Source organism: Thermobia domestica, chromosome 8 (genome assembly GCF_964235325.1).
Source record: "Thermobia domestica chromosome 8, izTheDome1.hap1.1, whole genome shotgun sequence".
Lineage (NCBI taxonomy): Eukaryota > Metazoa > Arthropoda > Insecta > Zygentoma > Lepismatidae > Thermobia > Thermobia domestica.
Genome location: NC_137461.1, coordinates 156,824,158 through 156,896,246, shown reverse-complemented (window position 1 = coordinate 156,896,246; position 72,089 = coordinate 156,824,158). Strand labels below are relative to the sequence as shown.

At 34.8% G+C, this 72,089-nt stretch overlaps 1 protein-coding gene and 1 long non-coding RNA gene across 2 annotated transcripts in view; both read left to right on the top strand.

Moving 5' to 3' along the window:
• Window positions 1-34,440: 34,440 nt before the first annotated feature.
• LOC145691500 (uncharacterized) lies at window positions 34,441-49,256 on the top strand. Its single transcript, XM_081766908.1, has 4 exons — window positions 34,441-34,489; window positions 42,094-42,247; window positions 43,275-43,431; window positions 49,016-49,256. Exons 2-4 carry the CDS (start codon window positions 42,103-42,105, stop codon window positions 49,254-49,256), a joined length of 543 nt encoding a protein of 180 aa, XP_081623034.1. The 5' UTR covers window positions 34,441-34,489; window positions 42,094-42,102.
• Window positions 49,257-52,993: 3,737 nt separating this feature from the next.
• LOC145691878 (uncharacterized) overlaps window positions 52,994-72,089 on the top strand; it is a 19,121-nt gene continuing 25 nt past the window's right edge. Inside the window, exons 1-3 of the long non-coding RNA XR_014132574.1 lie at window positions 52,994-53,128; window positions 64,211-64,321; window positions 71,998-72,089. The exon at window positions 71,998-72,089 is cut by the window's right edge and continues 25 nt beyond it. This is a non-coding gene — a long non-coding RNA (uncharacterized LOC145691878). The remainder of the gene's footprint in view (window positions 53,129-64,210; window positions 64,322-71,997) is intronic.

Below are 72,089 nucleotides of genomic sequence, written 5' to 3'. Positions count from 1 at the left end.
ATTATAGCATGTGCTACCTCATTTTAATAGCATTTTTTTCCAAAAAGAAAATGATATGCTTATTTTTGTTCTATAGTTAACTAGTATGAATTTAGGACTGCTTCTAATGCGCACCAAAAGTCCATTATTCGGTCTCTCAAATTGACAACACTCCTAATTTTCACTGCATGTTTTAAGATTCCAACTGGCACTTTGCAATTGTTGCCATGGCTCATGTTTTCTAAATTTATTACATTTTTTTAAGAGTTGCGATTTGTCAGTTCATGAATGGTGTTGGGATAAGCATCCAGCAACCTTTCTGAATTTTGAAGAGTTGCCATGTAATTATTTATTTCCTATTCCTGCCTTTCAAAAATTCGTTTACTGACATATATCATCGCAAACGAAGCAACTCCAACTTTGCATTCAGGTAATACCGAAGACTTAGCTTGCAATGGATAGTAGACGAGACGAAAAATCAAATGAAAATTCACTTCAAAAAGAAAAACGAAATACGGCTGTTGTGTAAATCAAAGATCTTTTGTTTTCTTTTATATTTATTTTCTTTATTGCATGTTTATTTATTTATTTTCTATGGCAATTATTTGGCTAGTCAGACAAAAAAGCATTCGTATTCTAGCAATTATTGTCGATGATTCATGTTTGTAAGATTTATAATCAGTATTGATCGGGAACTCGATTAAGTAACAGCTCTTTATAAGCAAGTTACCTGATTTCATATTAAGTTCATGGTTGAAACAGCGTGTTGGGAACAGTCATATTATGCTTCTTTGATATTTTCTATCATTGCTGCTGTTCCTTTAAAGTTGTATGTATTACAAATATTTTATTGTTTATCGTTTGCGCAACATGTAGGCTACATTTCCTGATAATTTTATGTTCGTATAACACCAGTTTGTTATCATTTCATTTGTATTTCTTTACGTCACATAGGTCCATAGGTTCCTCATGTCTTCTGGTTTAAAATAAATAATTACATTGCAAGTTTTCAAAAATTAGAAAGATTGCTGCATGCTTATCTCAACACTATTCATGAACTGACAAATCGCAACTCTTAAAAAAATGTAATAAATTTAGAAAACATGAACCATGGCAACAATTGCAAAGTGCCAGTTGGAATCTTAAAACACGCAGTGAAAATTAGGAGTGTTGTCAATTTGAGAGACCGAATAATGGACTTTTGGTGCGCATTAGAAGCAGTCCTAAATTCATACTAGTTAACTATAGAACAAAAATAAGTATACCATTGGCTTTGTGGAAATTTGCTATTAAAATGAGGTGGCACATGCTATGATTTTCATTTTCAAAACTTCACTTTAATTCAAAATAGCGGATTTCAAGATGGCTGCCGTCAAGAATACCCTTACCGTATCACTTCTCTCTAGGCATAATATGTATTACCGAAGCTTTTATCCACTTATTATTATTAATACGCGAGCTAGAAGCTGAGATAAGGAACTTACGCACATAGTAAGTATAAACAATTAATATGCCTGCAGCTTTTCACCAAATAGGTGTAGCTTAAAACTAACGTCACCACTGTCTTCCTTATTAAATCCTAGCCCGAAATTATGTATCATATTACCCTATTCCCGTTTAAAAAACTTGACCTTAATTAAAAATGGCGGATTTCAAGATGGCTGCCGTCAAGGTCATACCTACCGTACGGCTTTCCCCTAGGGCCCTAATATGTATCTACATGGTTCATCTTTCATTAACACTTCGTTTACAAAGTGTATTAAGGGACTTCTGCAGTAATCTCTAATAACTACATCATAACTCTTAAAAATTATAGAAAACATGCTCTATGGCAAAAATTTCTCTCATCACAAATAATACATACATGTCCTCTATCAAAAAAAAATAATAATAATAATAATAATAATAATAATAATAATAATAATAATAATAATAATAATAAAATAAATCGGAGCCGGACAAGTGGGTGTTGTCACTTGTTGGAAAGGAGTTGTACAGTGTGAGTCAACTGTCATGTGGTGTCGTAGCAGGTGGGTAGCCTGACCAAAAATGTATGGGGGCCGGTTGAAGTTAGGGGGGCGATCCAACCTTATTACAGTTCATCAACATATTATAGTTCATTTGCAAGCCTACCGTGAAAATATTAAGGGTCAGCAAAAATTTAGGGGGGCGGCCCCCCTAGACCCCCCAGGATAAGTGCCTGAGTCCTAGCACAGGAAATGGTGTTGGTTTGGGTGTCTACGTTAGTTATAGATGATGATGTTTAGGATGTGGTAACCTCACAAACACAATTGACCACTATGACCTACATGTTGGAGATAGCCATATTGAATACCACTTTAAACTTGAAATATGAATGTCGGCATGCGACACATGTTTTACGTCACGTTCTTCACAGGAATGAAATACTGCTGACAGATCACTAATATTTCAGTAGTTATGTACTCTTTGTGTTCATAGGTGTCACTGACTGAACAATGGCGGTAATCAAATTGTCCAATCACTAACCTTTTATATGATTTTTTTTTAGTTTTAAAGTCATCATGACAATTTCGCTGAGGATTGAAGAAAATGTGTAGATAATTTTGATAAGTAAAAATTGCAACTCGCGTATGGCCGTTATAGAGCTTTATGCGCTTCATCCTGATGAGCGCATTTTCACAATCCTTTTAGCAAAGTCATAAGCAGATTTCAAGTGAGTAAATCTCTGTCCATTTATCCTTATAGTGGTAGTCCAAAATCATCATCGAGGTTGCCACTGTCGTCGGAATGTTAACAGAAGTTTCCAATGTAGCACACTGAGTTTATATAAGAATATGGAGTGGGTCTTACGTCGATCCAATCTTCCAGCTAGATGAATACTCTTCCCATTGAGAACATAGTGTGCGGAACTCCCTGCATCAGCATTTTACTAGGAGGTGTTTATTTCATATGTAGCTATGCAATGGGAATCAACAAGAGGTACAAAATAACCGATTAGTGACAAAACATAACTTGTCAGCGACATTATACTCCTAAGAATATATTACATATAAACATGTTTCTCATACCAAGATTGATGTCTGAATATTGAAAGTGATATTTATAATGGTGGGCTCCAACTTGTTGGCTGTAGCCTTTACATGTCTCTCTGAGGCTTCGTATCCCCTAAACATTAACTATGGCCAATGTAAACTCTGTCCCAACAGCCTTTTCTGTATTAAAGCTGTCATCCGACTTTTAACTCGAACTACACAACTCATTCTTTTTATATGGATGTTGAGGTGCTAAAGTTTGGAGACGATCTAATTGGAACTTATTTGAAGAAACTTAACTCAACTTGGTGATCGATTAAGGTGAGCTTGTTAATTTATATTTTATCTTCATAATTATACATTTCGGTCACATTTTTCAGAACGTTAACATCTATTTTCTCGACTTGCTTTTTGGGTTTCGAGAGTAGCAACTTGGGTTTGATAGTTAGTGTAATGGGAGTTGTCTAACGTTCTAATTGGTTGTGCCCAGTGGCGTATTTAGGGGGGCTTCCGGGCTTAAGCCTCCCCGAAATCTTACTTACTATAGTAAAATATATGAAATATCTTGCAGAATTTTTACATTCTCACGCAAAGCCTCCCCCCCGAAAGTTATCAAAGCCCCCCCGAAACAAAATCGTAAATACGTAAAAAATTGATATATAGGTTTAAGTTCACAATAGCTGCAGATACTGTAGTCCCCAAAGTAAAATATGTAACGTGTACAAGAAATGGGTAACCACAATTAATCAATTACGGTACTGTGTGATTTATTCGCCAACACGTGTTGATTGACACGTATCTTACGTGGGTCCTTGTAATACACCCCACCAGAATCTATATTATTCTTATCGAAATGTTACTAATACATTTGCAAAACATAATTTAATAAGTTTAAATTCATAGTTGTAGTCCAAGGACAAAGATAGTCGGGGTATTTTTTCTATGATACTATAATAGAATTTCAGTAATTAACAAGAAGCGGCAGCTGTGTTTAGTGTACACATTTTCCTAACATATGAAATTCTCAGAAAGATTTTTTCTCTAGGGAACCCATTTCAGTAAATCCTGCTTTTAACAGTTTGTGTACAGAAGAAACCTTGAGTTTGTTTTGCGTTACTGAAGAGAATAACATATGAAATTCTCATTGTTATATAACATTAAAGCTTCCCACAAATTATACTATACTATTATTTATATCAGATAAGCAAATGCCTCCTCGTATTACTGGAGGCAATATTTTGCGATACTCCTTTTACGTCTTCGTGGAGAATATGTATAAACTCTGAGTCTCACACGAAGTTCGAAAATTTCAAATAGGAATGTTAGTAAATCACATCCAGTTTTTTGTTCCTATCCATATCAAATACTACAATGGTGAAACTAACTAACTAACTAACTCTATGGCCTATGAAACCCGGAGGTTCAATGCCGCGTTCATAGAATCTCTCCACTGACTTCTATCCTTAGCTAACTGCATCCAGTTTCTACTTTGTATTCCAATCTCAGCGAGATCCATCTTAATATTGTCCTCCCATCTGCGCCTAGGTCTTCCTAATGGTCGTGTTCCGATTGGTCTTCCAGTCGAGACTTAGAAAGCGTTTCTACTTTCTTCCATTCTAGCTACATGACCCGCCAGCCTAAGCCTCCTAGACTTCACGACCCTAAGAATGTTAGGTAAACCATATAAATTATGTAGTTCGTCGTTATGAAGTTTCCGCCATTCTCCATTCCCGTTCCTCTTGGGTCCGAATATTCGTCTCAGGATCTTGTACTCAAATATGTTCAGTCTATGTTCTTTCCTCAGAGTAAGTGACCATGTTTCGCAGCCATACAAAACAACAGGCATGATTACCGTTTTGTATATTTTAAGGTTCAAATTCCTCGAGAGAATTCGCGACGACAAGAGATTTTGAACCGAATAGTAACACGAATTCCTGCTTTTAGTCGACATTTAATTTCTCCGTGAATATAATTTTCCTCTGTTAATATTGATCCTAGATATTTGAAACTATCCACTTTATTAAAAGTATTATTTAATACTTTAACGCATCCATAATTTGCTGTATTCCGGTCCCGACGCACTTCCATGTATTTAGTTTTCTCTGCATTTACTTCTAAACCCATGTTCCTGCAAGCGTTTAATAAGATCTCTGCATTTTTTCTATTGTTCTCCTATCATCACCTATTAAATTTACATCATCAGCATATGCCATAACCTGGTGAATACCGTTCAACTCTAGGCCCTGGTTGCTATCTTTGATTTTCCTTATAGCGTATTCCAGAACGAAGTTAAATAATAATGGCGACAACGCATCATTTGTTTCAGGCCATTTTCGACGTGAAAGCTCGTGGACAAAAATTTTCCTACCCGGACTTTACTTTGGTGTTCATTTAAACATATCTTAATTAATCTAATTAGCTTTCTCGGTATTCCAAGTTCTGTAAGAACGTTGTATAACCCCTTGGGGATCCTATGGTAAAATTTGTACCATACGCATTTTTCATGGTACATTGCGTTATTTCTCTTCTATTTGAGATTTTTCGTTTGGTTTTTTTTTGTTGTTATTTTCTAAGTCCAGAGGCCTTGTAGAAGACATTACGTATGGTTTCAGACCTTTCTGCGTCCAGACATAGTAGGTGATGACGTCATAAGTCAAAAATATATTTTCTCATTTACTAAGCCTATGTTCAATATTTTTGGCGGGCTTATTTTTCCACGTAGAAGATTGCAATTTTGCACAAACATTCAGTCCACCGTGTAGTATTTACCAGATTTTTTGTTCTGATGTCAGTGCTAAAACAGGGGGGGAACCAGAGGGGCAAAGGGGTGAAAAAGGGATATTTCTACCCCCAAAATCCCGTTTCTCGTCATTTTCCCGCCTCACGTACATGATGGGGATACGAGGGTAATACCGTCTGAAAGGCAGTTCCATTCTGAAGAGAATGACGGTCAAATCATTGTCCTAGGTTAATTAGGGTCGTCTCAGGAATTTTTTGAAAAATATACTTCTATATAGGGAAAAATGGGACATGGTAGGTATATTTTTTTTTGGCGCGCTTACTTTTGCACCTAGAAGATTGAAATTATTGCACAAACATTCAGCTTACCTAGTAGCATTTATCAGATTTTTTTCAGATCTCTGCGTTAAAACAGGGGGGGGTCCAGAGGGGGAAAAACTGAAAAAAGAGATTTTTAGATCCAAAAAATTCCGTTTTTCAGGATTTTTTCGCCTCACATACATGATGGAGACACGTGAGTCATACCATCTGAAAGACAGTTCCATTCTGAAGAGAATGACGGTCGAATTATTATTCTAGGATAATTAGGGACGTCTCAGTGATTTTTTTTCAAAATATACTTCTGTATAGGGTAACATGGGGAAATTTCTGATTTTTTTTCTGGCGGGCTTATTTTTGAACCTAGAAGATTGAAATTGTGCACAAACATTCAGTCCACCGAGTAGTATTTAACAGATTTTTTCTGATTTCTGCGTTAAAACAGGGGGGTACAGAGGGGCTAAAAGTTGAAAAAAGGGAAATTTAGACCAAAAAATCCATTTTTTCTGGAATTTCACGCCTTAGATACATGATGGAGACATGTGAATGGTACCTGAAAGGCAGTTCTATTCAAAAGAGAATATGGGCGACACATGACCCTAGGGTAATTAGGGATGTCTCAGGAATTTTTTTCCCTGAGATCATAGTGTTTTATGCTAATTTGGGGCATGGTGGGAAATTTTGATAAAATTTCTCTCTCCCTTACTATTCAAGATAGAAACTTGAAATTTAGCACACACATTCAGTATACCAAGTACTATTTCTCAGATTTTTTTAGATGGCTACGTTCACACAGGGGGGGTTCAGGGGGGGCCAAAGTTCGAGAAAAAAATTCCCTCCGAAACTTTCACTTTGACATTTTTTCCCGCTTCTGGTATATGGTATGAGCATGCAAATGGTATCATTTGAAAGCCAGCTCTATTCTGAAGAGAATGAGGTATGAACCATGATTCTAGGATAAATAGTGACGACGATACAGTAGCTGCTTGACTGAAAGTCTAAAAAATAGCCCAAAAAGCCAGGATCTGGAAAGGGATAATGTTTCTCTCCTAACCGAGTCGTACGCCTTTCTAAAATCAATAAATAGTTGGTGTACCGGGGTATTGTATTCCCACCTTTTTTCCCCAGGTTTTTGGATGTTGCAAAATTCACGAGTCTAACACCGTTATCATTACTTTCCTTATGCAGACTTTCGTTCCTTATAATCGGTTTGAAAATATCCTCTCGTCCTACCTTCGCATTGAAATCCCCTAATAGAATTTTCCCCGTAATTTTTTTTTTTTTTTTTTTTTTTTTTTTTTTTTTTGTGCTTCACTTAAAGCACTGAAGAAGAAAAGCGGTGGAATTCGCCCGATAGCTGTTGGCAATGTTTGGAGACGCTTATCAGCCGAATTTATCTGCTTCCGGATACGAGATTCATTAACTAATATACTATCTACACAAAAACTAGGGGTCTGTATACCATTCGGAGCAGAATCAGCTGTACATGCTGTACTCATCTTTCCATAGTGAAGTGAAAGCATTTTAAAAAATTTACTCCCGCGACGCCTTTAATGAACTCAACCGTGACTCAATGTTACAATATTACAATCTGTTAAAACTAACTTTCCACTTACTATCCATACATCTACCAATGTTACTCCGAACCAAGCAATCTTTTTATAAGTGATAACATAATTCACTCACAACGTGGAGTAGAACAAGGCGACCCACTTGGATCAGCACTGTTCGCCCTAACCATCCATCACATTGTTACGGATATTAACACAGATTTAAATATCTGGTACTTAGATGACGGTACCATAGCTGGAAATATCGACGTAGTCCTACACACTTTTAATAAAATTCGTCTAGAAGTTTCATCTATTGGATTGTTTCTTAATTCTTCCAAATGTGAAGTGAGTTTACTGAACGCCAGAGTTGATGAAGTCCATGACCTTTATGAAAGGTTTAACGAAGCAGCACCTGGTATCAAACTCTTATCACCTACCAATGCGGAACTTTTAGGCGCTGCCATCCCTACCGAATCAAGGAGCAAAATGTTATTGGACATGATATCAAAATTATAATTTTTCTTTTCTCAGTTATCAAAACTTTCTGCACATTCCGCTTATTATTTACTACGAGCTTCACTCTCACTTCCAAGATTACTATATTTCCTCCGTTGCTCCCCTTCTTGGCAGCAGGCGCTTAGCCAAGGGGAGAGTCCGGGGGCTCCGGACCCGACCCTTCGAGACCAAAAGTAAAAAAAAAAGGAAGGATGAAACAAAATGAAATTAGAAAAGGGAGGATCAGCGTTAAAAATAAACTACAGGAAGCTTTCGGTTACTCTTTCTTATGAGAAATTTATATTACTTGCAATACATGGTTGCAAGGTGAGCGATATATCCTGGAAGAGTCAGAGAATTTGAAATTTCTAGAGAAGTTGCGGAATTATCAGAATTTCTGCTACTAGTCAGGGAGACTTCAAACTTCCGAAAGCATAGTGCCGTTGTGTAACAGCGTGGACATTTTTTATCATAATTTTTCGTCATCGCATCCTTGCAATTTCAAACATGTTATTTCGAAAATAATTTTCTACTTCTTCTTTAACCTGTCATTTGAAACAGACACTAGTTGACGGAATAATAAGAACAAAAATATATCTGGAAAGAAAGTTCTGTTAACATTTGATTCAACAGAAAAAGGAACGCAGATATTGCAAAATATTTATCCATACATCTACCAATGTTACTCCTATTGAGTATGTACTTTTTATAATAGTTGAGGTAATAATGAAAGGAAAATTGTTATATTTGAATAAACAGAGGAAAGATGGAAATATTATATAATCTTTTTCAATACTTTTTATTATTATTTTACTCGGGATTTCTTCATAGTTTATTAAAATATTACCAACATATCCTCACAAACCAATATATGTTTATAGCAGTGGCGTATATAGGGGGGTGGCTTCCGGGCTTAAGCCCCCCACGAAATCTTACTTAGTATAGTAAAGTAAATGAAATATCTTGCAGAATTTTCACATTTCCAGGCAAAGCCCCCCCCCCGAAAGTTAGCAAAGCCCCTCCCGAAACAAAATCGTAAATACGCCACTGGTTTATAGTAAAGTAGTTTAGATTGATCGAGCTCCTGAGCCTTCAGAATTTCATGTCACGCCCCCCTTCCTTTACGAAATCCTGGCTAAACGAACCAATATATGTTCCAGTAAAATTGTTTGAGAATGATCGAGCCCTGGTGTGATGACTACAGTATTTCATGTCACGTACCCCCCCCCCCCCTTCACGCAATCCTGGATACTTGCCTGTTGGCAGGATGATAAATTACTTGACAAATTCGACCACACTCTTAGAATAGGACTGGAATCCATTCTAAACTGTTCTTTGAAAGACAGTTCATGGTTACAAGCTTCCTTACCAATTGAGAATGGAGGCCTTGGGATTCGTTGAGCCATGGATATCGCCATACCTTCTTTCCTCGCATCATTCTGTGGTTCACGAGAACTAATTGGATCTCTTCTTCAACAGGAGGATGACTTAGACTCGATTCGAGATGTACAAGAATGCATCGATAAATGGAGTAGTCTCGTTGGAATGGATCCCCCACCTAACGACAAAAGACATGTTCAGTCTGTTTGGGATGAACCTATAGTCAAGCTTCGTTTATCTTCACTCCTATCATCAACTAATAACCCAGATGACAAAGCCAAGCTGTTAGCTGTCTCCTCCTCCAAAAACGGAGCATGTCTTCAAGCCCTACCTTTTCACACACTTGGCATACATCTTTCTAATGAGAGCTTTCGTATTGCTACAGCTCTACGCTTAGGTGCTAATATTTGTGAGCCTCACTACTGCCCTGCTTGCAACGCATGTGTTGATAATAAATGATTAAAAAAATAATAAAAAAAGGGAAGACAATCTAGACATCATATTGTGAACGACATCATTTGTAGAGCCCTCGTATCAGCGGGAGTTCCTTCAATAAAAGAACCAAATGGTTGTTGCCGCTCTGATGGTAAAAGTCCTGATTGCATGACATTGATATCGTGGAAAAATGGAAAGGGATTTGACATGTTCCGATACCTTTTCTCCTTCCAACTTACCTCATTCTTTAATTCAGGCAGGTATCGTAGCCGCTCACAGAGAATCAGACAAAAGACTAAAATACTCAAACCTATTGAACAAATATTGGTTTGTAACACTAGCAATAGAAACACCCCCGTGAAGTTAGTGACCAAAAGATTAAAAAATCGATATTTTTTTAGAGTTCTGAGTAGCACTCAAAGAGTTCTAAAGTTCCTGCTAGGTCAGACCAATATTTCTGGGTAAGTAAAGATTTTATAGCTATTTTAAAGTTTTAAAGATTCATGCAAAACCAAAAATCTTAAAATGTTTATATTTTTTAGAGTTCTGAGTAGCACTCAAGGAGTTCTAGAGTTCTAGCTAGGTTACACCAATAGTTTTGGGTAAATAAAGATTTTATAGCGATTTAAAATTTCGGTGCTAACCTCACGCAAAACCAAAAATCTCAAAATGTGTATATTTTTTAGAATTCTGAGTAGCACTCAAAGAGTTCTAAAGTTCCTCATGAAAATTCAGAAAAGTTCTCGCAAAATAAGGGAGTAAACTTGAAATAAATGTTTCCTCATAATCTACTGACCACACATGCAATCGGTGCAAATCATTAACAAATATATAACACGTGCCTAATAAAAATCAACCAATGTGACACAAAACATTATAGAAATCGACAAGTGCTACTCAAAACTCTCATCAGAACTCTATTTTATTACGAAATGAAAGAGGTCTACCACCTTGTTCACACACGGTTCGCGAATAGTCCATAAATTGTTGACTAAAATGGTTATAAATAAATATTTAACCATTCTGCGAACAGAACTTGAAAGAACTTGACGAGTATTATTAAGGTTTCTCATGAAAACTATTTCGTTACGAAATAAAAGAGTTCTATCAGCTTCTTCACAGTCGGCTTGCGAGCGGCCCATAAGTTGTTGATTTAAATTGTCATAAATAAAAAATATATCATTCTACGAACAGAATATTAAAGAACTTGACGAGTGTCAATTAGAACTGTCATCAGAACTCTATTTCATTACGAAATAAAAGAGTTCTATCACCTAGTTCACAGTCGGTTCGCGAATAGCCCATAAATTGTTGATGTAAATTGTTATAAATACAGATTTAATGATTCTACGAACAGAACTTTATAGAACTTGAAGAATAATACCCAGAACTCTCATCAGAACTCTATTTCATTGCGAAATTTATAGAGTTCTATCACCTTGTTCACAGTCGGATCGCAAATGGTTCATAAATTATTAATTTAAATTATTATAAATAAAGATTTAACGATTCTGCCAGCAGAACTTTACAGAACTTGAGAAGTGCTAATCAAAACTCTCATCAGAACTCTATTTGATACCGAAAAAAAAGAGTTCTATCACCTTCTTCACAGTCGGTTCCCTACTGGCCTATTAATTGTTAATCTAAATTGTTATAAATAAAGATTTTACCATTCTACGAACAGACCTTTATAGAACTTGACGAGTGCTACTCAGGACTTCCATCAGAACTCTATTTCATTGCGAAATAAAAGAGTTTTTTCACCTTATTAACAGGCGGATTGCAAATGGTCAATAAATTGTTAATTTCAATTATAATAAATAAATATTTAACCATTCTACGAACAGAACTATACAGAACATGACGAGTGCTACTAAGAACTCTTATCAGAACTCAATTTGTTGCGAAATAAAAGAGTTCTGTCACCTTGTTCACAATCGGCTCGCGATTGGCCCATAAATTGTTAATTTAAATTGTTATAAATAAATATTTAACCATTTTACGAACAGACCTTTATAAAACTTGACGAGTGCTACTCAGAACTTCTATCAGAACTCTATTTCATTGCGAAATAAAACAATTCTAAAAGCACTCATCAAGGTCTATAAAGTTCTGTTCGTAGAGTTTTTAAACCTTATTTATAACAATTTAAATTAACAATTTATGGGCTAATCGCGAGCCGATTGTGAACAAGGTGGCAGAACTCTTTTATTTCGCAATGAAATAGAGTTCTGATGAGAGTTCTGAGTAGCACTCGTCAAGTTCTATAGTTCTGTTCGTATAATGGTTAAATCTTTATTTATAACAATTTGAGATAACAATTTATGGACCATTTGCGAACCAACAGTGAACAAGGTGATAGAACTATTTTATTTCGTAAAGAAATGCAGTTCTGACGAGAGTGCTGAGTACGACTCGTCAAGTTCTATAAAGGTCTATTCGTAGAATGTTTAAATCTTTATTTATAACAATTTAAATTAACGATTTATAATGGTTAAATATTTATTTATAACAATTTAAATGAACAATTTATGGGCAAATCGCGAACCGACTGTGAACCAGGCGATAGAACTCTTTTATTTTGCAATGAAATAGAGTTCTGATGACAGTTCTGAGTAGGACTTGTCAAGTTCTAAAAGGTTGGGCTCGTAGAATAATAGAGTTCTGATGAGAGTGTTAATAGTGTTTTGATGAGAATTCTTAATAATACCCGTCAAGTTCTTTCAAGTTCTCTTCGTAGAATGGTTAAATATTTATTTATAACAACTTAAATCAACAATTTATGGGCTATTTATTTGTGAACCGTCTGTGAACAAGGTGATAGAACTCTCTCATTTCGTAATGAAATAGAGGTCCGATGAGAGTTTTGAGTAGCACTTGTCGATTTCTATAACGTTTTGTGTAACATTGGTTGAATTTTATTACGCACGTCTTATATATTTGTTAATGATTGGCACCGATTGCCTGCGTGGTCAGTAGATTATGAGGAAACATTTATTTCCCGTTTACTCCCTTATTTTGCGAGAACTTTTCTGAATTTCTATGAGGAACTTTAGAACCCTTCGAGTGCTACTCAGAACTCTTAAAAAATATACACATTTTAAGATTTTCGATTTTGCGTGGTTAGCACCGAAACTTTAAAATCGCTATAAAATCTTTATTTACGTAGAACTATTGGTCTAACCTAGCAGGAACTCTAGAACTCTTTGAGTGATACTCAGAACTCTAAAAATATATCGATTTTTTAAACTTTTGGTCGCTAAGTTCACGGGGGTCTCTTGCGAGGGAGAGAAAAGTTTTAAAATTTCCATGTTGCCCACCAACCCATGGTCGAGGCAAGAAAGAAGAGAACACTGTATTACGAAAAATGAATCTTTTTTTATTATTTTTATAGTTAATTTTCGTTATTAGATACTGAATTATAAAATGAATTTGGTATACTTTTTATGTAGAATGTTTGTCGAAAAAAAAAAGGTTAGGAATATGTTACTTTTTCTTTGTAACTCTGAAATCCGTCAGACTGTGAGCTATAGCTATTCGTGTCTCTATCACAAAATTTTCGACAAACTTTAAAAAATAAAATAGAATATAATAAATTATATTCAGACTCGTATCTTAAAACAAAATATGTAATGTCTAGGGTAATTAACTCAATTAACAAGTTTATAATTCAGGATCTTATCAACATATGAAATCATAACACATGAGTTACCTCTATTAAAAGTTTATTCAGAAAAAGTTGATAATTCTATGAAATATCTTTTTTTTAAACTGCATGAGAAATACCTGTTGGGTATCTCTTCACAAATTCCTTATTTTTTTCTCTAGTTCTAATAAACTTTATAAAGCTAAGGTTTCTCTAATTATGTGCCTGTGGCAGACAGAAGGGTTAGCCCTCACTAAAAGCGTCCTCTGTCAACCTTAACTTATAAAGGGTATTGACTCACTACATCAAGAACCCTGGCCTACGACCCTATTTCGTGTACTCCCTTAAATAGGAGATGCACTAGAAGGATATCTATCTAAAAACTTATTACAGGGATAGGTTGGTAAGGAGAATGAGTTCACCTTAAAGTAGCGAAAGATCCTTAAATAGATATGGCAGGTAAAGGTTAGTTAAGGACCATACTCCCTGAATTAGGAGATGTGATTAAAAAAAAATATAAACACTCTATCAGTAGCCTCTTACGAGTCCACTTCGAGGAATCGAACCCAGGAATCTGTGTTCAGAGTATTCATAAAAAAACTATTGCGTCCTGCAAGAGGAACAAATTACCTTATAACCGACCAAAGCCGTATACAGTTTCAGTTTTGAAACACATACTCAAAAATCCTAGTATCAGGGAATTGTTAATCTAAATGCCATATCCACCTAAATATGAAATGTAGCATTTCAAGGATCAAATCCTGTCCCTATTCTACGGGGCCTAATGCCCTAGCAAAATTCTGTTTCTTGAATTAGTATAAGAAATATTTTCTAAATCCCTTCTTCTCACAGGATCTCATTTTAATCCATGAAAGAAGTCCCTTAAAAATAAAAAACCTACTAGAAGGTAGAACCTAGTATATAGCTCATGCTTTCTGCCCTATTTAAGACTCGGAGAAACCTAACGAGTCTAAGCAAAACCTCCTTAATACACCCCCTTCATTTACTTGAAGTAATAATTTTCTCTTACGGGGAGAAAAAACTCCTACTCGGCTCACCGAGCCGAGTTCGTCCTGTAGTCTACATTTTTGCAGACTGTCCGAAGTCTCCCCCAAGACTGACGGTCAACTGACCTCTTCCCTGTAAAAATCTTCCGTATATATAGGAAAGCTATCATATCATAAGCTATGTAGAAAAAACGAGTGGCTGGGAGGAGGGTGTTCTCCTACCAAAAAGAAGCTTTCTCTGTATGCTTTGAAACTGACTGTCATTCTCTGAAACAGAGTTGCTATCTAACTATTCTTCTTACTAGAGGTATTTTATGTAATAGCTGAAAATAGAAATAATATAAATATACATAGTAAATACAACAATTACATTTACATACAATTAATAATAACAATAATTAATCACCCATTGACCAGATCTGGATTTCTTAACCTAATAATAATAACTTAAAATATATAAACCAATACCAATATTAAGATATGAAACATATATAAAATTAAAAACATTATTTAAACATAAAAACCAGCAAGTGATCCAAAAGTGTCACTTGCAAGAATAATGAAAATATAAAATATAATCAATATTAGCGAGTCTTTGTCATAGTGCTATTGCACTGTTAATATTTCAATTACTGTATAAGTTATGATTGTCCATATATTCTATTCTGTTATAAAATTATATTTTCTTCTTCTAGTCTCCAGTGTCAATGTTACTTTCATTTTCTTCCACTTTCAGACATCATATTATAGTAATTTTCCTTTCATCCTTGTTACTGTAAGCTGTAAATTAAGCAAGCTTCTGATACTGCTGTATTCATTTTTGAATACTGTTAGCGTTTCAAGCGTTTCAAATGAAGAAACTTAGCAAAACCAAATCCAATTGTTGGAGCAACGGAAGGCATGTAGTAACAATATTGTTTTACTTAGTGTAAGTCATGGAGTCCTTCCTTTCCCTTCCAAATACCTCATACGTAAAAACTAATTAGCGTTTAGATGTCAAATGTTGATGATTCTTATGCTGCAAGTGCTTAACAGAATGCAATTGGATTCAGAATAAAATATTGTTTCTAACGCAATTGTAAGTACACTGTTGACAGACGTAATTGTTTTTGCGGGGAAGGGGGAGAAAAAAATAAATGAAGATAAAATGCCGTTAAACTGCTTTCGATTCAATAGTGCATTCTTGAGCTGAAAAACCTAAAGTAGTAAAGGTGCCGATGTTGATAATTGTTTCTACTCTGATTTGAGTTTAGCGTCACTTTCAGCAGCAAAGCTACAAAGCTACAAGAGACGTGAACATACAACTTAACGTTGAATCCTAACACATAAGTTCCCGCCGGGAATCCAACCCCAGCATCCCGCGCCAAAGGCTGTTGCTCATTATTACTAACTGTGCTCACTTATTAAGGTGAACTATACGATTTCTGTTTCTTATTGTAGGCACTTCTATTGGAAGTGACACGTTTTCGTAAAGGCGTCAAAAGCATGGCCCTAAATCCAGGCGCACACCCAGAAATTTTATTGGGAGGGGTCCAGAGTTTACGGGTCCAATATACGAGGCACTATATCTAGCATTGAGTCGGTATTATTCTAAACTCCTAAAGACAATAAGTAATTTTTAAGTGTTGGTACCCAAATTCTTATTTTAAAAAAATATGTAACTTCATGCAGAGATGTTCATCCTCGCAAGGGTGGCCCTCTTGAGAGGATCCTCACCCTCAAATTGCTTCGCCCACAATGACGAGAGGATGGGGGTGCACGAAGGTGAGGACAAGTTTCGAGAGCGAGGACGAGATTGCACGAGGGAAAGGACAAATTCCCAACACCAGAATATGGGCGAGGAAGCACCCCAGACAACTCCCTTCGCCAGGGGAACGGTGAACGAGTGTGAGGGCCAATGTCCACTGCGGGGAGGAGAATACGCAAGGACTAGGACAAGTTTCCACTACGTGTGGAGTGTGGGCAATGAACAAATTCCCTCGCGGGGGTGAGGGCCAACTGCACTTCGAGGACGGAGAAAGTTGGAGTACACCATCTATGGGTGTATGGTTTTTATAATAAAAAAGATACTCCAATGAAATATATGAAAACATCTTTATGTTACAAAACCATTTTCTATATGTTTAGGGATTTTTCTACAGGAATAAGTATAAATTTAATAAGAAACTTCAATTGTACCCCGAGCTCATTCGTGGCTAAGCGGTTAGCGTAGGCGCCTTTGGAGTGGGAGACCTGGTTTCGATTCCCGGCGGGAGCGAATGTGGTTCGGATACCACGTTAATCAGTAGGTCCACGTCTCATATAGAATCGCTGCTGAACGGGACGTTAAACTCAAAATCAACTCAACTCAATTGCACCCAGGTTATAAATATGCTCTATATGACCTTATTTATTAAGCACTATTTCTGGAATCATTTGGAACTGAAAGCACTAAATCGTCACTAACTAATTATTTGATGAATTTCCATTTTCTTCTAAGTGGTTGTGCCAACTTTGCATTTACCCCAAGCATACATATGCCCCACATACCCTTATTTATTGAGGATTAATTCTGCGACCATCTGAGATGAAGAGCACTAATTAATCACTAATTACCTATAATGTTTAATTTGAATTTTGAAACAACTTTTAGAAAGCGAGAATTTGGCCCAACCATCTTAGTAATCAATATATCTCGAGAATAAATTGAGCACTAATTCTGGGACCATGTAGGATTGAAAGCACTAATTCGTGACATGAAAATTTTTGATTTCTTTCGAAGCGGTAGGGCCAGCTTCACATTTACCAGAAAAAACATACATATGCCCCGTATGCCCTTATTTATTGAGCACTAATTCTGGGACCATGTGGGATGAAGAGCACTAATTAAGCACTAATTACCTATAATGTTTAATTTGAATTTTGAAACAACTTTTAGAAAGTGTGAAGGTGGCTCAACCATCTTATTAATATATCTCGAAAAAAATTGAGCAGTAATTCTGCCGTCTTGAGCACTAATAAGCACTAGTTAAGCACTAAATCTTGATGTAAACATTTTTGTATTTCTGCGGTGTGGTTGGGCCAACTTCACGTGACTTCGGCGAACTGTTGATTCATTCGGCGCCTCATTTCGCCCCAGAACCAGGGGAAGTCGCCTGCCAGTTGCTGCACATCTTTCTCTTTTCTGATAAAACGTTTCCCCAATTACCACGCTTGTGCACTATAGTAAACTGCTCCATAGCTAGACACAGACTGAAAAAATGCAAGAAATTTAGACTGAGACTACAATCGGAATGTTTGTGCGTAGAGCAACAATGCAAAACAATGTCGGTGACCGAGAAACAAAAATTTGCCAGAGATCCAAAACTGGCGCGCTTTCTAAATAACCCTTTATAATTTTGGGACCAATATGAAAGATCATAGGTAGTTTAGAATTTTACCCGGATAACACCGTGAACTTGAACTATTGATTAAATATATATATATAGATAGATAGATAGATAGATAGATATAGATATATAGATATATAGATATAGATATAGATAGATAGATAAATAGATAGATAGATATAGATAGATAGATAGATAGATAGATAGATAGATAGATAGATAGATAGATAGATAGATAGATAGATAGATAGATAGATAGATAGATAGATAGATAGATAGATAGATAGATAGATAGATAGTGACAACCTAGCCACTCAGTGCCTATTTGGGGATGCAAAGATGAGTGCTACTAGGCGCCTTCCACTCACCATCTAGAATGAGTGGGTAAATTATAACTTAACTTGCAAGAGGTTTTCGTATGGGGATTAAACAAATAAATATACGTCCACTTCATTTAACATAAAACAATGTATTTCTGTAATCTGATGTATGAACTGTGAGATTTCTGAATGTTTGCTATAACGGATATTCGGAGTCATTTGCCAGTAAGGTATAGTACGATCAAGTATTGAGCTTTGAATTCTGACTCGGAGTCACACAAACCTGGATAAATCTGTTGCTGTCCCACGTCGTTCTGGTGTTGAACTCTGCTCCTTAAGCTGACGCTACTTGTTGTTGGACGATGAAAGTGGGCATTGAGGAATGGGCCTCTCAATGTAAATCTCCCTCGAAGTTCTGCGTCGTTAGAATATGTTGAAGTACAACGTACTGTTTTCTCCTATCATCCGGTGGATAATTCAATGGAACTTGGTTCTCCAGACTCGAACCCAAGTATCTTCAAAGTCGATGAACAATCTTGGAACTCTCAGAACTAATCATCAAGAACTCAGGAACTGATCCTCTCGAACTCTCTCTAGCTCTCAGGAACTCCTCCCGAATTGCTCGGAACTCATCCCAAAACCTTCTCGTCCTGTGGTTTTGTTTGGCGGGGTCCAACTACCATCGTCTGCTTTTCCGTCTGCTGTGGCACGTGCGACACCGTTTTCACATGGAGAGACAAATTCCTTCCATGTGTCAAAACTCAAAACTGCAACCCTCGACACGTTCTGACTTCCCGATTCTAAGCAATTCTCCGTACATCCGTAATCTCATGAAATTCATAAAATCCCACAAATTCACGTTTTGTACAATTTCTAGAATCTGGCTAATGTGAGGAAAGACACATTGTCAACATTTCCTTCCTACATTGCCAGACACGTTACGATGACATTCTTATACACAACTGTTTACAATGAATTGCTGACACAACTATTAGCGAGATTGTGCAGCTTGCATTAACTTTACATATTCAACATTAAATTCCCATAACCTTACTTAACGATTTCGAGACATAAACATAACAATAAATCTAAAATATACAAATTATTATTCTCGAAAATCGAGTTCTTCCACATGTCCCCCCTTAAAAACTTGGTTGCTCCGCAAACCAAATTCGACATCGTAAGAGGGCGATTTTCTATAAACACCCTGTACATAATATATACTGACACCATATTAAGGATAAATATCAACTTGAAACGAAATAATATATGTATTACTATTCAACATAATTATATAAATATTAATTAATCTTCCTTCACCTAACATTTATTTAAAAATATATATTCAAATTGTAATCTTTGTATTACTTTCTAACATTATAAAATACGACATTTCAAAATGTAATGTCGCAAAGTATATCCTCGCGACATCTAGCGAGTTTTTGCTGAACTACTTGCACATCACATTTTGTCAAGAGTGATTGTGCATACATACATTTGCAAGTACTCTTGAGTTATCTCCTCTTAGCGACAACGCTTTTACAGTATCAAATAACCAAAAACTTCCATTACTCTGAATGTCCATACTTGCCAACCAATGAATTTATTGGCCGTATCAGTTATGTTTTAACTTCGTCTCTTTCCACCTCTCTGTGGATGGAACTGTAAAATCAAAACTTGTAACATAGTTATTTAGAACATATGTAATTAACATATTCACATTTGCACTATAAAACTTGAAAATATTAATGTTTTATTTTCATAAAAATTTTATTCACTGATATTTAATCTGAACAGAAAGAAAATCCTGCAGCAGGACATTGGAAATCCTGACACTTCATGCTACCTAGTAACTGCAAGCTCAACAGTTTTTCAATCAAGCTTTGTCAAGGTTAATTCAACTTCCTGCCTTCTATTCACGCGTCACCGTTGACTGGATAACATCAAGTTCCAATATTGCGTCGCGATTATTACACTATTAGTTTTAAAACACTTTATTTTACAAAACCACTATGTCACACGATGTACGTGAATGTTTTTATCTACGTCGAATGTTTATTGGAATTCACTAAAATGTTCCAATTCGTGACCTCTATTCGTGGGATTGCGTGCGGGATCTCTTGCACTACAGTAGTGTTACCGACATTCAAAATTCATACTAGTACTCGACCATTACTCTACCAACCTGGCATATCCGTTCGTGATTAAAGTATTCAAAATGTGATATATTAAAATTAAAATATTAGAAAGTGATTAAATATTTACAAGTGAAAAAGTTATTGATTAATATGTGATCTTTACTCTAATGGATATAATTACGTTATGGACGTTACACAGGATTACACAATGGACTATTCACTGGATTAACTATATGGGTAAGTACCAAAAAAAAATTTACACGCGAATATATATATTTATTTAAATACTATAACTATTTACTTGTCCTTAACCTATAATTATTATTAACCCTAACTCTTGTTAACTGCATACAAAAATTGATTGTGATTCAGAAAAATGATGGATTTTCCATTTCCTAAAAATCCTGAAGGCTTTGGTCGTTAAATACGGCAGCCTGACTTGCCGTATCATCTCAATCAACAATTGGCTACAGTTAGCATATTTATAACTATCTATACATGGTTTTACAAAATCTGACGGTTTTTCAAAATTTAAAAATTTAATTCTTCTCCATACCTAAATTTAATTAAATTAACGTGACGTGATTCTCTCTTTTTTTTTCCATTATCAAAGACGTGACTATTATTCTTTTAAATCATAACCATAGACTATTTATTTAATTATTATTTATTTATTTATTTATTTACCTACTTTCATTGTCTAGGATGGCCATTCCGCAACAATTACACTAGGTTAACTTCCTCTTATTATTATTATTATTATTAATCTTCTTAACTTATTATTCTACACTTATCTCTACATTAAATTATTAAATTATTACATTATTACATTATTTTAACACTTGCCGACAGGGCCTATAGCGTGTGAGAAGGACTACTATCGAAGAAAGTCTAAAACTACTTCTTATTTCCAACTCCAAAAGTTCTATATCTGTTCAGGGCTTCTCGTCTGCAGGAAAAATCCTCTGCATATCCCCGATAATATTTCTCCATTTTCTTCTTTTCTTGCGCTTTATTCATATATTCTATATTTATAACTATTTCTTATATTCTCATGGAGTACTCCTAGCGCACATATATGCATACATATTTATCTATATCTCTACTCGTCGATGCATGCTTAAATCTATAAATTCAATATTTACTTCTCTCTTCTTACTCTTATTTATTTATTTAACATTATTTATTATTAATTATTATTTCTATCTTCTTCTCTCTCTCCACATTTTATTATTAATTATCGTCTATGTTATAGATCTACTGTTGGTTGTTTCTTTACGTCCTACGTCTTTAATTATTTACTTTCTAACTCTATCTTCACTAAAATTTCCTTCTTCTCAATAATCACATTCCTAAATCCAACTCTTTTCCTCTTTCTTCCTAACTAATACAACTGAATCGATTAATCTAGACTATTTTTACTTTTATACTAGAAGAATATAATTATATTCTATCTCTACTATTAGATGCTCTACTAACATCTCTCTCTCTCTCTTCTGACTATCCTAGAATTCCCTAGAATATCGAATGATTTATTAACTAATTAATTCTATCTTAATTTTAATCTTACGCTAAGGGATTAGCTAAAAATGAAGGATATCTCCACCAAAAAAAATTTGCACTGCTTTACACGTGATGTACGAGTCAACTCCTGTGTCTCTTTTCAACAATCACGGAAGACTTATGTTGCATTATAAATAAAATATTCTCATCGAAGTGTGGTAAGCACCCACTTTAACTCGAAGAGAATGGGATTTCCTTCCTGATTAGAGTTTCCCCTAATGAAAGGTTTTGCCTAATTAACAGGGTTTCTTAATTTTAACTTACGTCTAAACTAACTCTATTTCAATTGCATCATTCATTTTTGTTTTTTTTTCATTCTTGCCTTCTCTTACATCTAAAATCCTAATGCAAAACTAATCACACAAAATCATTCATGTTTCATTTTCTTTTTGTTTTGCTTTTCTTCTCCATAGTCTTTTCCTATTTTTATTCTACGTCACTATTTAAATTATATTAAAACTATATGCCATAAAAACATACTACAATAAAACCAATTGATAGTCAGATTTTCTTCCAATAATAATAATAATACTATAACTACCCATATTTTTATGTCCTATATTTACTAACACAAAATATCTTCTAATCAAATTACTATCGCTACTAAATACTAAATCATAATAATTTACTAATAATATATCCTTATCCTATACATATATCTAACCAACCAATAATAATACATACCTATACTAACCAATAATAATACTAATATCTACAAAAACTCTTCTACTTTCCTGACCATCTCTAGGCTAATAACCAAGGTGTTCGTTGTTTAAAGAACAACGCAAAAGCTACTAAATCGAGCAACGATTTATCGCTTGCCACTATGATCTTTGCTTTTTTCTCGTATAACGCTATAGTACTAACAAACTCTGAAATTTTTACTGCCTGAGTGCAGTCAAATCTATTTCTAAAACGATCAAGCCATGTATTCACTAGCTCTTGACTAGCACCGCTAGTAAATAACGCACATATTTTGTATTTTAGTTGCTCATCTTTGATTGCGAAAAATATAGCGTTGCGTATTAATGTATTTGTCTCTGAAATACCAGTAATTACGGACAAGAAATGTCTCCTGAATCCCAATTCTACTAAATCATCAACGCTGAAATTCTTCTCAGAGAATTCAATCATATAATAGTTTTTGTATCTGCGACCCAGAACGTTCTCTCTAAACGTCTGTTCTTTCGTTACGTTATATGTCGGAAAATATTCCGCAAAGTATCTTAAAACTCCTAAATCTAATGAATAGTACCTAGATTTACTAAACATCGTCGCAGGTTTTCCATTGTCTTTAAGAACAGGATAGTGCACCCTATGATTGTTCTTTAGGGACAACATTGTAATAACTATTTACTATTTACTACTAATTGAATAATCAATAGTCTAATCCTAGGATTAATGTGAGTTATATTTAATGTATTGTACAACAACTGTTTCGTCTCTGTTATTCTGCCTGCTTCAACACGGAGCAAATTTTCCGTGCGGCTCTCAACGTAACCTTGTACCTTCGTGTCAACTCGGCTACACTCGTGCCTAATCGCTTGAGCGACTCTCGTCCTCCGTTCAACACAACCTGCCTGATACATGCATCTGTTCTGTGTGTCCAGAACATAAATACAACGAAATTATTTCACTTTCTTTTCTCTTAATATTATTGTTGTAAACTCGTAATATTATTACTGTATTTGTTACTTTTATTATCCTTAATATTATAACACAAACTATCATTTAATTACTATGTTTAGTAAACGTAATTCGTTGTTTTAATATAACTGATACACATTTCTTTTATTCGATCGAGAATCGAACTCAGTCGTCGCACTTGTTTTACAGTTAAGCTAAATCAAAGCGAGGGTGGGATGGGTGGGTTTCATTAACAATTCTATTAGTTACTAATTTTAACATTATTCACCATAAAATGGGCGGGTCGGGAGGGTTTTTAAATTCACTATAGTTTAAATTTACTAAACGCACATAATTCACCATGGGTGGGAAGGGAGGGATTTAAATTTACTATTGTTTCTAACTGAGATTGATCCCAGCTCTACACCATGACAACCTAGCCACTCAGTGCCTATTTGGGGATGCAAAGATGAGTGCTACTAGGCGCCTTCCACTCACCATCTAGAATGAGTGGGTAAATTATAACTTAACTTGCAAGAGGTTTTCGTATGGGGATTAAACAAATAAATATACGTCCACTTCATTTAACATAAAACAATGTATTTCTGTAATCTGATGTATGAACTGTGAGATTTCTGAATGTTTGCTATAACGGATATTCGGAGTCATTTGCCAGTAAGGTATAGTACGATCAAGTATTGAGCTTTGAATTCTGACTCGGAGTCACACATACCTGGATAAATCTGTTGCTGTCCCACGTCGTTCTGGTGTTGAACTCTGCTCCTTAAGCTGACGCTCCTTGTTGTTGGACGATGAAAGTGGGCATTGAGGAATGGGCCTCTCAATGTAAATCTCCCTCGAAGTTCTGCGTCGTTAGAATATGTTGAAGTACAACGTACTGTTTTCTCCTATCATCCGGTGGATAATTCAATGGAACTTGGTTCTCCAGACTCGAACCCAAGTATCTTCAAAGTCGATGAACAATCTTGGAACTCTCAGAACTAATCATCAAGAACTCAGGAACTGATCCTCTCGAACTCTCTCTAGCTCTCAGGAACTCCTCCCGAATTGCTCGGAACTCATCCCAAAACCTTCTCGTCCTGTGGTTTTGTTTGGCGGGGTCCAACTACCATCGTCTGCTTTTCCGTCTGCTGTGGCACGTGCGACACCGTTTTCACATGGAGAGACAAATTCCTTCCATGTGTCAAAACTCAAAACTGCAACCCTCGACACGTTCTGACTTCCCGATTCTAAGCAATTCTCCGTACATCCGTAATCTCATGAAATTCATAAAATCCCACAAATTCACGTTTTGTACAATTTCTAGAATCTGGCTAATGTGAGGAAAGACACATTGTCAACATTTCCTTCCTACATTGCCAGACACGTTACGATGACATTCTTATACACAACTGTTTACAATGAATTGCTGACACAACTATTAGCGAGATTGTGCAGCTTGCATTAACTTTACATATTCAACATTAAATTCCCATAACCTTACTTAACGATTTCGAGACATAAACATAACAATAAATCTAAAATATACAAATTATTATTCTCGAAAATCGAGTTCTTCCACAATAGATAGATAGATAGATAGATTTAATAAAACTCTTGAAAATAAAGACCACCATTTCTACAAAAAGAAAGAAAACTTTCTTATTCGCTTTCCTTCTTTCTGCTTTTGTCACAATAAAGAAAACTCTGACACAAAACTAAAGATCAAGGTCGTGAAGATTAGTACAGTGCTTTAAGAATAAAGAAAAATATATATTCTCATTTTTTTATACTCATTACGCTTTTCCTTATAGAAAACTCATATTTATTTAAAATTCACACAATACAAGGCCAGAAGCAATTTTGCAGATCCACGTGCAGATTCTTATTCTTTAGTACTTAAAATAAAACAAAGAAGCAAAACCGGCTTGATTATTTTTCAGCCTTTTTTGTTCCTTCTCCTCTTTCTCCCTCCCTTTTTCCCTCATGCAATAGTAAATTATGAAATAAGGTCCGGATGTAGTTCTCAGGCGACCCAAATAAACATTCAAAGCTCTTTCCTCTACTCAACATATAATGTTTTTTGCTTTTTCCTTTAAAAAGCCTCTAAATACACTATGGAAAATTGAAATATACAATAATTCATCTCTTATTGAGGTCTGTTTCCAGCAGCGTAGGAAATTGTTCAATAAATTTTATCTATGCATTCCTTACTGTCCTAGCCTATATAATGTACGATCAAAATATAACTGTCGCCCAGGAAATTACTTATTTTAAACTCGCAAATTTGATACATTATATTTTAACTCCTCGGTTTTTTTTTTTAAAGAAAATTAGAGAAGGAAGTCGTATCATACACAGAGAAAAATGCATGTGAAGTACGTAAAAACGTAGATTGAATTCTGTAGTTTTTAGACTTAAAGTACCACTTACTGTACATAACACCCTGCAACAAACGTATAACCGAAAACATATGTTTTATATTATCCGTATAATTGTTCCACCCATTATAGGGAGCTAGCTTGTTTACCAGCGGGGGCTGAGGTAAAGAGGGAAAAATTTCAACAATCTTTCTGCCTGACTCTTGCAATACTCCCTTACCCTCCTTCTATATGTCAGCGTTGCCAGGGTTAAAAATTTGTCACATGAATGCCATTCTGAAGAGTTAGTGTGAGTTGGTTATTTGTTGTGTGCTGTTGTGGTTGCGGTTTTGTTGCTTATGACTCGTTTGACAATGGCTTTACAGCGTAAGAGAGGGCAAACTATACACAGCGAAGCTACGGAAGTAATAAGGAAGGCCATAGTGCAGTGCGACGAAGAAGCGAGGGAGAAAAAACTGAAGCATTTGTTATCACAGCCTAATTTGCATGTGTCCACGTATACAGAGATCTTCGATAGGGATTGCATAATTGCATAAACTCTTTGAATTAAGTGAGCATTAACTGATCTTTTTTCACAACGCACTGGCAACCCTGCCCAGGACCGTCGAGTGATCGTTTCTTGGCAACGGGGTGGGGAACCTGCCAATCAACTCTGAATTCCTCAGCCTCGCATTAAAGCTAGCTCCCTATTTCATATAGGCAGTAAGGATCTCATACACAGATAGAGGCATATAACATATAGCATATATAAGCATAAAACATATATAGGCCTATACGTATATAATTTACGAAAGACTGTTAAATGTTAGACATCCTGCAGCTGCACGATGTAACATCTAAGCGAGAAAAATTGCGTATGTATCATATGGATAATGTATGCTAAGTACAAATTTTCGTAGTAAACATATGGATGCCGAATATTTGTACGATATACTATTGTCCAGATAACAGACTTTTCTAAGCATAGGTAGAAACATGCTTTGATAACTAACCGTTTCATTTACATGTTTTGTCTGCTAACTCAATTCCAGTCTTCCTTTCAAGTATGTCCTTGCCGTTGAGTTAACTTCGAGCCAAAACCAAGGAGTAGTGGATAAGAAGCCATCGAAATCGTTAGGGTGAAAGTAAATATACTTGGAAACATTCTGCTAAAATACGTATGGCTCATCTTTTCTACGTTTCCAATAGGAAGTAGAGAGGAAAACAGGGTTCTGTTTCTAAAAGATTTGAAGATCTTAACAAGTAACAAATAAAAGACATTTTCTTCCAATGCCAATACTACTACTTTCAAAATATGATGCACATGTATGCTTGAATACGTTTTGCTGTGGAAAAAAGAAACTTACTTTTTCTTATTCAGAACATTTAAAGAATTATTCTCCGCCTAAGCAGCAGGCCCGTGCTGGCCCACCGGGACACCGAGACATGTGCCGGTACGCCCTCCGGAAGATCACAGCATAAATAAAGCTACAAGTTTTTAATAATATATTCTTTGAGTTTTACTGGTAAAGAACCCTTGAAAGGTGTAGCGCACCCTTTATATTAGGCTCCCTTGCGAAACTACACTAAAGATGAACAATTTTATTTATTCTTCTGTATACCACAGTTCTGTATAATAAATACATACAGTTACTGTTAGTAACGGACCCGTTAAGGGTACAGTGCGCCCTTCACATACAGTGCCCTGCGAAACCACATTATAGATAAGTTGTTTTAGTTGTGTATACCAGGTTTGTATAATAAGTTCAAATAGTATCTGTTAATAAAGAACCTGTGAAGAATACAAGCTGTCCTGCACAATATCACATTATATATATATTCTTCTGTATACCGATTTTGTATTATAAATTCATACAGGTGCTATTGGCGGAGAACAGGTAAAGAGTACAATGACTTGCAAAAATATGTATGAAGTTACGTATCTATAAAATAATACATTTGAAAAATGAAGATATGTCCGTACAGTCAAACATATGATGCGTTCATGAAACACTACATTGACACTAGGATTTTCCAGCATCAAAGCTATCCGCGCATATTGATTGTTCTTGTGTGTTTTAAACAGGATTCGGATAATTAGTGTCTATTGTATTTCTAAAATATAGCTATATTAATTTTCGTGAAATGTGATCTTCCTGTCACGACGGCACAGAGCTTCCTCAAGTTGCGTATCGAGGAGAAGGCCTCTAGATATAGAGGTTAGCTGCGAATATACTGAATAAGCAGTCACAGGCAGACGATAAGAGGTGGTCTTCCAGCTTAGGGGTTTAGGTGAGGCTAACAACCTCATCCTGTAAAGAAAAGGCACTTGTTCAGAAACATTCACAGAAGCCCGGATCAGGACTGATAACTTGGCACGAATCAGCAAAGAAAAATGAACATGAGATTTGGAACATGGAATGTAAAAATTCTTTATGGGACAGGTGCGTTGAAATCCGTAACGAGTGAGTTACAGAAATAGATGACGGACCTAGTAGGAGTTCAGGAAGTTAGGTGGAAAAGAAATGGAGTGTGTCAAATCCGGTTCTTTTACGGGGAAGGAACTAAAAGTGCCAACTAGGAGCATTGTTTTTCGTTCAAAATGAATAATATCAACAATTACATGGGTTGAATTTGCTAATGATAGACTTTCTTTTAATTCTCTTAAGGGTTGGTGGTGTGATATTATTAATTCAAATTCGCATGCCCTAACAGAAAATTAGGATAACGATACAAGAGAAAGCTTTTACGAACAAATCGAAGAGTATTTGACCAACTCCCGTAATACCATATGAAAATTCTATTAGAGTATTTTCATGCGTAGGTAGGGCGAGAGAGTATTTTCAAACTGATTATAAGGATTAAAAGTCTGCATAAAGTCATGACAATGGCGTAAGACTCGTGAACTTTGCTACATCCAAAATCCTATCGTTAAGATTACGAAATTCTCACATCGGGATATTCATAAATATGATCGGACTTCATCAGACGGAAAAACACATAATCAAATTGAACATGTTTTAATAAACAGAAGAAAACAGTCTAGCACAATTGATTACTACCTGGTAGCAGCGATAATAACAGATAAACTATTGTTAAATAAAGGAAATATTCAATATCTGAAAACTCAGATTTTTAATTTAAATAAATTAGAGGAATACCAGATTGAAGTGTCAAAGACATTCTTGATTTCAGATTGCACTAGTATTCAGGGTATTTGGGTTGAAATTAAACATAGCATTAAAATTTCAGCAAAAATTTAAAAAAAATCGGGGCATGTGAAAATATGTAGGAATAAACGACGGTTCGACCGGGAATCCACTAAACTAGCAAAGAAGAGGAAACAGGCGAAACAGCGTTAGAAAGAATCAATCATTGTTCCAATTCACGCGGAAAAAAAAAACTGAGTATAATAATTATCGAGACATTTCTCTTCGGTCAACATCATATAAATGATCTTACAAATTTTACTAGCAAGATTGACTCCATAATCATATGAAATTATTTTAGATTATCCGTGCGTGCAGATTTAATTGAAAATGATCAACTCTTGATCAGATATTTACCATTCGGCAAGTACTCGAAAAGAAGCGGGAATACAACACCCCTGTATATCAATTATTTATTGATTTTAGAAAGGCCTATGATTCGGTTAAGAGAAAAAACATTGTACAACATTCTTACAGAATTTGGAATACCGGAAAGGTTATTTAGATTAATTAAGATATTTTTAAAAAACAAAAACAAAGTAGGATCAGAGTAGGGAAATGCTTGTTCACGATCTTTCACGTTGAGAATGACCCGAAACTAGCAGATGCGTTGTCGCCATTATTATTCAACTTTATTCTGGAGTACGCTATAAGGAAAATAAATCAGATAGCAATCAGGTCCTAGAGCTGAATGATATTTACCAGCTTATGGCGTATGTTGCTGATGTAAATTTAATAGGGGATGGTAAAACAATAGAAAGAAATTCAGAAACCTTAATTAACGCCTGCTACGATATAGGCTTAGAGGTAAATGTAGAGAAAACTATATACATGGAAGTTTATCGGGAGCGTAATACCGCAAATTATGGATACATTAAAATATCAAGTAATACTTTTGATAAAGCGGATATTTTCAAATATCTAGGATCACTATTAACAGATCAAAGTCATAATCACGAAGAAATTTGATGTTGACTGAAGACAGGGATTTCGTGTTATTATTCACTTAAAAATCTTTTGTTGTCGCGAATTCTGTCGAGGAATTTGAATCTTAAAATATATAAAACTACAATCATGCCTGTTGTGCTGTATGGTTGCAAAACACTGTCGTTTACTCTGAGGGAAAATCGCAGACTGAAAGTATTAGAGAACAAGATCCTGAGACCAATATTCGGACACAAAGAGGAACGGGAATGGGGAACGGCGGAAACTTCATAACGAGGAAGTGCATAATTTATACCCTTTACCAAACATTGTTAGATTTATCAAGTCTACAAGGCTAAGATAGACAGGTCATGTAGCCAAAATGGAAGAAACTAGGGACGCTTTCAAAGCTTTCATTGGAAAACCAAATAGGAATACAAGTGTTACGAAGACCGAGACATAGATGAGAGGTTAATATTAAAGTGGATCTTACAGAAATAGGAAATAAAGTAGAAATTTATTCTACTTAATTTATTTATTATATTAAAGTAGTACGTGGCATTGAACTTCATGTGTCTATAGTCCATAGAGCTATATTAAGTTGTTGATATATTTAGCTTTATTTTATTTGAGAAAAAATTTATTATGGCATTATGGGAACTAAAGAAGTAGGACTTTCTCTAGCAAAGATAAGTTCAAAGTTTTTACAGTTTAGCTATTTACGTTATATATACGTGTTTGTATGGGCGCCCTTTTAGTACACTTGTCCACCGTCCTCTTTAGTATCCCAACACGGGTCTGCTTAGCAGCTAAAGACTATTCTAGCTATAGTATATTTCTGTCACATATTAATTGTTGAAAGTAGTGATAACTTCTTCTTGAGAAGTCTTAGTGCAAGTTAATCTATAATTAGTATCAGATATGCAGAAATACTGATGTAAAATACTCTTTAACACTATAAAACTAGACGAAAATTCGTAGCGATTTCTTTGTCCCATCGATTTTTAAAATGTAATTCAAAAACTATTTTAAGATAAATTCGTGGCAACCCTACACTTTAAATTTCGAAACAGACACGGAAACCGAATTTATTTTATTTTATTGTACTTGTAAGGTTATGTTTTCAACATTTCATAACATAGTTATTAGATTTCAGACTATTACGAAGAGTGAAATCTTTGACTCTTCAAATATTGATATCAAAAGCAAAAGAAATCTATGTATATGAAAATGAAAGTGATTATATGAATTCATAAACTCTTGAACCACTCAACCGATCTCGATCAAGTATTGAATATACAAGTAGATGCTGTTCACGCCTGGGATAGTTTTTATCATTTCACTTTGACGATACAACGTCGGGGAGGGGAAAGGAGGAGATATTTAAAAATGATCGAAAATGACCAAATTAGTTCCGAATCCATAGTTTTTGGGTTCGCTGAGCTGAACAGTGACACTTCCGATGCCGTTGAAATCTATATTCAGCTTCGCAACTTGGGGAAAGGGAAGGGGGAAAATATATAAAAGTGATTAAATTGACCGATACTAGTGTCGAATCCATGAAATTTTTGAGTTTGCTGAGATGAACAAAGACACTTCCGATGCAGTTTAAATCCAAATTCAGTTCTTTATGTCCAAAATGAAAGTGAAGAACGGGTATTCGCCTATTAATTTATATAAACGTAGGATTTATCTCTCAATGACAAAACTGATCTTAGTGCAAACAATGCAGAAATGAAAGATAAAACAAACGAAGATTCATGATGTCGTCAGCAGTCAACTACTAAACGAAACAAGACTAGTCATTTTAACACACAGCCGATACTGTGCGCCACTTGCGAGAACTCATTTAGATTTCTTATAATAAATAATCATGTTCTAATTATTTTCCCAAAACCGTGGACACTACAATACAGGGTGGTCCAAAAGTGCGAAACACTCAAATAAAAACCAAGATTACATTAGTAGTACAGCTGGACAAAATTTTATAGGACATGTAATGTCGATGGTCGCCATCTTGAAACCCGTCCTTTTCAATTCATTTTCATTTTCTTAAATGAAAACAATTTGTTGCCATACTTTGTTCTCGTTTAAAATTTTCTCAGAAATTCTATGTTGTGTTTATTTTTGTTTTATCACTTATTGTAACAAATTTATGACTGGTATTTTGGGCTTTCACATCAGTCACATAATACACATTTCTCCCGATTGAAGGTTGTGTTCGATGTGTTTCCATTTCATTAAGTTGTCAGAGCTAATCTTTCTTTCCCCCATACATCCATCATCTGTTCGAAGTGCTTTCATGTATGCTTGCACACGCGTTTGTAATGCGTTCCTCACCACTCCCTGAGCTGTTCAGGTATTCTGAAAACTAAAACACCGTCGACTCCTGATGTAATTGTTACGATGGGATGAATCAAAGAACTGCTATGCAGGTGCAATCAAAGCAAATCACACTTCTAAGTTAGTGTCTTGTGAGTGGTTGAAAATGGACAGAGGAAAGGGAGAAGACACGGTTTAAATTTAACGTTTTATATATCATACTAACATGTAAGCCAAAGTCCAACGGATTTTTCTCGCAAGGACTGTTTAATGCAAAAAATATTTCATATCTTAAGAATATGAACAGTAAGTAAAGTATGTAATGTAAAACTTGACTATGACATTCCTACTAACATAATACGTCAACATTTATTTTAATTCCACGCATGTACACTCAAGTTCAAAATTACTGTCTCATATCTATAACTGTCTTATTGTAAGAATATAATTTGGTAATGATTTTGCAGGGTACTTTTAATATTGATACTATATGTATTATCGCAAAATGTATAGGTATTTGTAGTAAACTTCATAGGAAAAAAATATAAATACGGAAATCAGAATGAGTAAAATAAAATGTTGCTAAATGGACAAGAAAATTTTATTTTCGTTTTAGTGTTCTTATTTACTGCTCTTTTGACATGAAATTTTCTACGTACATGTCTTTGGCGATTATACACATACTAACATTATAAGAAATACCAGGCGAATACGTTATCAAATTATATTCTTAGAACAACATATTTATAGACATGTGACAATAATTTTGGACATGAGTGTACATAGAAAGGAGAAAATATGTAATTACATAGAAATCTGGACTCTTCATATAAATAATATTGCGAACTTATTACTGCACAGTTTAAACATATAGGTCAGATGGAACGAAACGAAATTTAAAGGTTGTTCTGAGGTAGAACGGAGCAGATAAAGGTATATAAGATAATAGCTACGAAGGAATTAATTAGATTTTAAGGGATTGGGTAAAACATGAGGACACAAAGAAAGACCACAGTCAACATGTCCTCCTTCACAACCGTATATAGCATTGTATCCTTCGCAAGATTATTGACCCAACTATCAATTAGTATATGGCTATTGAAAACGCATGTAGAACGATCCCTCAATTATAGCAAACAACCAAACTATCAATACGCTAAAGTCGATTTTAACAAAATATGATGGGAGCTATGGTGCTTCAATTGACCGAAAACTCGGTTAAACTGAAATAATATTATTTTGATAAATGTACAGCACGAAAAGACGTTGTTGGCAACATACGATGTCTTCTTCAAAACTGAACATTGCTAAACTACAGCCGTACGACTAAAAGAATGAAGTTTAATTCAGCTTGTGAACAAAACGTGCTTACCAGTCATTAGATGAGCGCTTTTTTTCAACGATTCTATTCATCAAAAAATTCGAACAAATCCGGTTTAGTTCAATGGAACACTAGTTTACTATATTGTTATACCGGTATGTTATTGCAGCCCTCATTCATAGAAACTAAATTTTGCTTTGTCGCTTAAAATAAATTTGAATAGTTCTCAGTTGGGATAACAGAAGTCATATCTACTTCAGAAAGACTAATATTGCTGTGTAACTCTATTTGAAGTGTATAATATAAAGTCCCTTCTAAATAATCCTGAGACATCAGTAAATTGTCTGAAGAAGGCAGCTTGCGGAGTTCTATTACTATACTTTCTAGTTCTGAGCTGCTTTCGAAACTCAAAGTAATCCAGTTTTGCAGATAAACCAGGAGATGTTTGCCAATTAAACCTTTTATTTATTTATTTATTTAATTAATTAAGTTTTACTTTTTCATTTTTGCAAATGAACGAAGATAATTGCTCTTGTGCGTGATTTCCAGTTTCTAGAGATTAATTCAACACGTGTCATGGAAACCATAGTAAGGCAAAAACTTGTCAAACAACATTCGTTACGTCACATATCCCAAGGCTATTATTTTTCCTTTTCTCATATTGGCCGTTTCCCGTAGATGCTAACAACCTTGATAATAATATTTCACTTCGGATTTATGTAATGAGTGGTTGCAGAATATCGTGCTGAGTTTAATCGTACAAGAATCACCCGTAAGTAGTTATTTTTTTGAACATAAGTATATATTAAATGAATTGTAGTGCGCAACAAACAAAATTAGATTTGGGTACAGAGCCATAGCTAGGGGAGGGGAGAGCGTGGCGGTCTCCCCGGGCGCTGGTACCAAGAGTGCGCTGATCGAGCAAGAATAAAGAGAAAGTTTTGCAATGAATGAACCACGCGTCGTCCCTAAAATGTATTGACGCCTTGTTAAATCAATATTGTTGTCTATTTGCAAAGAAATAGATTTGCTACGAAACCTCTTGCTCGCTTTGTTGGCAATTCAAACGTTTCAGTAAGTCACAACAACTTTTTACGTATTGCCAAAAGAAAGTTATTATATAAGATTTATTGATAACAAGGTGCCGAGTAATGACTTAGAATGTATGCAGAAGCGTTTTCAAAATCAGAAACAGTCAAAGTCTGAAACACATGGTTGTTACTTTGATGGTGATACAAGTTCGGCATTTTTGGTTAATCACGCTTTTCTACACAATCGGATTAATTACGACGGTGAGAATGATGGTATGAAAATGAAAGAAGACACAGCCAAACTGCTGTTTGCGTGAAAATATTAGAAATGAAGGTAAACAAGGGAAACAATAATATTTTCGAACTTGAAACAGTTTTAGAACTTAAGCTGTCAGAACTTAACCCAAAGAATTTCGTCTTTTTCAAAGACTGATCACTGCTAGTATGTTTTTTAAATTTCATTCATATATGAAATGCTTCGAATTTGAAGAAATTCATTGCGATCATGTATCTACTAACTACCTGTATCGCTAGGATAATTTATTTGTGTGTATTTGTATCTAGTGGTGTGGTATTTTTATTTAAATACATACAAAATATACATTATATATATATATATATTGGTGTGTGTGTTAGTGTATTTTTAATATGTTAATAATAAGTAATCTTAAATGCATAATTTCATTCATTAAGAAATTATGTAAGTAGTATAATTTCAAACATATGTTGTAGCCAAACTACATTTTGGATTTTATATACAAACATTATACATATTATTCAGCTCCATTGATCAATATTGACAATTTCGCAAAAAAAAAAAAAAAAAAGTTTTATTCTGAAGTTCCCTTATGTTTCACTAGACATTTTTCACCGTAAAACAATCGAAATCGTTATTTTCTTTTGTATGGTCACACCCAGAATAAATTACAAAAGTTACTGGAAACTAACTGCTTCCAATAAAAATGATCGAAAATGGCAAATATTAGTCTCGAATCCAGGGTGGCTGAGATAAACAGTGACACTTCCGATGCCGTTTAAATCCAAATGCAGCCCACATTAGTTATCCTAAAGGAGGAAAGTGACATGTAAAAGTAATTGAAAATGACTGATACTAGTTTCGAATTCAAAGTTTTTGGAGTCCCTAACTTCATTGGTGACAGTTTTTGTACCGTTTATGCCCAAAATGAAACGTAATTTCCCCGTACGAAGAACGGGTATTCAGTTAGTCTTTAATAATAGCAAACAGAAATTTCACATGTTAAATTCTTCAATATATTTGCCGCTGCTCAAATTTACGCACTTGTGCGGTGTATGTGTGTGTATACGTAAATGTCATCTCTCTTTTTAGTTGTTCGAAAAATACAATTACAAATAATAAAGAGGGATTTTTAAATCAGAAATCAGAAAACTAAAAAAAAATAAAATTAAAAGCTGTTGCTTTAAGTATTTTTCCTTCTAGCGAAATACATTGTATAGGCCTATATACATGCTGCAGACACGTTGCAGCAAATAAGATTAGTATCAGGGGAAGAAATAGCTTTTAAATTATATTTTCTGGGCTTTGCCAATATTTCCGATATTTCCGATCCAATATTTCTAATGGGTTCAAAATTTCCGGAAATTTTACGCAGCACAAGGACAATGCGTATCTGCGTAATATATATATATGATTTTAACATACTGGTATTAACGAAAATGATTCTGGCCCTGTTATTTAACACTTCCCTGCCATAAAACGGTAACTTTATAAGATTACTTAAGATAATTTAAATGCGTCTATATTAATTAATCTAACTAGGATTATATTTTAGTATCTTTTGTAGTCAAAACTCCATTCTACCACGGCGCTAACTTTAAAGGAGTGGTACAAATATATTTGTTGCCACAAAATTTCCCTATTCTAATATAAGAAACATAACTAATCAGAGATCTTAACTGTAAACTAGTTTTCATTTTAAAAGCATAATGTAGTAAAATATTCGAAAATTTCAATTTTCCCCAGTTTTTTCGTTTTTTTCGAAGCTCGGGAAAAAACGTAAAAGACTGTTTTTTAACCCAAAATTTCCGTGTTTTTTTTTTTGAGGCCTTTACAACACTATTACGGAGTGGTACCAATTTATAATATAACATTTGAGTTTGTTTTTGAAGTAACCGATAACCGCCAGGGGGGTAAAAATTTCCTAGGAAATTATTACTCCCTACCAAATCCGGATTTAAAACCATCTCGCCCCTAGTGACCGTGTTTGTTAAGATATACTACGAAGTGGTATCAATTTATAATGTAATATTTGAATTTGTCTTTGAAGTAACCAATAATAGACAGGGGGTAACAATTTCCTAGGAAATTATTATCCCCTACCAAATCTTAGAATTTAAACCCATGTTGCCAAAATGAGTGTATATACTGAGAGATCACATTTAAAAATATGAATTTTTAATGTGACTTTTGACTTTTCCTTTGAAGTTACCAAAAATCGACATTGGGGTAAAGATTTCCAGGGGGTAAAACTTTTCAGGGGATAAAAGTTTTCAGGTCTAAAAAAATCCATGTGACACCGGCATTTTCCTAGTGCCAATGAGGACAACCTAGGAAAACCTCACTCAGAATGACGAGTATGGGAAAACTGTTACATCTTTCGGATTGAGTGTTTCCATTGAGAATGAACCCGGGACAGAAAAAAAGAAAGGCTACGGTACAAGAGAGACTAAAATTTTGAAATAATTATTACTTTTAACAGTTTTCCTTCACATAAGGAAATAGTTAAAATGTATATAAAGATACACAGAATGTGGTTAGATAAGCATTTCTGTTGGAGGAGAGCTTTTTCATAGTCAATGCTGCATAACGATGAGCTTTTCGAAGATATTCTTTTGTCCCTTTGAACTTGGCGCTTAGGAACAGAACTATTATTTATAATAAACAATAATAACAATAACGTTTAGTTTAAGTACATACCTAAACTAGTGAGTTAACATCAGTGGAAAATAAAAATAGCCTTAAAAAGGTTATCGACAGACTTTAAAATCGCACTAAAAACATACAATATACTTTTTACAAAATAATATAACCGATTTAAAAAAGCGCTAGAAAGCAGAAAATAATTTAACAAGTGAATTTCATTTCATAGTTGCACTATGATAGACGTCCAAACTATGCGAATTAAATATTGAATCAGAAGTCCAATTTGCGGCTACAATACAGAGATATTGAGAGATGAAACCTGTAAGCAGTTAATTTAACTGGCTTAAACCATTTGTTGCCATATTTGTTCTATGACGATGAAGTTAAAACGAAAATTAATTATTTTAACTACTTGAGGTTTGAATAGAATGTTAACTGGGGAGAAAAAAACGCTTTGTTGAACGCTTAATATATTCTAAATTCTTCTTCTCGGTATCAATTACTGTTTTGGTTTAGTTGAGATGAATGTTGATAAAAGAAGTACAAGTAAAGTTTTGTCACTTCCGAATTTAGTAGAGTAATACAATTAGTTCTTATCTTTTTCAGAAGCTGAATTAATTAGAAAGCAAATTGACGTAATTTGTTACCGTTTTTGTTCTACGGCGAACAATGTTGAAATCTGAAATAGTTTAATTCTACCGGCTTCAATGATTAATGGAGAAGACGGAACCTACCTTTGAATGTTGAACAGATCACTTCCACATGCACACGCCATTCTTGATATCTCTTGTCGTTATTGCTTTGTGGAAATGAATATTAAAAACCGGAAATACCAGTAAATGCCTACCATTTTCGTTTCAATAGTGAAGATGGTATATTTTCTTGAAACAGTCAATCGATGCGACGAGACAATTTATCGTTAACTATTACCGTATTTGTTCTATAGCGATCAACGTTAAAACCAGAAGGACTAGTAAATTTTTACAACTTCCTATTTTATTAGAGAAAAACAGATGATGATGATATGATGTCTCGACGTTGAATCAGTTGCAAAAACCTGCATTTTACTGTCTACAATGCTTATTCTGTGGATATTAAATTTGAACTCGGAAAAGATTGATTTCAACTGCTTCCTGTCTGGCTTTTAAGTTAAAAGGTTGGAGATTGAATCTACTCTTGGGAGCCTGAATCAATTGAGAATACCTTTACCGTTCTTGTTGTATGAAAATCTATATTGGAACATCAATTACTAATCAACGTAATTTCTATCACCTCCGATATAATTAAAGTATCATAGGAGGAGATAGTACATTATCTTGAGACACTGAATCGATTTTTAAAAAAGTTTCCTCTATATATTATTACCTTTACTCTTTGGCTTTGAAATGAAAAGCACTAGTAGCTTTTACTAGTTTCCTTAGTAAGTACAGTAACACTAATCGAAATGATTTCCATTTTTGTGATGTTGAATCGATTAAAAAACGCTTCTTAATACCTATTATCGGTTTTATTTTATATAAATTATTATTGAAACATTAAATTATTATTATTTAGCTTTGGTACTGTGTTATAGTTATTGTAGTACGTTTACGAGACATCAATTCGATTCCGAAAAATCATTTGTCGCTATTTATTATCTCTTTTGTTCTATGGTGATTAATGTTGAAACCGGAATTGCTTGATTTTCGCACTTCTAGTTTGAATAGAGGGTTAAGGGTAAAACTCATTCTTGGGACACTGAATCGACTGAAGAAAAAAGAAAGAAAAATACTTCTCTATAATTGTTACCGCTATTCTCAACAAAAGAACCAATCTAATCGGATTCCATAGACTTCCTTCCAGTACTTTTGCAAAGTATATTAAGTTTGAAAGTCCAAAAAAAAAAAAAAAAAAAAAAAAAAGAGAGAGAGAGAGAGAGAGAGAGCTAAAGGAAAAAAATTAAAATCGACGATAAGAAATACACGTAGAACGAAGACGTTATTACCGATAAGAAATACACGTAGAAATAAAAATGTTCCACGGTGTTCCGGTAACCTCTTCGTCTTCACGTACGAATTCTCTGTTTTGATATCATTCATTAATTGTAGTCTCCTTCGCCGGCCTCTCTCTCTTTCTTGCCAATATACCTTCTAAAACGTCCCTCATGATACAGTTCCTTCTTAGCCAATGTCACAACCACTTTCTCTTCCTCTGCTTATTAATATATAAAATTGTACTTTTCTCCCCATCATTTTTAACACCCCGTCATTCGTTTCTGCCCGAACAGATAATTCTCTCCATTCTTCTCCACACCTGCATTTCGAAAGTTTCCATTCGTTTTTCATCAGTTTTGCGTAATGTCCACGTTTCTGATCTATACAGGAGAATACTCTACAGGAAGCATTTTATAGTCTTTTTCTCAACTGATTATTCGAAGTCCCAAAAAGCAGTATTTTTCTCTTATAACTTATCATAAAACTAGACATAATTTATTATACACTTATAATCTTATTTCATTATGTCAGTGATTCAACATACAGCACTTGAATCATCATTATGACATGTATTTGTGCGTCAAATTTTCTTTCATTATTGAGAACGTTTCTGTAAAAAATAATAATACCTTCTATTACCATACTTCATATAAAACTTAGATGCTACAATTTTAGCACCAAAATGTTCATCTCCGTGTTCTAAGGAAGTAGCTTCAATTCTACATAATATTATATATTTATATATTATGTAGAAATGTAACAGCATTAAAAAGGAATGTAAAATTCAACAGAGCAACTAAACGAAGCCAATTATATCTTAAACTACAAATGAGCTGTTCTGGCGAAAGTAATGATAAGAGCACTTGCGGTGAATTGAATTATTAGATAAACGAGGGTGAGGATAAAATATCTTTTTCTTCTACTATTGGTTATTCTACACGCCCCTCACAGTCACACGATTGCAAAGTGCGTTTAACATTACCGGAAAAACTCATATATGTTACATATTCTATGAAAATTGGATGAATATATTTTTGGTTTTGAACTTAAAAGCCCAAAATTATACTTCGAGACTAACGGACACGGTAATGATAATGATGAAGTGGTAACGGTAATGATAATGATGTATAAAGTCGGAGAAAATAGTATAACCTCGACAAAGCCCACTTAGACTACACGGTGTTTGTCTATCATAAAGTCTAGTAGATTCGAACTTGGATAGAGTCAAAGACGCCACACATCAGAGGTGAGTGCTCTATTACTGAGCCATCGCAGTCCCCAAAGATATTCTTTCAAATAACATTCTAACTTAATGATCGTGAATAAAATCAATCACCTAAAATCAATGATTCCAATGTTTTTATACCTAATTTGGTTTAAATTCTAAATTTTTTTAGTGGGTTAAATTAAGAAATCCTACCTAGTGTTTCTTTGCTAAATAATTAAAAATTTCAATGCATTACACTTTTATAGTATATTTTTATACAGGCTGTTTCAAAACAACACCGACAACGTTTGGGTGGTGATTCCTGGCACGAAGATAAAATAGAAAGTATAGACCAATCTGGATGCACAAATGCTTCCTTTCGGAGTAATAGGCTGTCCAAAATGTGGAAAACTGTACTTTAAAGGTCCATAGCTCCAATATTATGGAATCTACCGTTCACTTAGGAACTAGTATGTGCTCTATCCAAAAATGCATGTTTCAGAATAATGCGGTACTTACGCAAAAAGTTTTATAGAGGGAGTTTGACTACGGGTATATAATTTGAAGTAATCACCAATTACCTCTATAAAAAATTGTAGCGGAAGCACGTGAAACATGTATCTTTGGATAGCGTTTTATAGTTCCTAAGTGAAGTCTTGACCCCAATACGGTAGGTCCCATAGTTTTGGTGTCAGGAATCACCTCCAAAACGTTATCGGTGTTGTTTCGAAGCACCCTGTATTTAGGCTTTACTTCATTTGTTGAAAAAATAATTTGATTTTAACGTGTCTACTTAAAAAGTCCATAGCAGAAACTTTTTAAATTATTATTTAACGATATGTATACATACTATGTTTAAAATCAGATTATATATATGGAAATTTAGAATTCAATATAAAATAATAGTTATAGGTTAAAAAATAAGTAATCTAAAATTAACTTAAATCGCATGTGCTTACATATTTTTCATATAAATGTTGCTTAGAATTCGTCACATAAAATAATAATTCTTAAGAATATCTTAAGAATAAGATATGTCCAACATTCTCCTGATACTTTTGCCACTAATTAATTATCTGAGTAAATTAAAATAAACAATGATTCTAGAACTTCAGAAATCTTTATAATGGAAATCTAAGTTAGGAATACACTATTCTTTGCCGAACTACATTCCAATCTGACAATATTAGGGTAATTTTAATCTTTGAAATAACAAACGGGTGTTATTTTAGACAAATAACATGCTTAAATTTCACGTTGCAGCAAATAGAGATGAAACCTTATATGAAACCACTAACCAAAGAAGAATACGAAACTATGTTGACAAACATGGGAGAAAATGAACAAGATTTGGAAAGAGATGTCGCCTACTTAAGGGAGTGGCTGTACAAGCAACCTCACCTCCCAAAGGATATAGGTAAGTGCACTTGGTTATTTTACTACGTTATGGTTACACTGTTAATAGTTTTAAGATTTTTTGTTAATAACAATTGGGGTTACAAAGTTAACAAGGAGAAATGGAGTTACTCTTCGAGCATTCTCAACTGGTTTTGTTTGTTAATTTTTAAATTCTGCTTCCAAAATGGGGGAACAATGCTTTGTACTTACACTGAATATTTAAAATAATTGTTAAATGAATCCTTGAAACAATATTTCCATCATTCGTTTTGAAAACCAAGAGTATCGTTGATCAAAACAAAATGTTGATCTGTGGCATATTTTTGGTCTACGTAAATTTGTAACATTTACGGAAGAAATATGTAGGCCTAATATTTGTTTCGATAGAAGCAATGTATGTAATAAAATATATGATCTTATCTGTGACATACGTAATAACGTTATAAAACATATCGCAAAATAAATGCTTGTAACTACATAATACCACATAACGAAGCTACCCTATAATGAACTTAAGTGGTATATGAAGACAGTGTTCCACTAAAATGTAACTTCTTAATTTCTTCTTATATATAGCAAAAGGCTTTTAAAATGCACATAAGAAACGTGTAAAGTCTTTTTTTTTTTTTTTTTTTTTTGGATGGGGCTACATTCTCATTTACACGTATATGCACCGTCACTGACGCGCCTGTACTCTACCTATGCACCCCTGCAGCATCAAGCAGGCCCATCTGCTTCGCTTCTGTGCGGACATAGGAAGCTTTCTTAGTTTTTATTCGCAACGTAGTAGACTTCTTTCTCCGTTAGTTTTTATGGTAAATATTCGGACGCAGTATTTATATCCTTAATTGCGAATCCCTCGTAAAGTCAATCTACAACAAGCGCTCCTAGGCCTGCAACTCCTTCCAAAAGAAATAATTTATAATGTACAGAGAGTAATTTTCTAATGAAAGAATTGCATGAATAATAAAACCATCTATGTAAACCTAAAATAGTCAGTAAAACTTAATATGTTACAATATATCGTGCTTTATATTCTCTTACAGATGATTTCGTGTTGATTTCATTTATCAGGCAAAGGAAATACCGATTAGAAAGTGTGAAAAAGAAATTGGATAAATTTTTCACCATTAGAGCACTCGCTCCTGAGTGGTACACAACTGGTAACAATCAACGCAACGTAACTCCGGAAATTAAGAATCAGTAAGTTTTTTTCCTCTACTATAGTTTAGTTCTTGCCAGGGGCGGATAAAGGAAGGAATTCTGGCGGGCAGTGGGTTGTAATACTGCTACTTCGAGTTACTTTCAAGAGCTTCACACTCTGGGATGAGTTTTGTTTATGTATGAAATAAAAAAGTTTCCTCTTCTTGGGAAGACGATCGCCCCCCCCCCCCGGATCTGCCTCTGGTTCTTGTCTGTACATGAATACAGTATGAGGTGTATACAACAGAGTAATAGATTACTTCTGATGAAAAAAAGTGTTCAATAAAGAAATATCCTAACTCACGTGCAGTAAATGGAATGAATATATGGTGTCATGACAGTAACGTATTAACTCAAAATCAAAATACCGGTATAACACTTTCATTTTGCACATATAATACAAAGTATGGAAGTTACTCGTATATCAAGATTATGAATAAAATCTGGGACTCCAGTATCAAATATCATGAAATATAATAGTATATTAAGTACAGAGTAAGGGAGATACTGTGTACGTCTAGTCTATAAACTAGGTGAAACGAAAACGCCTAAGGAGAAGTGGAGTTACTTTTAAATGATTATTTAATGAAAGGGTACTATAATAATCATTGTATCAACGAAACTAATGAATTGTAATTACCAAAATCGATATTCATCAGAATTCGAATAGAATTAAGAGGTTGGTGTTTAGTTTAGAGGCAAGACTTAAGAGTAGTGTGGACAAGAATTATAAATCATACTCTTTTTAGGTTAAGGTTCAGTAAAGTTGAGATATCAATATCTTACGTATGACTAAAGTTTCTTGAGGATAAAGTATTATAAATTAATACTACACTGAAAGACAATAGATAATAAATAGGGAACAAAAGATAGAAGGTACAGGTGATTGAAACTAATTCAGCATTTATATTATCTTAGAAAAATAATGGATAGTTTCTTTGTCACCAAACTTTTAATTTAGTTATTATATCGTGTAGAACCAGTCGCAATACAGTTTTCTTTGCAATCAAGATATCACGCCACATAGATTGGTTATGCCGATTTTGATTAGAGTTTAGCGTACCTTTAAGCAACAAGGCTAAATGAGACTTGTTCCTACAATTTAACATGGAATTCGAGCGAAAAGAGATCGAACCGGGAATCGAACTCCATGTACCTGTACACTAAGAGCATAGCAACAAAGTACCTCTGTTATATATGTTGGAGAAGTAGTTGCCTATATCAAATATATTTTAAGAATGGATACATTATTAGTTTGGTTTCATGCATCTGTTATACTATCTAAGTTCTGTTTCTCACACACAGAGGAAAATCCGTTCTCCGGAGACCGGTATATTGTATAAATATACGGTATCCTCTTGCTTATTATAGAAATCAGTACGGAGCATACGTTATCCGTATGCTACATGGGCACTGCCCTTAGGTGTTACATCATGCCGTTGCAGGATGTCTGACATCTAACAGTTTTCCGTATATCACACGCATATACTTATGTTACCTTCGTCAGCTATATGTTATATTTGTCCATTTGTATGTGATATCCTGGCCGCCTATATTGTTTCATACGGAAAGTACATGTAGATGGAACACTTACAGGCCCTACAGAAAGTATTAAAAAACATGCGTGTTCAGCTATACGTCTGCTGTACGTTAAGTCCAAAGACTACAAAAATTACTTATGTAACCTATCTTTTTAAGTACCCCACCTACAATTTTTTTCTCAGTGTATGGAGAGATTCAGCAATTGCATAACTATATCAAAATTTACTTTGAATCTGTTCATTCTAACTTTGAGACTACGTAAAACTAAAAAATAAAATATGTAAAAGAACTTAAAATTAGGTCTGTGTTAAAGTGTTGGAAATATGTCGTTGACTTCATCAGGTATAATCTTATGTTATAACTAACTAACTAACTAACTAACTCTATGGCCAATGGAACCCAGATGTTCAATGCTGCCTCCACAAAAGCTCTCCACTGACTTCTATCCTTAGTCAACTGCATCCAGTTTCTACTTTGTATTCCAATCTCTGCGAGATCCATCTTAATATTGTCCTCCCATCTGCGCCTAGGTCTTCCTAATGGTCGTTTTCCGATTGGTCTTCCCGTCAAGACTTTGAAAGCGTTTCTACTTTCTTCCATTCTAGCTACATGACCCGCTCACCTAAGCCTCATAGACTTGACGACCCCAACAACGCTGGGTAAACCATATAAATTATGAGTTCCTCGTTATGAAGTTTCCGCTATTCCCCATTCCCGTTCCTCTTGGGTCCGAATATTCGTCTCAGGATCTTATTCTCAAATACTTTCAGTCTATGTTCTTCCCTCAGAGTAAGTGACCATGTTTCGCAGCCATACAAAACAACAGGCATAATTATTGTTTTGTATATTATAATCTTCAAATTCCTCGACAGAATTCGCGTCGACAAGAGATTTTGAACCGACTAGTAATACGAATTCCCTGCTTTTAGTCGACATTTAATTTCTCCGTGAATATGATTTTCCTGTGTTAATATTGATCCTAGATATTTGAAACTATCCACTTTATCAAAAGCATTATTTAATATTTTTACGCATCCACAATTTGCTGTATTCCGGTCCTGACGCACTTCCATGTATTTAGTTTTCTCTGCATTTACTTCTAAACTCATGTCCCTGCAAGCGTTTAATAAGATCTCTGTATTTATTTCTATTGTTCTCATATCATCCCCTATTAAATTTACATCATCAGCATATGCCATAACCTGGTGAATGCCGTTCAACTCTAGGCCCTGGTTGCTATCTTTGATTTTCCTTATAGCGTATTCCAGCACAAAGTTAAATAATAATGGCGACAACGCATCTCCTTGTTTCAGAACATTTTCGACGTGAAAGCTCGTGGACAAAAATTTTCCGACCCGGACTTTACTTTGGGATTCATTTAAACATATATTAATTAATCTAATTAGCTTTCTCGGTATTCCAATTTCTGTAAGAACGTTGTATAATGTTTCTCTCCTAACCGAGTCGTACGTCTTTCTAAAATCAATAAATAGTTGATGTACCGGGGTATTGTATTCCCACTTTTTTCGAGTATTTGGCGAATGGTAAATATTTGGTCGATAGTTGATCGATTTCGTCTAAACCCGCACTGATAATCTCCAATAATTTCATCTGCGTATGGGGTCAGTCTTGCTAATAGAATATTTGAAAGGATTTTATAGGATGTTGACAGAAGAGAAATGCCTCGATAATTATTACAGTCAGTTTTGTCGCCTTTCTTGTGAATTGGAACAATGATTGATTCTTTCCACTCTTGTGGCAATTCTTCCTTGTTCCAGATAAGGAGAATGAGTTTGTGTATCTTGTTCCACAAGTTTTTGCCTCCAGCTAAAATTAACTCAGCCGGAATTTCATCTACACTCGGAGATTTGTGTTTCTTTAGTTTCTTTATAGCGGTTTCTACTTCTATTCGGTTGGGTTCTGGAATATACGGTTCTGCGGTGTGTATCTCCTTTTCTCCACGCACACTAGTTTTTGGTTGCGTGTTAAGCAAATCGTCAAAGAAATCTTTCCATCTATTTAAGATGCTATTTGCATCAGTGAGAATCTTGTGTTATAGCTTATTTATATCAGAAAATGAGAGGTCATTTGTAACAACCAATAAGATTTTTTTTTTAAATTTTTACATTTCAAAATCTTACAGTGGGTACAGTCTTTAAATTTGCATTATGTGCAGATTTATAACCTGCAACTTTAGATTTTACTTTCACATTGTATCAGATGAAGAAAATGATCAATTACCATAACTGCAATAGAATTGGTAATTATAAGTGATTGATTTAAATAGATTTTAATATTTTTTTTGCTAGCCCTTGGGCTAGCAACCCTGTAGAGGGCTACACCCTCTTTAAGGAAAGGGATGGAATGGAAATTAAGGAATTAAAGGGTATAATCGGTGGGCTAAGAGATGTTACTTTATTTATTACTGTATATACTGGGTCATTATAGTCTTTGCGACTATAATCATTTTAGAGGTGAAGTAATTAACAAAATTATATATAGTTATAAATACAATATTGATGATGACAACGATACAATACACCATTGTGCAAATAATGCAAATGTGTATAAATGAATATGAGGTATGAAATGAGGTGCGATGCACGCCACAACACATAGGTATTGTTAATAAAGACAAATGCGGGTTATCTTCTGCCTAGGGGCGACGCTAGGCCAATGTAGACAGAGGAGGCCCTGTTAGATAACAGAGGGGTTACTGTGCTTGATATGACGGGTAGATATGAGGAAGATGGACATGAAGGCGGTGATCGTGCACAAGTGCTAAGTCTGGATGATTAGGCGGTAGGGTATAGCAATATAGTGTGAAGAGTAAATTGAGTGGGAGATGGTAGTATCGGGGACGAATAGATGAGAGGGCGAGGTGATGCATAGTTTCGAAAAGCAGTGATTGTTCTTGCTGGTAGCGAATGGTGATGAATTTTCGGCGTAGAGATTCAATGTGATAAAGCAATGTAGGAAAGGTTATGAGAGAGTACAAGTAACGTGTCGGACTGGGAAGAGAAATACGGTGAGCGATACGAAAGGCATGGCGCTCGAAGGTTGCCAGTTTGAAGTAGAACGAAGGTGGAGCTGATATCCAGGCAGTGAACCCATAGGTCAGGACGGGACGGAGAAAAACCTTATACGTGTTTAGAACGAGGTGCGATGTAAGTCCCCATGTCGTGCCTGTCAGACGTTTTAGGAGATTGAGGCGGTTATAGACTTTAGTTTTAACGTAGTTCAGATGAGGAGTCCAAGTAAGATGTTGATCAAATATAATGCCGAGATAAGTTACTGTTCTGCTGAGACGAATTGGCGAATTTTGTATGGAGAGAGAGAGAAGTGATGGATTTCTGTGAATTCTGGAGCGTGTGCGTGGTGGAAGAAATACTATGGCTTGAGTTTTTGAAGCATTTATAGTAAGCTTCCATTTTCGGCACCACTGAGAGAAACGATTAATTGATTCCTGCAATATTAGGTTGATGTGTTTAATAGTACGGCCGAGTGCAAGGAAGGCGGTATCATCGGCATATTGAAAGATATGTACGTCTGCAGGCAGAGTTGGAAAGTCGGAAACGAATAGCAAGTAGAGTAAGGGGGACAAAGCTGATCCTTGAGGGACACCTGAGTGTAGAAAGATTGGATGAGATAAATGATTGTTAATATGAACATATGTAATGCGGCAAACCAAGAAGTGATAGACGAAACGAATGTATGAAGTTGGTAGTTTAAGTTTGATGAGTTTGAAGATGAGGGCGAGATGCCAGACTTTGTCAAATGCTTTTTCAAGGTCAAAAAGCACAAGACATGATGGGCGTACAGAATTATAATGATTTGTGATAAGGGTGCTTAGGCGTTGGAGCTGATCATTGATGGAGTATAACGGGCGGAAACCGGCTTGGAAAAATGGAATGAGACTGCGTGCACTGAGATAAGGGTGGAGCCTATTGACTAGAATGCGTTCAAGGACTTTGCTAAAAGTTGAAGTGAGTTGTATAGGGCGATAGGAAGATACAGCACTGGGTGTTTTTTTCGGTTTTAGGAACATGAGCGTTTTAGACATCTTCCACTCGGCAGGAAAAAAGCCTGTGCGAAGGATGAAAGTGAAGATAGAGGCTAATAAAAGGAGTAGTGAGGGCGGACTTTCCTTGATGTGGCGATATGTAATTGAATCAAAACCTGGAGCAGAGTTTCGTTTAGTCCGGACAACGGAAGTGATATCAGCAACAGTAATGGGAGAAGTGAGTTCATTGGGCGGTAGTGTATGGCTGACACTAGGTTGAAAGAGATGACTCGCTGTGTTGACTTTATCGACTGGATGAGAAAAAATTAGATCAGAGGGTTGAGGGGTGAAGATGTCTTGGAGGTAGTCGGCAAATGCATTCGCCTTGTCCTGATCAGAAGCGGCTTGATTGTTGTTGATGATGAGTGGGTAAGACGTTTTGCTGAATTTACCACAAAGCGCATTGAAACGTTTCCAGTAACGTGATGGATGTGCTGTGTCTGCAAGAGTGTTACAAGCTTTAATCCATTGGCGCTTTTTGTACGCTTCAATATAGTTTTTTACAGAACGTTGGAGCTGATTGTGAAGACGTAGTGCTTCGGGATTTCGCGTCCGGACGTAGTCACGATATGCTTGACGAAAGCGTTTGATCTGAGCTAGGTAGTGCGGAGGTAATTTAGGTTGGTATGGAGTGGAGCTAGAAGTTGGGATGAATAATTCGGATGCACGGGTAATCTCAGAAGTGATAGTAGAAACATGGGCATAGAGCTCGTCGGATGATGTAGGAGGGTGAAGATCTGCGACAGCATGGGTAAGATATGTGCGATATTGATTCCAGTTTGCTTTATCAAAGCGAGGCGTTCGAAGTGGTGGAAGTGCAGTATGTGAATGAGCGGTGCCAAAATGATATGAAAGTTTGACCGGGGCGTGGTCACTAGCAAGAAGATCAAGGACTGTAAATGTACTATTAGCAGCGAGTGTATTTGAGGTGATGGCGATGTCGGGAGTGGTATTGGACACAGGTCTAGTAGCAGATGGGAGAGTATGTATGATGCCGGTAGTATGAGTGGTGATGTGGTCTGTAAAGCGTGTGCGTTCATTTGGAGTGCGGCTATGAAAGTTTATATCGGCGAGAATGATGAAATGTTTATAGGTATTAGAAATATGACTGAAAAATTCAAGTGAGATGGGGTGACCGGGTCGAACATAGATAGCAGCGAAAGTGATGATGATGGACTTGAAGTACAATGTAATGATGATATGCTCAGGGAGATGTGGAACAGGACAAATTTGATGGCGAGATGGTATGTGATTGCGAAAGCCAATTGCTACTCCCCCATTGGCCCGTAATGCAGGAGCTGTATTGTCATGACGTGTGAGTGTGTAGCGAGGAATATGACATATGGTATACTTGGTGAGAAAGGTCTCATTCAGCAAGAATACAGATACGTGTTCTTCGAGTAACAGTGCTTCGAAAAGGGTTTTATTGGTAGGTAAGGAGCGAATATTCATGAAAAGAAAGATTAAATCCATTATGACAGGTAGGTTAAACAGCTGTTTCTTGACGGGATGTGTGAAAATGAACGTAATTGTTGGTATAGGTGGCGTAGAAATTGACATTGAAGACTGATTTAGCAGCTTTGATAAGTTATTGTAGAATATGATTGCGTTGAAAAGGATGAATATTTTGTAGAGTGAGCGTGAGAAATTGAAGAAGCTGCTGGATGGTAACTGGATCAGTGGTTTGAAGATCGTTTTTTGGTGGAGAGTCTGGCATCCGGAGCGGTACGACTAAATCAGGATGTTGTTGATCAGGTTGAGGTTTATTTTTGCACTTATAACTATAGGCCGGATGTTGTTCGTGGCATGTGGGGCATTCAGGTGGCTGTTGAAGGTTGGTGCAGAGGCGCGTAGGATGTGGTCCTGTGCAATGTCCACAGACTGGCTGATTTTTGCAAGTTATAGTGTTGTGATCATTGTAGATTTGACAGTTTTCGCATCTCACTGGAAGAGGAGCTGGAGAGCGGGAAGGTTCAACCCTGTGGCGACGTTTATAGATGTATGCGCCAGTAGTGAGTAATGTATCTATTGTATCTTGGGAAGAGGTGAGAATGCGCACCATAAAAGTTGCACCTTGATTGTTCCGTATGCGGATGACCTTATGAATGTTATGTCCCTCATGTTGAAGCTCTTCATGAATTTCGGTGTCGGAATATGTTGGGTCAACCCCCCGGATGACAACTGATAGATATGGTGGACGTTTTGGCGGCGGTGCTTGTTTCTGACGTGTAGAGGAGAGAGATGTAAGAGTGGCGTTTTTCCCGAAGATCTCAAACGAGGCCTTGTTTCTGATGGTGGTTGCGAACTGCGGATCTATGGACTTTAAGATGTAACCATTACGTGTCTTAATTATTTCTGCTAGTGGAATGCTTGGAAGATATTTCCTAAGTTGTAACATGATGAACTTTTCATTGCTGTATTTCGTGTCATAATTTTGAAGAAGGAAGGAATGTAGAATCGGACGATGAGGAGGCTGATTAGTGGTGTGAGATGATTGAGAATTAGGAATGGTTGTATTGCTATTGTCATCGGCTGCATCCATATTAGAGTTGTCTGAAATATTGTCTCTGTGTTGCTTCTTCGACTGATGTCGAGGCTGCTTAATAGAATCAGAATACAACTGTGTGTTTCGTGGAGACCTAGACCTGGTGGAGACATTCGAAGCTGTTGAAGCGGTAGAACTGCCGGATATGGTTCGCTGCCGGTTGCCAGTATCCTTCCGCTTGACCACCTTCGTGTTCGAAGCGGACGGAGTGACAAATACCGGAGGAAGACCACCGTGCCGTCCATCCACCTTTGGTCCAGAAGCAGCTTGATCTGCCATAGCAGAGACCGATAGATTTCTAGAGAGCCGTGAGATCCGAGGATGATGTGTAGTGAGTGATGAATATGATGAAGGTAGGACAACCCGTTTGGATAGTTGCCCAGGAGGAGCGGCTCCTCTGGCTCGATCCGTAGATCCGGACGCCCTTGGCTTGATGAGTCTGACGGACGGATCTCTAGAAAGAAACAGAGGAAGAGGCTCAGGATATGGAAAAGGAAGGTTAATTCAAAAATCGTCACCATATGCAAGGTAACGCTTCAGAGCAAGCTCTGGGAAAGTATGTTTTAAATTTAATTAAGATTTGCTTTAATGAAGCACGCGAGTCCATTAATCCTCGACTACCTAGGTATTTTTTGTAACTCGGACTACCAAGGGGGATCATTTTGTACCCACCTGTTAAGATTAAATATATTTTGCGAAAGAAATAAATTAGAAAATCTCATAAATATCTACAGTGACTGAAGTGAACACCACACGGGATAAGACTAACAGCTATTTATTATGCTGCCATCTAGGAGTGACACTTCTAAATGCCAATCACATGTTGTACTAACTGGGGGAGGGGGTAGTTTGTGCCCACCAACTTAAAATAGCAAATTTAGAGCCACACTAACGTTCAATTTGCACCAACGTAAATTATATGCTTGAGTAAACATGTTGAGCAATAACATATATATATATATATTACAATTTTAAAGAAACGATTAGAAGAATACTGTGGTGGGCACAAAGTACCCCGGTGGTACTGCAAGGGTTAAAGGAAATGAATACAACAAATAAAATATCCACTGACTTGCCTACATATTATATTCACCTACCTAATGTCTGGTTGTTCTACATAAGGTCCATTTCTGGTTCCCAGAACAGGAGCATGGAAGCAATGGCGCATTAGTCCGTGGCTGGATATACGGTTTACGACAACGTATGGCGTAGCACATTTGTACACACAATTTAATTACTGTAAATTTTAAGCAGAAACACCTTGAGTTTTAAAATGTGATTATTTTCCTCTTTTCAGTTGGGTAATACCTTTGAAGCAATTATCACCTGATGGATGTTTAATCTCGATGTCAGCAATACCACCACAAGCATCTGAGTTTGATCCAGATGCTTTAGCTAAAAAAGTGCTGCTGCATTTAGATGCTGTATATCCACTGAGGATTGTTCATACTGGACATATTGTAATAAATGATTTTCGTAACCTGAGTTTCTCACATTCACTCAAACTAACAGTTGCAAAGCTGAGAAGATACATTACATGTTTTATAGTAAGTATATTGCAATTTATTTATTTATTTATTTAATGTACTCTTATTTGTTTCACAAGGAAAAAATATCACCAAAGAAACATTTGCATATTTACAATAATCAAGAATTAAATAACAATTAGTTAAATTGTAGATTAATTGTGTGAGATATCTGTAACTATTTTGTAAATGCTAACAATTGGAACTGCGATCAAACATGTTCAATATTAGTGTATAAATACATGAAGATATGTGTATTTAGGTAAAGAAGGACAAACAATCATGGAAATACATGTAGGCAGATGTTGACATTTGGTCTGGAGTTTGCATAAAAATATAGTTTTATCAATAAATGTATTGCGCTGATAACATAACCGATATCTGCTTCCCTGCAGCACGTCTGGTTTCATGCACAATCATCATAATCTGTACTCAGTGAAATCGAAAAAAAAAAAAAAAAAATACAGAAAAATGGAATCAGAACGTAAAAGTTAAAACTCTTTAAATTCAATATGAAGCACATTATACTACAGGAAACCAAAATACGTACACACGAATAAACAAGATAAGAAATTGATAACTTACCAGGTAGAACATTAGGACTACTTCGATTGACGTTTGCATATGAAAGAACATCTGATGCCCTTCCCTCTATGTGCCCTTCCCACTTCTTCTTCACGTGTGATATACCGGCAGTACCAGGTCATGATGTTTATTCTCTAATGAACTTGATAACAATGTTTAAGCGTTCTGAGCTCCTGATGGAACTGTTCACATGTTCCTCAGATACGTCTGAGCAATTGTCCGCAAGATTTTCTATGTACGGCTAGTGTTGCAAGATACTGCTTTTGTTTTTCGAAGTTTCCTTTCAATAAAAGCGCGATATTTTCACGTTTTAAAAATATTTTCTTAAAAATGCAATGAAATTTTGTTGCGTTTTTGCACATTAACGCTTGTCAAAACACTACCTAAAGATTGTTTGTATAAGTGAAAATATACTGTGCATGAACTACAGGGTGCTCTGAAGTTAATTGACGAACTCTCCAATGGTGTAATGCGGATTTGTTGCAACAGCGTCTTCAGGACACCATTATCTAACTACAGTCTCCGTCCTTTTTGGAGACAGAAAAACTCAGGAACTACTTGGTGGATTAACATCTATTTTGGCCAAGATGTAGAGGGTAAAAATTTAGGAAGCGAATTTTTGGATGGGGATTATATTCAAACCAGCAGTGTTAGGAAACAACTATTCTGGTTTTACGTTGATCATTGTAGAGTAAAAACTGTAATAGATAATGAGAATACGTTTTCAACAACCGATTAAGCTTCTGATACTGAATTTCTTCTGCACCCTTAACTCTTTAATAAAACCGGATATAATTGAAATTCAGCCCAGTTTCAATATTGATATACATAAAACAAGGTCAATAACAGATAAGGAGAAGCATTTTTCTGGGGAACGAGAAAATCGATTTAGTGTTCTAACAATATGCAGCACCTTCTCTCTTAAAACTATATTTCAAACGGAAGTGGCAGATTTCAACAACTTTTCGTTTTAACATTGATCGTTATAAAGTAAGAATGGTAATATATAGCAAGAAGCGGTTTAGATGTCCCTAGAATTAATTAGATGTCCCTAGAACATATTCGATTTCAACTCTAATCTCTATATTAAAGTCAGAAGTGATTAGTGCATTGCACTTCTGAATCACACTCAAGCTAAATGTTTGGATAACATTACGTTATACAAACCACTCTACACGTTGCACTGTTGTTTGTTTCTTAAGTTGATTTCAGAAAATGTAGGAGCTAATTAGGCTCAAATTTCATTTTTGTTCTTCGTTATTAGGTACTCCTACACACAAAAGTAATATCAGCACAATCTAAGCTTCATTTCGTTTTCTGTATATTTTTACATATTTCATTTCACATTTGCCTAAAAAAGTATAAATAAAACTTCTCAACTCATGTGCTTTTCTTGTTAAATTTCTTTTTGTTTATTTTAAAGAAGAAACATACACACACACGCATATATATATATATATATATATATATATATATATATATATATTTGCCAACCTAAATGTAGCATTAGAATGTATAGTTTCAAATTCACCTTCATCCCGACTGTTTAAAATTTGTAGAATATGTTCTACTTTCCTTTCTTTTCTTTTCTTTTCTTTCTTTCCTTTTCTGAATTCACGGTGTATAATGGGATAATGTTATGTTAAGGAAAGGATGTACACTCATGTCCAAAATTATTGTCGCATGTCTATAAATATGTTGTTGTAGGAATATAATTTGCTAATGAATTCGCCCGGTATTTCTCATAATGTTAGTATGTGTATAATCGGCAAAGACATGTATGTGGCAAATTTCATGTCAAAAGAGCAGTAAATAAGAACAATAAAACGAAAATAAATCTTTCTCGCCCATTTACCAACATTTTCTTTTACTCATTGTAATTTTCGTATTTATAATTCCTTTCCAATGAAATTTACAGCAAATATACATTTTCTGATTATACAAATAGTATCAGTATTAAAAGGTACCTGCAAAATCATTATGAAATTATATTCTTACAAGAAGACAGTTATAAATCTGCGACAATCATTTTGGACATGAGTGTACAATAATTTTCAAACTTCTTTCAAGTTTCTCTTCTCTTTTCGTTATTGTTCTTTCGAAGTATTCTTCAGTCAGCAACTTACGTATATCTTGTCCGAAAGGCATATCTCCTTTCGATTTTTCAACTGAAAGATTTTGGAATGTACTGCACAGGTACTGCAAACATGTTCCTGTTTTCCACACAGATACGAAGTCATCCTTGTGTACCCTGTTTGGATATAAGCAAGAGCTTATGCTCTTCATATGAAATACTTTCATGGTACTGTGAAACACTTTTAAATGTGCGGAACACTGCAGGTGGATTTGATGCATGCTCGCTTTTACTATGTAATAATACAGCTTGCGAACTTCAACGAATCTGTAAATGGGCACCATTTCTTCTGTCAAAATTTTTAACTACCAGTTTGTCCACAGTGAGACAATGTCTTTGCAAACCATACTAAATCTTTTTTAAAAAAGAAAAAGAACTGAAATCCTTATTACGATTTATATACGCTGAATATGTACCCGCGACAAGTATATTACATTCACTGAGACATGATCCCGGAAGTTGTTCTGCATCGATGGAGACTTTCAAATCTTTCACCAAATTAATAAAGTTTGAGAAGGAGGTTCTGAGCTATTATCACTAACACCAACGGAATAGCCGGTATACATACAGACTAGGAATCACTACTTCATTACTCACCTCCAATTCAGGCACTTCAAATATATCCATCGATGTTAGTAAAATGGAGATTGGGAGGTTTGAACCATTTGGGATATGACTAACCTCAGATTCTAATTTCGGGTACAGTATTTTGCTAATTTTGTAATTTTTTAATCTCACTACTTTGGTGATGTGGCTTTTTCTTGTTCATGTTATACATAAACAAATAGAATTTTCAATCAAACTAAACTCTACTTCAATAATTGCTTCATGCGCACGTGACTTAGTTTCATTTCCTCAACTATTAACATTGTAAACTACGCTCACAATAATATGGACTGACTCTCGCACTATTTGCGCTACACAGTATCCGTTATTTGTTAAGGTACAAAATGAATTGGTGGTCATATTCTTGTTTTGTACAAGTTAAATAATTAAGTAAGTGCTCAATATATTATTTGAAGTTGTTTGAACACATTGGTTAGGTCATTTGATATTGCAGTTGCTTCACTGATAACGATTTATATCTTAAGCATATTTCTTACATTACTCAGTTAAGATTCAGCATAAAAACTGCTGTAAAGAAACCTAGGTTTATTTGTTATAAAACCTAGCTGTCACTTTGGGGCGTATGCAGAGATGAGTACAGATTTCTGTTTTTCTTGTCTTTTCCTTTTTACATCCTACAACCATTGCAAGAATCCAAAATCCATAATATTAGAATAGATTTGGTATTCCGGCGGTAGAGGGACTATGAAAAAGGAAAATTGCTCATAAAATAACCACAGATAACTTTGGAAAATCCTTAAGATAATACCAACTGGGGAATGTATGTTGGTGGATTGCACGCAATCTTGTGAAATTGTTACAAACATTTGTAGAACCCATAATGGAATAACGTGAATATGCTGAACATGTGTCCTGCTTAACTATTTGAATAGTGACTCCCGTTTGAAAAAAAAATCACTTTAACGTCCAACGTTTATGCCCGTTAGACTAAGGGAGACGATGACTAAGGTAAGAGAATGGTGATGGAAGAATTGGTGGATTGATATGTGGGGGGAAATGGAAGTATCCCGAGAAAACCTACGGACATGATGTTCTCCTGAAACTCGCAAACCAGAATTAAGCCCTCTACCACTGAGCCATCCTGCCCCTTAACTCCCGTTTCATTTATGTTGAAATGCTTTTCATAAAAATGAACCTCAGCCATTCCGGCCTCGCATAGTCACACATATCATAATACATTACAAGGATGAGGGATCCTTAACGCGAGATATGAGAATCATGTATTCTCATCAGTATGTATTGCTTGGTATATGTCCCTAATAATAATAATCTAATAAATTAGGTATGTTCAAATTTCCAACGAAATTTTGACGTAATTATGTCTGAGGTAGAAGTGTAACAACCATGCTATTCAAGTTATATAATCACGCTTTACTGTTGTATATGGCGAGATGGCATAGTACATTGTCTGTATTGCTAGTTAGAAGATTATAGCACATTCATCATATTAGTATTACAGTGATTTGTTTCTTCCCTGCCTTGTTTAACCAGGATTCTTGATTATCATATTGATTTTTCTTTCCTTCGCAAGAAATAAATTCTGCAAAGGTGAATTCGCCGTACCTCATTTGATATTCTGCCAATAAGATATCATATTCTTAGTTTTAGGTTAGAAATGAATTGAGATTGATACCATGTATAGTGAATGATATCTTTTATTGTTTCTCTGTGCATGTATAGTACTTTCCTTAATTACGTTTATTTTATTTATGTACTGTTCATTTTATGTTGTGTGTCATCTCCATTTTGTACATATTTAATCTCTTCATCATATAATTTGATCGTTAGTAAGTGAGGTTGATTTGGAATCTAATTTGTCTTGTGTGTGTTTTTATTTTCTGGTCTTTCTTTTCTTTATAATCTAAGAGAAGCAAACACTTATCAAGGAATAAGGAGATAGTGAAAGGGACACTTTTACCATGAATGTAATTATGTTCAAGCCATAATATGGAGGCTAATCTCGAGATTCTAACTATTGTCTGTTTTTGCACATGACTGTAAATAATAGTGAAAGAGATTATTTAAATTTGTAAAAATCAATCCAGCACTGTTTTGTTACACAAATGAAAATAAGAATCTGAATATTTAATTTGTCATTTCTTTAATTGAATGAACACTTTCTTTCTTTTTAAAAGTACAATACAGTTCACGTGTATCTTTCTTAGATACTCGATGATAAAAGACACAGCAGATAATTTTGGAGTTATTCTATTTAGGTATTTTTTTACAGCGAATTATATTAATAATGTAGTTTATAAAACATTTTTATTTGGGATATGTGAAATAAATAAAAAATGTTTGTAAATTTGAAAAAATAATATTTTAATGCAAACGTTAATACAGAGAGATAGTTTAAGCTAGGTTAAAGTGACTAAAAATATAATATATAATTTCGCAATGCTATATTAATCGAGAATATGGCGAAAAGGCTCATAGCTGGAATGTCACTTGAGCAAGTTCCTGGAATTCTGATGAAATAGAATAAATCAATCTTTAGATGCTATAAGTTGAAGATTGTTGCTTCTAGTACACAATCGCTTAGAACAAAGAAGCAACAAATGCATCAAATTTGGGAGATGAATTTAGAAGAAAGAGATGGCATAACTGATGAATAAAAATTAAGGTAAATCTCTCATTCGTATATGATCAGTTAATTATTTAGGTATGTTAGGCATAAAGAATAAGAACGTACTCAAAATTGTCAATTTCAGCAAGAGTATTGCTTATTTAAGGGAAGGGGTTAGGGTGTTTGAGATGGGTGTGGAAATTTCGAAACTGAGTGTAAGAGAAGTTTAACCTCTACAGACCTGAATTTTTTTTACTGCACCAAAAAATTATTTCTGAATATTTTCTGGTTAAATATATGTATTAGGGTGTATTAAAAGAAATTTCTTATTAAAAAGTGCTACAGGGGTACAGGGAGGGCATGTGCTCATTTGAGTACTTTTGGGGCGTACTACATGTATTTATTCTAAATATAAAAATAAATAAAGGATGTTTTTGTTAGGAATGAGGCAAAGATTAGCAGTTAGTTATCAATAAAAATTTATTTGCTTTCGTTTTCAAACAGAATTCTTTCTTTTAACATCATTCAAGATCCATTCAGTATGAGTATAATTACTCCTGAGAATTTGGTTGAATTTACTCCATACCATAAACGACCTTTTGCAAATATTAAATGAAAAATCGAATGTTAATGACAAAAATATTGTTAACAAAGTTAGAACAAAGTAGGCTATATTGTTGTGATGTATCGTAACAAAATAAGAAACAAAGAAAATGTATTAATTGTATATTTACTTTCATTACCTTATAAGATAAGATACTATTAGAATCATATTCCGTCAATGTTTCATTAGAACAATCGTACATTTTACATCACGAAAATAACTTTAACGAGAACACTCTTAATGTCCTTAACTATCACATTGATTTAATTCATACATGCTGTGTTCTCATATCATGTCTCTTTTTGGTGCTTCATTTGGAAAATAAGAAATAGAATCTAATTCCACCTTAGTCTGCTGAGCATCATACTCTCATACAGTACTGATGCTGGGTTCATTCATTGTGAAGTCACTATTGCTGGCCTCATTGTCGTCTGATATTGAAATGTCACTAAGCCATTACCTAAATTTGTAGAATGTGATCAGGATTATACAGTACTTTTCTTTTATAAGATCCTGAAATAAATTAAGAACAATTTCTTAGAATTTAAGTAGCTACTGCTGAACATTACTCCATAAAAGAAAGTTACTTGAATTTAGTCGCAAGCAAAGAAAAACTGGTAAAATTAAAACAAAGAAAGAGCGCAATTTAATATAAAAATATTTAGAAATTATAGTAGCGATCACCTCTCATGATATTCCAGCAGTTAAAACTTTCATTAACACTACTTAATCGGAAAACAAGTTAAAAGCATAAACAGAGAAAGGATAAAATCGATGTTATGGTCGGTAACGGCAATTACAGCTTACGCCCGTAGCATAAATAGACGTAAAACTGTTATAAAGAGAATATTACAATACACCCCTATTTTGTTACATTATTTATATCTCAACTGCTTTTAACACATCTTCTTAATCCAGCATCTAATGTATATTTATTTCTAAATGTAACTAAAACAAAACTTAAAATAGCTTTTGAGAGATAAAAAATATCTAGCAATATGAAAAGTACTCAAATGAGTACAGGGGAATAATATGTATACGTAAGTACCAAAGTACTCATTTGAGTACATGGTAGTTTTTACTTAGTTCTGAAATGTAGAGAACGTCCCTGCTACTAATAATACCTTTATATCAAGAAGTTGATATTAAATTGCAAGAAAATAATTTTTTGAACCATGCCGAAGGTAAATAAACGAATATACTCACGTTTATTTGGCAGGACCTTCAATCCTTTCCTCTCCTGCTACAGCCATTCTTCTGAATCTCACACTGTGTGCTCAATGCTGCCATCCAATAGACCCATAGTGCACTAAATATGTCCTCGAATAAGTACTTGAGTAGCAAAACGTGTATGGATGCGATTGAAATGAAACAACACATATTTACGTAGTATTAAAATGAATGTACTCAAATGAGCACTAGGGGACCGTAGAGGTTAAGTTGACACTGCAAAAATAAAACCGAGAAACCTTGGTGTAAGGTCCATTCACAATATCTTCTACGGCACCAAATAAAATTTCGCTTACTTTACCATTCTTGTCTTAGGCAAGAACTCTATTTCCATAGGCACCAACCACTTTACAGCTATAGGCTTATTATTTTTACTTCACAATAATATTGAGATAGTATTATCGCTTGCCATTTGAAACAGAAATAGGGATATAGAAGAAAGCGCGAGAAAACGTTGCATGTTACTGTACATGAGCAAGCAAACAGCTGACTGTCACTCGTGCGTCACTTCAGATATCAATTATGTGTCATAAGTACCTGAAAAACCATGCTCTTAAAGGACGTACCTAGAACATAAGTGATATATATCCCAAGTGACGATATAAAACACAAATGACTGTCATAGTGCGAAACTGAGCCAGGTATATAAATGCTACATTTGTGGTACATAGTCCCAAATAACAATTAGTTGTAACGAGTACCCAAAACTTTAGGTAGTTGAAGTACATACTTAGAACATGTATACCACATGTGCCAAGTGTCAGGCAGCTACAGAGTAGCTGGGACAACTAATGGCACATGCCTAGCACATCTTGGTGCTGTTAGTGATGTTGCCTAATTTTTAAATTTTACTGTAAGGTAGATTTCAGGCCTGGTGAATGTCCTGTGGTAGCTTGGAAAAGGATAGTTGTGCTAGGAAAACCTAGGGCGATGAGGAAGGAAGAAAAATATCTTATGTTAATTTTTCTGTTTAATTTCACAAAATAACTAAATAATACCTTTTGCTTTCAAAATCCCGTAATCCGTGTGGATTGTGTAAGTAGTATGAAGTTAGACCATTTTAAAGATTTTTGTCTTGTAGTGTGTAAGTCAGGGTTAAAAAAGACTAAGGTTTTAGTAGTGTTGTGTGTTCATCTTGAAAGCTTACATTCTAATAACCAATAGCAATCACTCGTTGTATGTCCCTCTACTTATTTTGGTATGATCTTCGTATCATATCCATGTCTTTAAATTGCAATAACATTGCTTAGAAGAAAGTTTCAAAGAACAAGTTTGAAGGTACTGTAAGTCAGTAAAAGCTAATGTTAGTGTTGCATGTTGCGGAACAACCACATTTTTTTAAAACATAAATTAGCAATAGTGGTATGGCAGTGAAAAACGTTGCATTTTATCAATCTTTTATGCATATAAATAACATACGAGGCGTATCCGGAAAGTAAGTATGGTTTTGGAAAAAATATCGTAAACATATTTTAAAAAATATTGTCACAAGATAGAGCATATCTTACACTACTTTTCCACATAGTTTCCACCACAGTTGAGGCACTTGTCGTAGCGGTGGATCAACTTATCTAGTCCTTCGTCATAGAACGATGCCACCAGTGAATTTGACACTATATCCCGCCAAGTGACGAGAACCATTGCTGCACAGCGAGCTTCACTTCGTCGGGAATTCGCTTGAAAGCGTTGTCATAGTGAAACGTCTGTTATGGCGATAATATATTACCAATTTTCACCTATGTTTATTAGAGCTTGTGTTGGCCTATACCATGTTCGTGACTTTTCTCTAGACATTCCCATTTTCACCCACATACTCACTATTGCATTATCATTCGCGTGAAATTAAATTAAAACAAAATATAGTAGAAGTAGAACCTACGGATTGATTTACTTTTAATGAATGTACACTGAGGTGCAAAATTTTCGTCGCGTGCCTTTAGATATTGCATACATAGAAATAACTCACGTTTCTAAGAGAGTAAATTAAATATTTTTTCTTGGAAGTTCACAGAAGGAGACACATATTTCAAAAAACACAATCCTATAATTAAGAAGAAAAAATTTCGATACCTTTTATCGCCACATTCTAAGTTACTTTTTTTCCAAAGGTAGAGCAAAATTTACACAGGGAGGTAATTTTGTGCATTATTAGATATAATATAATTCTTTAAAAATGATATTTGTTACACACGTAACACAGTCCTAATATTCATAGAATATGATAATTTTACACGTAAATAAAGGGTCAAATGGAAATAAATCACAAAAATACAAAGCAATTAGGTATTTTATATTTGTGATTTGTATGTACACTCATGCCCACTTTTTTCATCTGTTTTCCTCACCAAGTCATCGTTGACAACAGAAGGCCGACCACTCCGGGGCTTATCGTGGACATTAGTTCGTCCCTCATTAAACATTCTTACCCACTTTCTCATCATTCCATCAGTCATTGCGTTTCCACCATAAACATCTTTAATTTGACTATGAATTTCTGCCGGTTTCACATTCTTTGCGTTTAAAAATCGAATTACCGAACGAATATCACAGTCGGAGGGATCGTCAATTGTCTTAGACATTTTAAAAGTGTACTGTAAACAGACAACACTACACAGAGCAACCAAAATGGCGTAAGTTGGGAGCAGACGAACAAGGACGACTAGCACACATGCCGATCGCAGCGCAGGAGTGGCGGGAATGCGAAACGATACTTTCTTTCCGAATACGCCTCGTACGTTTGCACATCAATAATAATTATAAAATCCATTAAATTATTTGGAAATGAGAAAGGAATCCATTACACAGTATAGGCTTGAAACCAGATCATTTATTTGAATGCCATCAAAGTGTGCGGTTTTCGAGCGAATAAATTCTTACTTGTATTTTGGGAACTGGCTTGTTTATTGCAGAATTTGTTCAGATGTTGTGAATGTGAAAATCAATGAGTGAATGATCTCGTACACTTGGTGGACGAGGCAAAATTTTGAATATGGATACATGTGGTTTCTTAGCTTAAGTTGTGAACATTGTCACCACGTTACAAATTTATACTTTCGAATTAGTATGTACGTTAAAAAGTATGTGCATTCAGTTTTAATATTGGATATTTTAAATGTATAACCACAAATACCCATGTCTTTGTTTTTAATATGAACGCTTTTTTATGGTTTAATACGCGTTTTAAAAGTTTTAGTTTGGTTAAATAAAAGTGACTGGATTTTTTCAGGATTGAAAAACGGTTTGCTTTTACAATTAAAAAGTTACATTACTAAAATGAGAGCATGTCACGAATGAATTTTTCATATTTCTGTTGTATATAACAATGTACTAATTGTCCCTGAATTACCTTCTTTGCAGGAGGGTTATCCAGATCGATATAAAAAACTCGCCTTCATCAACGTTAATCCTGCAGTACAAACAGTGATAGATATAGTTATCAAATTCGCGCCCAACTATCTAAAATCAAGGGTAATTTTATTTTTAATAATTTAGATGTTAATTATAAAAGTGTTGTATTTGTTAAATATAGAGAATATATTGTAACACTCTTTATTTAGATTGAATTGTATACAGGATTTTGTTTTCCTCACCATTTTGTTACAAAAGTGTTGAAGTTTATACAAGGTATAAGATAATTCATTTAAAAATCAAGATTCAAAGATCTATGTGCGTCCTTTAGTCCAGTGTGATATGGTGTATGGTGATTGACTGGTAGGGAGTTGCTCAGCCCACAGTAGCCGGAACACGATACTCTGAACCCACAACGACTTATAGTAGGGTTAGGAGTAATCTCTCAGTCCACTGTAACTTATAGGGTGATAGGAAGTCTTTCAGCCCACAGAACCCGAAAGAGGGTGAAGGTTTACTCTGAGTCCAAGTCAACCAAGTGAAGCTGAGGGTGACCAGTTCTACAGCAGATAGTGTTGAGTGTGCTACTCCTCCATTTATCCTGAAATTTCGAGATGTTTCGACCTCCTTCGTTGGTGCCGCTGGTGTTGTCAGGCTCAGAAAAGGCGATGATTTGTTGACATTGAAGCGTCGTCTGCCTGTTCTTTCTCCTCAGCACGTGGAGGGGATAATATAATATTGAATAAAAGTGAATGCGCTATAAGATGGCGATAATATATTACCAATTTTCACCTATGTTTATTAGAGCTTGTGTTGGCCTATACCATGTTCGTGACTTTTCTCTAGACATTCCCATTTTCACCCACATACTCACTATTGCATTATCATTCGCGTGAAATTAAATTAAAACAAAATATAGTAGAAGTAGAACCTACGGATTGATTTACTTTTAATGAATGTACACTGAGGTGCGAAATTTTTGTCGCGTGTCTTTAGATATTGCATACATAGAAATAATTCACGTTTCTAAGAGAGTCAATTTAATATTTTTTCTTGGAAGTGCACAGAAGAAGGAGACACATATTTCAAAAAACACAATCCTAGAATTAAGAAGAAAAAATTTCGATACCTTTTATCGCCACATTCTAAGTTACTTTTTTTCCAAAGGTAGAGCAAAATTTACAGAGGGAGGTAATTTTGTGCATTATTAGATATAATATAATTCTTTAAAAATGATATTTGTTACACACGTAACACAGTCCTAATATTCATAGGATATAATAATTTTACACGTAAATAAAGGGTCAAATGGAAATAAATCACAAAAATACGAAGCAATTAGGTATTTTATATTTGTGATTTGTATGTACACTCATGCCCAAAATGATTGTCGCATATCTATAACTGTCTTCTTGTAAGAATATAATTTGATAATAATTTTGCAGGGTACTTTTAATTCTGTTACTATGTGTATAATCAGGAAATGTATATTTGTGGTAAATTTCATAGGAAAAAAATTATGAATACGAAAATTAGAATGAGTAAAACAAAATGTTGCTAAATGGACAAAAAAAGCTTTATTTTCCTTTTCTTGTTCTTATTTGCTGCTCTTTTGACATGAAATTTACCACATACATGCCTTTGCCGATTATACACATACTAACATAATAAGAAATACCGGACGAATTCGTTATCAAATTTTATTCCTACAACAACATATTTATAGACATGCGACAATAATTTTGGACATGAGTGTACATGTTTCTCAAGAAGGAGACCTTGAACTCAGTTTCGTAGAGTTGTCAGTTAGCATGTAACATCTAGCTGATTCACTTATTGGATCATTATCATTTCAAATCCCATAGTCTATAGTAAGTTTCTTTTTATTAAAAAGCATAAGGTACATAATCCAGTCTAAGCTTGCAAAGAAAAGCATTTGAACACAATATGCACAAACCACTCTGATGCTTGAAAGGGAAAGTAACAAATATTCAAATAAATATCACGTTTAAATTATATGAATGAATAATGTGTAAAAAATAACAGAGACAGAATGAAACGTAATTCATTTAAATTGTGGATATACAGGGATATAAGAAAGAACACTTACTTCCTAGCTATAGCTTTCTTATCACTACCCTCGTTGCGCCGATCGTATTTACTAGAGAGCTGATCAAAAACGAAGATTTGAGTCAAAATCAATACCGTTGATCTAAATTTCAGTTTCACTCGCATTATCTAGGTTCGCTTGAGTTACGCCTTACTTTTTATGCGCGAACACCTGTTTTTTCGTGAATATCGTTGGAGATGATTTCCAATAGCACTGCTTCAGGTTGATGGAAATCATTCAATGAATTTTCAAAAATAATATTTGTTGCCTTCTGGGTTAAAGGGACATTGAGGACACACTACATCAATACATCAACTATGAAGTTGACAGACTTTTCAAAGGAATATGGGACGCTGATGGAGTCAAAGGTCAACTTAATCGGACTAATACTAGCTTGTTGAAGAGACGCAATAGTTGGCTCAGATTTACTTACTATATTTTTGTTTAATGTCGGAAATTTACTATCATCATGCACCAACGGCGAGAAAGTGAATCAACAAGGACAAGTATAGGCACACAAGGTCGTAATGAAGTTTTCATGGGTGTAATGAGTATTGGGGAATTTCTGGAGATTACTAGTGTATAATGCTGTCTTACGAATTTCGTCCAGTTTGTGTGGGAGTTGAGGTGACTATCGGAGCGGTAAAATGTATTGGAAAATTTGATGATGAGCATTGAGACAACGAAAAACATAAAGATATCTAAGATACACAAGAAGAGATTTATAGACCACGAAATAAATTTTAAGTTGAATGTGATTTTTAAATTTCGTACGAACTGCTAGGACACAATTCAATACCGAATAAGACTAATGAACTCTCCACTTTTCATGAATTAGGTGTTTAATCTCACAATATTTACGAAAAGAATCGTGTTCTGCACTAAGTTCATATGATAAATTAAAAATATGTGCTTACTGACGTTTTCTGTGCAATTCAAAATAGTAACTAAACAGGGTCACGTTAGTTGAATGGCGAAAAGGAACAAGTTCGAATAAAGTTTCTATTTTTCGAAATCTACAGCGTTGTTCATTTTAAGATAAAAAGAGAAATCTTTATTATGCAATTGAATTGTAATCAATTTTATACAGTGTGTCCAATATACAATGCAACCGGGAGTTTGGGATAGTAGAACTTTTGAATCTGAGGCAATACACAAATAATGGTTATACCAAAATGAAAGTTTCTTCATGCATATATTTTTAACTTACGAAGCAATGACTGAAGTACACAAGGAACTACACAGTGTTGTCAGATACAACCGAAGGTTCTTTTTTTTTTTCTTTTTTGCAAAACATGTAAATTGACTCACAACTCATACGTATGGATGTTCTGTTGTTATTTTCAGTTTGTTTAGTTGGAGTAGCTTGGAAACTATGGATCAGAAAAAAAGAATTTATCATTTCCACCGATGACCAATCGGATGGGGCCTTTGTAACTGGGTACTAAGGAAATCGTGGTTTTCATGAATTAACACTCTGAATTACCAACATTGTTCATGTTTCAGTGCATCATCAGGTGGTTTAAAAATCTGTCTACATTATGCAATTCCTGAAAACAGCGAAAAAGAAACTTTGAAATTATCATGATAAAACTTTCATTTACATGCACCAGGCAACACCGCTATTCATTTCTATGGGGCTACTTAAAGCAAAAAGTGTACAAGAGCAAATCTCGATCTATACCAGACCTGGAAACGAAGATTTGCAGTGCCATTGAGAAAATTAACATTTCTACTCTTCGTAAACTTTCTGTCAACATGGTAAAAATGTGAACGAGCGTTTAAATCAAAACAGGGGGCACTTCCAGCATCTACTGTAGAGCTAATATTTCATTGCGTGGTAGTAGCAGTGTTGCCGGGTGTATGTAAGTAAAAGTTTTATCATGATATTTTCAAATTTTCTTTTTCGCAGTTTTCAGGAATTGCATAATGTAAACGGATCCTCAAACCACCTTTTGATGCACTGAAATGTCAACAAAGTTGCCAATTCAGAGTGTTAATTTATGAAAACTACGATTTCCCTAGTTCCTCCTTACAGAGGCCTCATCTGATTAGTTATCGGTGAAAATGAGAAATTCTTTTTTCTGATCCATAGCTTCTAAACTACTCCAACTAAACAAACTTAAAATTAACGACAGAACATCCGTACATATGAGTTATGAGACAATTTACGTATTTTGCAAAAAAAATTGATTTACACCTTCGGTTACATTTGCAACACTGTGAGCTTCCTGTTGTACTTCAATCATTGCTTCCTAATTTAAAAATATATGCATGAACATAGCTTTATTTTGGTAAAAATATTTTTGTGTATCGCTTCAGGTTCTAATGTTCTACTATTACAAATTCCGGGTAGCATTGTATATTGGACACCCTGTATAATAACTTGAAAATATTCATTGCACTATATGTATATTTCGACCATAGACGGTTTACTTGTTTCAAAATCTTGTCAAACTCAAATTTGAATATATTTTGTCTAATGTTATTCATGATAATAATACTTTTTGCACATATATTACTATAATTTACTTCATTAAACAATCCCACTCACACAGGATCACACACAAAAAATGAAAGCAGAGGTTATCATACCAAGAAGTTTGCTGAAGTGCCTCCAAACACCATGAGAACTCATGGTGAATTGAACCACCAGACCAACATGAATTGTTTGGAAACTAATCGTTTATCTGAAGATACGGTGTTCTTTTTACACTTATTTGCAAATTTTCCTAGAATAAATTACGTCCACCTTCTTTCTTAATTTACCTGTATAACTGTTTTCAAACTAGTTTTTAAATTTATTTTCGTACTCAATCAGTTCCCATGATTGTGTTATACATGATATGTATTTTATTTGTTTATTTATTAAAACAATTTCAGAAGAAGCGAAAAGGACATCATACACTGAAATATTAGCAACAAGAAACGAAATTAAAAAAAGAAAAGTTTGCAAGGGCTTACGTGTTAAAGGTATCCGAGGACTAGCCTAGTGAAACTGAAAAATCATGCCAGGATGTTTGGTATGGAAACTGAACCTGATGACTCTCGATTACGAAGAGCCAACGCTAAACACAAGTCTATGTTCATCCAACTAATGTGATCAAATTATTTTTCTGCAATCATTTTCTTTTTTCTTTTTTTTAAAAATACTCATTATTTTCATGAAAAAGGGCGCATTTTCAGCTTGGGTTGAGAACTATCTTTACTGTACTCTTATTCGGCAACTAATAGTTTACGTTAATTATTTCTTTTCATTTTCTATATATCAATTGCAAGTACTATTTGCAGTAAATGATTTATTAAGTTTTATTTTAATAATGTTTCATTAAAATTTGGTCATGTTAGGAGACTATTTTCGAAAGGGAACATTTCTACAGTTGTTAATCCTATAGTAGATGCAAATAAAATTTGACTTGAAAACGCTTCTGAAAATGTGCCGTTTTGAAACAAATCCCTTAAAACAAATACGACAAGCTCCCTTATGTTTTCTCTTGAATGAAAAATATCGACGTGGATAAACATAGTTTATGTGGTACAAATGACTAATTTTATATTGTGTTTTTACATAAAAACGTTCGTTTCACATAGTTGCATAACCTGAGAAATCTCATTCCAAAAATTCTAAACCCTTTGAAAGGAGTTTCGCAAAGAAGTGGAAAAGTTCCCTTTTGAAAATTAGCGCTTCATATGTTAATTAATATTTCAAATATTTAGAAGTTTTTTTTAAAGATATGACAATAACGAAATAATCATTTCTCTATATATAAAATTGTTGATAATTTTTAAAAAATAATTACATAATTCGGAATTATTTGGAAATATTACAAAGAATCCATAATAAAGTGAATAATGTCAAGAAACCTTTTTTGAACAAAAAATTGTGGTTAAACGAATTGATAGAAACAAACTATAAAAATATAAAGAAATTCGCCGTAGACTACAGGAGTTGACCTGATGATCAACAGAGAAGTTAAACAACTATATGTTACATGTTAACCAACTGTTTAATAGCAACCCTGCGTAACTTGAAGTTTGTTTAGACTATCAGCATGTGCGGTGCTGTGCAGAATGCTTACTGTAAAGGTTATATGTACTAGTTCAATCTTCGTTTTGCTCAAGAGCAGAATAACTTTTGTGAACTAATTTCAAAGATATATACACATTTCTTCAGTTGAAAACTACTTGATGATACATGTCCATTTCCACTAGAATGATGTCAAGGTTAAAATAATTTTCTTGAAGAGCGACGATTCGTAAATAATCTGTTTCATTATCAGCTTAGAGTAGATAGAAATTACTTTAAAAGTTCAAACTATTAAGGTTCAACGCTTAACAGTTTCAGAGATACATAGAGCATAAGAATATACTTTCAAACGCTAATATTTTCTATATCTTTCATGAATCGCAGCTTCTAAAATCCCATATTAACTCCAACCTCAGGTAGAATTACATTTTTATTGTAAAATTGCCAAATTCTAAATTTAAGATACATTTTAAAAAACGTATATATATATATATATATATATATATATATATATATATATATATATATATATATATATATATATATATATATATATGTGTGTGTGTGTGTGTGTGTGTGTGTGTGTATTTTATCAGGCCTTGTTTCCATTTTGTACTAATAAACGACAACACACTGAGCAAGGCTATGTGAAGAAATAAACAAATCACTATCACGTAACACTTGCAACACAATAACTGTGTCTTCATCAGAATTCCACTTCTTTTGGCTGCTTGAGAGTTGGTCATCACTTATATACTTCCCGCAGATCAACTTTTAATTAGGCTCCGCCCCCTCATTAAAAGGTAACATTTGTGTGGCTTTCTCTTCCACTTTTACCAGCATACGTGTCCAATTAAAATTTTACTTTTTTGCTGGATACTTTCTGTCATCTAATTATCCTTATATTCTCATTATTATTTTCCTTGTTGCTTTTTCTCTTTATCTCTTCTTCCTTTTCATTTCTTCTTTCAGCAAAATCTTTTCCCACTCTTTATTTATCGAGAATCCTGCATTACAATTCATCACTCTATCTCCTGCCTTCATAATCTCCTTGGCTTCTTTCCATTTTCTCACCAAATTTCTGTTCTCTACTTCTATGAACTCTGCTCCTTCCCACCCTATCCTGTAGTTTGTCTCCTTCTGATGTTTATATATCGCATTGTGGTCCCTTTTGAATCTTAATCATCCTGGTGCTGTTTTATCCTTTCTCCCATATTCTTCTTTGTTTCTCCTATGTAAATTTTGCTACACTCCGCCCAACCTACTCTATATATTACTCCCCTTTCGTCTTTGTTCGCGTTTGCTTTTTTTCTTGGTTCACTGACTAGTTCAATTATTCTGCTTCCTTCTTTCCTGTACGTCCTTATTCTTAATTTTCGAAGCATTCTCTTTATCTTCTCTGTTTCTTTGGCTAGGCTTTCTATTCCGAACCGTTTTTTGTTCTTGTCTTCTTCCTCTTTCTCCCTCTCTCTTGCTGTGTTTCTTGTGACCCTATCATCTTCGTTGTATCCATTTCTTCTTAGTTGTGTCCAGAACGTCTTTAATTCTGTTTTCCTCTGTTCTTCATTTGTGTTTAAGTCTCCTATCTTTTCTTCCATGTTTTTTTATGAAATTCTTCTTTGTACCCACGAGTAAAACAATTTTCTTCTCGTGTACTAGATTGGCGCTTACGGAGCGGATTTTAGTGCGTTGTATGAAATCGTCCCAAAGGAGTACTTTCCTAAGGATTATGGCGGTGAAGGGCAAACTTT

What these genes read in the sequence shown, in the direction of transcription:
- LOC145691500 (XM_081766908.1), top strand. Translation starts at nt 42,103, where the DNA reads ATGAAACCTTATATGAAACCACTAACCAAAGAAGAATACGAAACTATG. An exon ending in TCACCTCCCAAAGGATATAG is followed by an intron (nt 42,248 to 43,274) that starts GTAAGTGCACTT and finishes ATTCTCTTACAG; the next exon opens with ATGATTTCGTGTTGATTTCA. An exon ending in ACTCCGGAAATTAAGAATCA is followed by an intron (nt 43,432 to 49,015) that starts GTAAGTTTTTTT and finishes TTTCGGTTTTAG; the next exon opens with GAACATGAGCGTTTTAGACA.